Source organism: Papio anubis, chromosome 5, assembly GCF_008728515.1.
Source record: "Papio anubis isolate 15944 chromosome 5, Panubis1.0, whole genome shotgun sequence".
NCBI lineage: Eukaryota > Metazoa > Chordata > Mammalia > Primates > Cercopithecidae > Papio > Papio anubis.
The window spans coordinates 108340646-108412734 of NC_044980.1; the positions used below are offsets into that span (position 1 = coordinate 108340646).

Sequence of the window (72089 nt, forward strand, 5' to 3'; positions counted from 1 at the left end):
GTTTATACTAAGTATATGATCCCTTTTTAAAAGAAAGCAATTTATGGCCGGGCGCGGTGGCTCAAGCCTGTAATCCCAGCACTTTGGGAGGCTGAGACGGGCGGATCACGAGGTCAGGAGATCGAGACCATCCTGGCTAACACAGTGAAACCCCGTCTCTACTAAAAATACAAAAACTTAGCCGGGCGAGGTGGCGGGCGCCTGTAGTCCCAGCTACTCGGGAGGCTGAGGCAGGAGAATGGCGTAAACCCGGGAGGCGGAGCTTGCAGTGAGCTGAGATCCGGCCACTGCACTCCAGCCTGGGTGACAGAGCGAGACTCCGTCTCAAAAAAAAAAAAAAAAAAAGAAAGCAATTTATTTTCAAACAATATGTTAATGTACAGATATAATGCATTTATTATTTTTATCCCTTCACCAAATAATTGTAGTTCTTTAAGCACAGGATGTTATCTAAAACATATAAGCCTAAAAGTTATTTGTGATATTATCCCTTTCTCAAGCAGTTTACAATGAAATGAGCAAAATTTGGTAACAAATAATATCATCACAAATACTACAAAAGCGTAAGTATTCTTATAAATACTAGAAACTTCATTTTTGAGGGGAAAATGTGAATGCTAGTATGCACATGTAATTCTTGGAGGTACGAAGTTTATGATTCTGTGAGGGGATGAGGGGCTTGGGAAAGAGATGAAAGAACATTGCACTACAGAAGGGAAAAACAAAGACTTGTACACAGAGTGGTTCATGTCTGCTGAGAATCTCTGTTCAGTGGTGTCCTCAATTTCTTACTAGAGCCCAATGGCCAAAAATACCATTTGTGCATATTTGTGTAACCAGTCCTCCTCAGGATTAAAAATACAATTTTAAAAGTTATAGCTACTGAATTTTCTAATGAAACAGATCAGAACAAAAGATGTTATGTCCTAGTCTGTGCAAACAGCAGGTGTCTTAGTCCATTAGGGCTGCCATAACAAAAACATCATAGACCAGGGGGCAAAAGAAATGTATTTCTCAGAGTTCTGGAGGCTGGGAAGTCCAAGATCAAGGTGCCAGTATATCTGATATCTGGTGAGGGCCCACTTCCTTGTTTTTGGATGTGTCTTCTCACTGTGTCCTCACATGGCAGAAGGGGTGAGGGAGCTCTCTAGGGTCTCTTTTATAAGGGCACTAATCCCATTCATGAGGGCTCCACCTCATGACCCACTCATCTCTCAAAGGTCCCACCTTCAAATACCACCACATTGGGGATTTGATTTCAATATATGGATTTTGTGGGGACATATTTAATACACAATAGAAAGCTAAAAATATTCAAGATTGGCCCACCATGTTCTGAACATTAGAGCCAGTCCCCTCCAGAATGCTATTTATTAAGTGTTTCACTTCTTAAAGTAGAAAGCAAAACTTTAAAGAGGTTGGGCCAGGCCCTGTATTAATCTTCTTTTTTGTTTTAATTAACACATAATAATTGTATGTATTTATGAGGTACAAAGTGATGTCTCAAAATGTGTATACATTATGTAATGATCAAGTCATCATGTAACACATCCATCACCTCAAACATTTATCATTTTTATGTGATGGGAACATTCAAAATCTTTTCTTCTAAGTATTTAATATATACCTTAGTGTTTACTATAATCACCCTACCGTGCAACAGGATGCCTAACTTATTCTAATTTTAACTTTGTACCTACTGGGCAACCTCTGTCCAACCCTTCCCTTCTCAGCCTCTGGTAACCCCTATTCTATTCACTATTTATATGAGATCAACTTTTTAAGATCCAAAATATGAGTAAGAACGTGCAGCATTTATATTTCTGTGTCTGACTTATTTCATGTAACATTATGTCCTCCAGGTTTACCCATGTTGTCACAAATGACAGGATTTCATTTTTTTCAATGGCCAAATAGTATTCTGTTGTGTGCAAGTACTACATTTTCTTTATCTATTCATCTGTTTTTGGACATTTACGTTGATTCCATATCTTGGCTATTGTGAATTGTGCTGCAATATACATGAGAATGGGGAATTTCTTTGACATACTGATTTTATTTCCTTTGGATATATACCCAGCAGTGGGGTTGCTGGATCATACAGTAATTCTATTTTTAATTTTTTGAGGGACCTCCATACTGTTTCCCATAGTGGCTATACTAGTTTACATTCCCAACAACTGTGTGTGAGGGTTTACTTTTCTTCATATCCTTGCCAACACTTGTATCTTTTGTCTTTTTGATAATAGCCATTCTAACTATAGTGAAGTGGTATCTCATTGTGGTTTTGATTTGCATTTCCCTGATGATTAGTGATGCTGAGCATTTTTTTCATATGCATATTGGCCATTTGCATGCCTTCTTTTGAGAAATGTCTATTCGGGTCTTTTGCACATTTTTAATTGGATTATTTGAGACTTTGGCGGGTGGGTTTGTTGCTACTGAGTTCCTTATATATCCTGACTATTGACCCCTTGTCAGATGTATAGTTCGCAGATATCTTCTTCTATTCTGTATGTTCTTTTCACTCTGCTGATTGTTTCCTTTGCTGTGCAGAAACTTTTCAGTTTGATATATTGCCATTTGTCTAATTTTTTGCTGTTGCTTTTGCTTTTGAGGTCTTATCCAAAAAAAGTCATTGCCCAGTCTAGTGTCATGAAGCATTTCCCATGTGTTTTATTCAAGGAGTTTTATAGTGTTGGGTCTTACATTTGTCTTTAATCCATTTTGAGTTGAATTTTCTATATGGTGAAAGACAGGAGTCCAGATTCATTCTTCTGCATGTGGACATCCAATTTTCTGAGCATCATTTATTGAAGAGACTGTCCTTTCTCCATTGCGTGTTCTTGGCATCTTTGTTGAAAATCAGTAGATTTTCTTGGCTGTAGATGCATGGATTTATTTCTGGACTTTCTATTCTGTAATCCTCTTTCTTTGGACTAACTTGAATATTCTCTTGTGGCCAATTTCCAATCAGAGATTTTTAAAGAGCAGCATCTACACAGTGTTCTGAAACCTACTTCTCCACCAACATTGAAAACACTGGTCTGGTGGTAGACTCTCAGGTGGGTTTATACTCAGGGGATTCATTTACAAAGAAATAGTCTTGTTCATCAATGTCTAGGTTGCAATTTAATCACATTTTCATAAAAATAGAGTTAGTATTAGGAGAAAGTTGTATTCTGACTACAGGGTAAAAAGGAGATGTGTCACCAGGGGACAAAACTGGGACCAATGTGTGGTCACTCCAACTAAAGCATTTTAACCAGAATGGAGCTACTATTTACAAATGTATTTGGAGTTGGACCACACCCCTTTCTCCTCATATCTATTTATGTCTACTGATCTAAATGTAGGCTGGAAAAAACATGTGTCCACAGTTGGGTCCAGACATACACAGACAAGGCTGACAGCCTTTAGGACTTTGACAGAAGCCAGCTTATGGGATCAGAGAGGCCTCTAAGAGTGAATTCACCACTCTGAGGCAGCCTGGCAGAGTTGGCAGCAAGACTTGCATGTCAGAGACAAGTGGTTTCAGATAAACAATATTTGAATCCATCCTGACCCAACTACGTGGGGGCATGCTTGTGCCCTGTGGAAAAATATCTTTGTAGTCCAGGACTGAGAGAGCTGTCCCCAAACTCTGCAATGCTCCAGAACTGGCAGAGTCCTCTGCAGGAGTGGTGCTTCTGAGTTAACACATTCAGATGTTAATGTTAATGGACTATTCCCTTACTACGTGCTAGAGAAGCTGAGGGATAATCAGGCTTCATGAGCAAGATTTTTTCCTCAATATAATTAACTGTTTAATAGAGACTCACATTAACAGAACTTTTTGTCTTATAATATAGTTACCTCCCCAGCACTGGAAGTGTTTAAACAGAGACTGAAAAATCTTCATTGAATGGAAAGTTGGCCCAGCTAGCCTTAAGGTCCCTTACAGGGGGCTATGCTTCTAGTTAAAATGTGGGCTTAAATGTGGTTTGGTTTTTTTTTTGCACCTTTGTTCAGCTCACATGCATATGAGAAAGTGTTAAGATCATATCAAGAAGCCAACTTTCCTACTTCACTGTATTGCTATGATGGTTAATTTTATTTGTCAACTTGGCTGGGCCATGGAGTGCCCACATATTTGGTCAGACATTATTGTGGGTGTTTCTGTTCTAAGTTGGGGTGTTTGGGGAAGAGAGAAACATTTAAATTGGTAGATTTTAACATGAGAGTGACCAGCGAGACTCCGTCTCAAAAAAAAAAAAAAAAAAAAAGAAAAAAAAAAAAAAAAGAGAGTGACATTTGAATTGCTAGAGTAAAGAAAATTGCCTTACATAATATGGGTGGGCCTCATTCAGTCAGTTGAAGGCCTGAATAGAACAAAAAGACCAACTTGCCCCTGAGTAGGAGAGAATTTTCCAGTAGACCTGCCCTTGAACTTCATCTGTACCACTGACTCTCCTGGGTCTTAAGCCTGCTGACCTGCACTGCAGGTTTAGACTTCCCAGCCTCTGCAATCCTGTGAGCCAATTCCTTATCATAAATTATATATATAATTATGTAATTGTGTATATATCTCACATACGAGATCTATATCTATTTACCTATCTATCTATCTAATTTGATCTCTTTCTTTGGAGAACCAACACAATACAACTGCTTTCTCAGTCTCCTTTGTTAAATCTCTCAATTTTCCAATCTCTACTCATGCCTTTACCTCTCTCTCTGATCTTATATCGTGCCACTCTCCCACCCTGGCCTTTCTGCTATTCCTGGAAATCCAAGCCTAGAAAATTCAGGCTAGTTCTCACCTCAAGACCTTCACATTTGCTCTATCCTCTGCCTGAAGCAGTATGTCCTCAAATCTTCACAATGGCTTTCTCCTTTATAGCATTCATGTCTCAGCTTAAATGACACCTCCTCAGACGGGCTCCCCATGAATACACTGCCTATCCTCTTTTCTTCCCTACCTACACCCCCTTACACTGGTTTGATTTCTTCATAGCACTGACCAAGATCCATCTGCAGAAGAGGCTGAGCCTCCAGACCATGCAAAGCTCACCTATTCTGCTACAAAGTAAATTGCTGCCTTGTAACTGTTTAGCCCAGATAGCAAAGACAGAGACAGAGATATCCTGAAGTGCCTGCAGAAGGTAGGTTTTGGGCCTGACCCAGGTATGCTTACTGCATGGGAGGCAGGAGTGAATGGAGAATGCACCTGTCTTAGAGCAGGCTGGCCGGAGAGACACCTGACAGGTCTAAGTCAACAAGGTCCACAATCAGGTAATTATGTCTCCTTTGGAGTAAGGAATGGAGAGAAGGGCTGGTAATGGAAAAACTTTTGTGGAAAGATGAAGCCTGGGAAACAGGGATCTAACAATTTAGGGTAATAAAAAATATTGCTTGAAGTGATTGGCTGAAAAGCAAGTAAAGTGACTAGTGTATCTCTCAGAGACCTCCTCCAACCATAACTCAATGCTGGAAGAAAATGTAGCATCAGTGATGACATCCAACACCTTATTTCTTTAATATAGAACATTGCTCACACTCTACTGGTACCTTGCCTATGATAAATAAAAGTAAGCACTGCCCCACCCTTAGCCCAATACCCTTTCTGCATGAACTTGGTTGCATAAGTTAATTATCTTCCTACTTCTCCTGCCATTCATGTCATTTACAACTTAGGTTGCTTTTCTCTTCACTGGCTTTATTCTCCTTCTGCATCTCTGTGAATATCTTGTTTAGATTGTAGTTTCTTCATTTCAACCAAGGATGCAACATGAAAGCAACAGGCTTATTGTGCAGAATCACACATGTTAAAGGTGTTTATAAAATACTAGAGAAAAGAGAAGTTGAACACCCTTTTCTTCTTTCATCTTCCAAAATGAGTTCATCCATGTCTACATGGATCAGCCATCCAGAGATGTGAGCCTGGGCAGGGCTGGCCTAGCATTCCACACGTGAATTCACTAGGCCAGGCCCTGCCCAGGCTCACATCTCTGCTTGGCTGATCCCCCTGTGTATGCCTTCTACTGTTTTTCTTGACAGAAAATCACAAGTAAGAAAGTGGCATTTTGGCAAATTTAAATAAATTTTGAACACTTCCAAAGACAAAAAAGGCAACATAAACTGAATATGAACCTTCAAAAACCGTATAGGACACATAGTTGTTTTAAACCATATAAAAAGAAAACTTGTAGGAATAGCAGCATACATTTAAATGAACACTCATATCACACTGTGTCTCCCTGAGAAAGCCATGAGAACTGATGGGGCATCTAAAGTCATTTTTAAATGCACAGATTCTTAACACAATTGCCTTCTAAAGTCTTAGCTATAACTAGGTATTTAAAGAGCACAGAAGTCTTCTTCAAGCGTTCTTTTGCAAAACAGTGGAACAGTTTTTATTGAAGCAAGGATTTATTACTAAAAAGATAAAATGTAACTGTGTTTCAGTTAGGATTCTTCAGTTGCAAGCATTAGAAACTAACCCAGCTAACTTAGCAAATAATAGGATTTATTAAGAGCATATGGTAGCAGATACTTGCTGATGCAAAGCTGAAGAACCAGGCCTCAACAGGCACAGGAACAGGCTGCTCTGGGAATCTAGGTAGTTGAAACCAACAGGAGGGATTTCTTCAAGATGCCATTGTTGAATTGAATGAGTGCCAGCCATTTTTTAATGTTTGTATTACATCGAGATTCTAATCCGGAGACAGTGCATCTGATTGCCCCATCTTGATCAGTGTCAGCAGAACAATCTGTCTAAGGCTGTAACCACCAGGGGAGGAATCAGTCTCAAACAAAAGCATGAGGCTGTTTCAAGAAGACAAGAACAGATGATGCTAGGATGGTGGTGGGAAGGAGAATAAATGTCTACTCTAGACCACCAGGTGACTCACTGATAAAAGTGTTTTCATCTCTGTCATGTACTTTTAAGTATTAATTTGATGACAGCGTCTACCATAATATATTATGTTAATGTAATATAATGCAATATTGACTTAGCAATCCAGGATGACTTCTTTGCATGGTGATTGTCATAAATTTATACCAGAAGGAATATCCTATGTTCCAATGAAGATACTGTCTCCCTTTCATTTTAGAGAGCAATGAAAAAGAGTGCATGCCATATATTTATTTTGGCATATATTTCTCACAGTGTGTATGCCATATATGTGTGTTCTCTCTTTTTGTTTTAATATTTAGGTGTATCTAAATTTCTGCACTCCTTGAAGACCCATAAGCTAAATAGTCTTACTTTTTTTCACTTTTGAGCTATTAATAGTATTTTGAGGACATGTACTCCAAGCATAGATGGTGAAACTGTCTTAATATTTCCTATGAATCTCTAAATGGCCAATATTTTAAAAAAAAATTTTTCATTGTAGATTTTATTTTTATGTTCCATGTTGCATTAGGCCATCCTTGCATTGCTATAAAAAAAATACCTGAAGCTGGGTAATTTATAAAGAAAAAGAGGTTCAATTGGCTCACAGTTCTGCAGGTTATACCTCATGGCTCCAGTATCTGCTTCTGGCGAGGGCTTCAGGAACCTTACAATCATGGCAGAAGGTGAAGGGGAAGCAGACATATAACATGGCAGAAGCAGGAACAAGAGGGAGTGAGGAGAAGTGCAACACACTTTAAACAACCAGATCTCATGAGAACTCACTTTCGCAAGGACAGCACCAAAATATTTATGAGGGATCTGCCCCATGACCCAAACACCTCTCACCAGGCCCCACCTCCAATTTTGGGAATTACATTTCAACATGAGATTTGGAAGGAAGGGCTGGTAATGTAATATCGAAACTATATCACATGTGAACCAACGATTATATGCAGAGTTCCTTTATTTATGTCTTTGGGTTCTCTTTAACTTTTAAAATTCTGACAGCTAAAGGAATATTTGCTCCTTCCTTTCAGTAACAAAATTAAATTAATGTTTAAAAATTGTAAATATTTGACTACAAAAATTCCATTAGGACTCATGTATAAACATATACTGCCATTGACTGCTGACTACTGTGGTTCAAAGAAGAAGGAAAATGACTGGATTATCGTAAGCAGGACAGGTTTTGTTTTATAACTATTAAGAAAGTGACAAATTGCCAAGCATTTGGCTAGAGCCCCGATTCCTCTTCTTCCCCTCACACTCCTCATTTAACCCACCAGCAATCCTTTAGGAACTACCTCCAAGTGTTAGCCTATGATTTTCTACTTCTTCCCATTTCCACAGCTAACACCCTAGTCCCAGTCTCCTTCTTCTTGCCTACAGCAAGAGCCCTTTGAAGGTTTCTAAGCTTCTACTTGCAACAACTGATTCTCCAGGAGCCAGTTTCTTTTAATAACATGGAATATGTCAGTTCCAGGTCAGAACCATCTCTCAGCTTTCCATCACACCCAGAATAAAACTCTAGCTCCTCCACATGGCCAACAAGACCTGATATAATGCACCTGTCAACCTCTTCCACACTTGTGCTGTCCTTGCCATTCCTTGAATGAGCAAGTGAGAGCCCATCTCAGAGCCTTATGCTTGCTCTTCTCTCTGCCTTCCACACTCTTATCTCCAGAAGGCTGCACAGCTTGCTCCTTTCTACTTCTCAGATCTCAGTTCAAACAGCAGATCCTTGGAGAGGCCTCTGTAATCAGATACCTCTATATTGCCACCCCAGTCCCATTCCCACTCACTCTTCATCTCTCTACATTGGGATTTTCTGTAGCATAATCTGACATTCTTTTTGCATGTCTCTCTTTTATGGGAAGATAAGCTTCATGAGAACAAGAACTTTGTCTTAATTGCTGCTGATTCTCCAGCCCTGTAATGTCACCTATCACATAGTATACTCTCAATTAATACTTGTTGAATGAATTTTTCTACTTCTGAATACAATGTCTATTCCCATGAGCTATTTATGAACCCAGTTACCATAATGGAGAAGACTGATATGAGTGCTACAAAGGTGAGGGTGAAAGTCTAAAAACATGGTGTTACAGAAACAAAATGAGAAGAGACCCTGGAGATCCGTAGCATTTCAGATAACCCACACTGTACCAGACAATATTATTACTGAAAGACTGTCAGTAATTCCCTACTCTGTGTACCTTACAGATCTTTGGCAAGAATGCATATTCACCTGAGGTTGTAGGATCTTAGAGAACAAAAAATGATGAGGAAGTGCCTGTTCTGAGGCAGACAAATGAAACCAGAAATCTAGGCCTTCTTCAAAGCCTAACCTGTGTTTTGATATTAAAGAATTTGCCCAATCTCCTCTGCAATTGTGGTCTAACTCTGACCCTACTTCGTCTCTGAAAATGGAAACAGACACATGATAAGTGTAGTGGCAAGAACTCTGCACTTGGAGTCAGAGAGCACAGACTTGATGCTATGAGTTCTGACACTTAGTAACCTTGTGACTTTGGTCACGTTTCAGGGGAACATATTCCCTCATCTGTAAAATGGAGATAATGCAACTTATTCACAAGTTATCATGGAGAGTCCATGAGATGTGGCTGCGAGGGAGCTCAGCCTGATGCTTATATGGAAGTGCTCAAGGCATATTCATTTCCTTCCATCCTGCAAACTCTGTAGCTCTTTGCTTTTCATCCGTCAAACACAAAATAATGATTTGGCAGGCCATATAGGCTTCTAGAGCATCAATATACAGGCTTTAAAGGTTGTTTTCTGAGCTTCACATAACCAAATGTATTACATCTAATCAGCCAGAGATGCAGTCTTCTTTGGCTAGAAACAGCCTCAGATCTTGAAAATACATTGCCTTCACTGCATTTTATTCTCAGTGCATCACTAAAATGACAAGCTGCTTTCCTCAGAATGTATCAGGAATTCTGTTTCTTAGCAACACTCCTCCCACAGGCAATAAAAGACAGAACATAATTCCTTTGAGCATTAGGAGTCTGCTCGTAATACTGAAAATGTGGCCAATTTCCCCTTATATGCAGAATTAGAAATCAGTTCTCCATGTTTGAAAGACAATACAATTGAGACCCTTCAAAGTACAGCTTTTGAAAAGTTTAGCAAATTTCTTATTCTAGGGCCTGCTATTTCAGGGCTTATTTTTAATGATGTTACAGAATTTTAATGTATTAGGTCATGATTCAAAGTTAAGAATGAAGCATTTCTAATTCTAAGCTCTTTCCTCCTACTACCTCTCAAATTCATCTTTTGAGAACAACGTACTCATTTTGACTATCAGCTGCACTCTTCAGTTTTGTATTCCACATTTCAAAAAATAATTTTTGTGTGTGTGTGTGTGTATGTGTGTGTGTGAGATGGGGTCTCACTCTGTCATCCAAGCTGGAGTGCAGTGGCATGATCACAGCTCCCTATAGCCCCAACCTCCCAGGCTCAGGCAATCCTCCCACATCAGCCTCCTGTGTAGGTGGGACTACAGGCGTGCGACACCATACCCAGCTAATTTTTAAATTTTTTTGTAGAGATAGAGTCTTGCTATGTTACCCAGGCTGGTCTTGAACCTCTTGGCTCAAGGGATCCTCCTGCCTTGGTCTCCCAAATTGTTCGGATTACAGGCACGAGCCACTGCATCCAGCCTACGTTTTTAATCAAGTATAAAATAAGCTTATCATAGACATAAAGTTTGTTTAAAGGTTAAAACCCAAATAAGTCTAGTATTTATGATATATTAATGATTTACTTTTCCATCAAATAATAATACTATTACATTTATTTAGAAATTATGTGCCAGGTACTCTACTTAGCCTTTTAAATGCTTTATTTGCTCCTCATAAAAGCCTTGTGGGGAAAGTATTAATTCTCATTAATCATGCAACTGAGGCTTAGAATAGTCAATTAACTAGGTCAAGGTCACACAGCTAGTAAATAGAGACCCATGTAAGTAATATATTAATCTTTACTCTCCAATATTTGTTTCCTTTTTGCCTTTATTTTGTGCTCTGCTCATCATTATCTTTGATCTAGTTTGTTGAATCTAATTGAATGAATAAAATCACATGTAACTTTACACTTCTAGAAAAGGTAATATTCAGTAGTTTCCCAAGGAAATTTGAATATATCCAAAATTAATATTTAATCCTTTACACTGTAATTGTATGTTGCAAAGATCCAGAAATAACACTTAATCCTTTTACACTGTAATTGTTGGTTGCAAATAAGGTATGTTGAATGAATTCAATGTAGTAAAAAAGTTTCAATGAGCTATGAGTTATTTCAGATAAGATTCTCATCACCAGAGCCAAATTAGTTTTCATCTGTTTGATAATTAGGGTGATTTATCCCATCTTCTCTGTGTCTGCAATTTTGTCATGTCCTGTGGATAACTAGGTGACTAGCAAGCAAAACAAATTTGGTCACAATTATTTCAAGTGTGTTGTCGTCTGATAAATCTAATTTTTTCTTAGACACCTGACACTTGATGGCTTGCATGTTCTATGACTAAAAACATCTTGCCATTATAATTTAATAAGCCACTCCTTAACTTCAACATAAGCACTCCAGCAAATGCACTATCTGTTATGCTGTTGGCACAATCCAACAAAGTGCATTATCATTTAGCTTTATATTAAGTAGTGTCTTGGGAGAGATCTCTCTTTCCATATATATAAAAATATACGAGTAAGTAGATATACAGGTATTTCTCTATATATTTACATATATGTATGTATTAAATGAAGTGTCTTAAGGATAAAAACACAAAAGATATTTAAAAGAGTGCTTGTGATGAAAGAATGTATTAAATACACATTTCTTCCTTTAGCTACCTTGAGGTAGTAGTCCATTGCTGGAGGCATATGACATTATTTTAAAGGGCCATTAAACATTAAATGATTCATATACAAGTAAATAAGAATATAAATAAAAGTTGTACTTTATGCACTAAAATAACACATGGGTGAATTTTTCTAGTAAATTAAAGGAAATGCACTATACAAACTCTTAACCTCCTTGTATCCTGGACCTTGCAGGAAGGTTTATTTGAGTTAGGACTACAGTCTGTGACTACAAAATGAAGACAGGCTCAATGGCTCAAAAGGTTCTCAGTTCCAAGTCTTGGCCTCATTACAGGTTGCTCTAAGCAACTTTGTTTTCTGTTGTGGCAGAGGAATGACACTGTTCACATTCAGAACTGAATTCCATGGGCATACCCAAGGTCACATATGATTCTCAGCACAATTACAATTCTATACTTTTCTGATCTATTAACAAAGTGTAATTAAACTTTAGGGAGAATGTCAATATAAGAATGATCTTAAATCAACTCTGATTTATAAAACAGCAACTCCCTTAATACTTGGTACTTATGATCCTGCATAGTGTGAAATGACAGTGGCGGACTAGCTTAGTACAGACTATTATCCCATTCCAAACACGTGGAAAAGCTAGATACATGCACAAAAAAATTGTTTAAGTAAATGGCTAAGCTTGAAAGGAAAATCCATAAATTTCAAAAATGAAGAGGGTTATTCAAAGTCAGAATAGTAAGTGTATGAGAAAATACCAACTTTAATGGGGGTGAGATCATCTAATGGCTAGGAACTGAGGGTTTAGCACCTACAGAAGGCATTCCTTGAGTCTCAGTTAAACAGAAGCTGAAACTCATGTGAAACCGAATTTCACATAATTTAAGGAACTCTGAAAAGACTATTCCTTGAGTAAAGAGGGCCAAAAAAACTATAGTTTTCAAGTGCAATGGAAGTAAGAAACTTCCATTGTCTGCCCATTACTCTGGGTTGGATTCAAAACCAAATGCTCCCATGAAAAACCGAAACTTTAACCCTGCACTTGGTACACTGAATCCAAATTAACTCCATCATCTTCATATAAAATGCCCAAGATGGAAATTTAATATAAGAAGCTGATTCTGGAATTGCTGGGGCCCTGATTACTGTGATGGAATTCTCCCAAAGTCCTGGGATTGCATATTTTCCCTTGGAGAAATGCTAACAGCTGAGCATACCTACAAAAATACAGTGACAATCTACATGAGACAAGTATCCATCAAGCAGTGAGCAGTACTACAACAGGAGGATCAACACTCTAAGAACTTGAGATAGCATAAGGAGACCAGAAAGTAGGGAAGTTTTAAATGATATGTAGAAACTGAAAACAAACAAAAAAATGGGTAAACTTGTAAAGAAGAAATAGAACTTCTAAAAATAAAAATACAAGCATAGAAATAAAACAAGTAATAAATGTTAGCAGATAAGATAGGAAGTCATATTGTTCGTGAATAGAAGATTTAAGAAAATTAGAACCAAGTACAGAAAGATAGAAGATATGTGAAAAGTTAAGACACAAAGAATGGATTGGAAAAGTCTAACAATACGCCTAATAGAAGTTTCAGAAAGAAAGAATAAAGAGAGTGAGAGTCCATAGAAAGATATAATGAGTAATAATTTTCCAGAACTAAAAAGAAAGACATGAGTCCACAGATTAAAGAATCATACTGCGGTCACAAGCAGAATAAATAAATAAATCCACAACCAGTTTCGTCATAAACTGAAAAATGCCAAAGACAGAGAATATCTAAAAGAAAATAAGGGAAAAAAAAAAGATTACTCACAATGGAGCAAAGAATGACTGAACTCAATAGCATTAGAGGGCAAAAGACAATAGATTAGTATCTTCAAAATTCTGAGGGAAAAGTAGCTCCTGGGGCTACACCATGGCATCGATGGGGACCCTCACCTTTGATGAATATGGGCACCCTTTCCTAATCATCAAGGATCAGGACTACAAGTCCTGTCTTATGGGACTGAGGCCCTTAAGTCTCATATAATGGCAACAAAGGCTGTAGCAAATACGATGAGGACAGCACCTGGACCAAATGGGCTTGATAAGATGATGGTGGATAAGGATGGTGATGTGACTGTAACTAATGATGGGGCCCCATCTTAAGCATGATGGATGTCAATCATCAGAATGCTAAGCTGATGGCGGAACTGTCCAAGTCTCAGGATGATGAAATTGGACTTGGAACCACAGGAGTGGTAGTCCTGGCTGGTGTCCTGTTAGAAGAAGTCAAGCAGTTGCTAGACTGAGATATTCACCCAATCAGAATAGCTGATGGTTATGAGGCTACCAGTGTTGCTATTGAACCTGGACAAGATCAATCATAGTGTCCTTGTTGACATAAAGGACACTGAACCCCTGATTCAGACTACAAAAACCATGCTGGGCTTCAAAGTGGTCAAAGTTGGTACCAACAAATGGCTGAGATTGCTATGAATACCGTCCTCACTGTAGCAGATATGGAGCAGAGAGATGTTGACTTTGAGCTCGTCAACGTAGAAGGCAAAGTGGGCAGGAGGCTGGAGGACACAAAACTGATTTAGGCCGTGATCATGGATAAGGATTTCCAGTCACCCACAGATGCCGAGAAAAGTGGAAGATGCTGAGATTGCAATTCTCACATGTCCATTTGAACCACCCAAGCCAAAAACAAAGCATAAGCTGGATGTGACCTCCATGGATTATAAAGGTCTTCAGAAATATGAAAAGGAGACATTTGAAGAGATGATTCAACAAATTAAAGAGACTGGTGCTAACTTAGCAATTTGTCAGTTGGGCTTTGATGATGAAGCAAATCACTTATTTCTTCAGAACAACTTCCCTGTGGTTCGCTGGGTAGCGGGACCTGAAATTGAACTGATTGCCATCTCAACAAGAGGGCAGATTGTCCCAGGTTCTCAGAGCTCATGCCCGAGATCCTGGGTTTACCGGTCCTGTACAGGAGATCTCATTTGGGACAACTAAGGATAAAATGCTGGTTATCGAGCATTGTAAGAACTCCAGAGCTGTAACCATTTTAATTAGAGGAGGAAATAAGATGATCATTGAGGAGGTGAAACGATCCCTTCACGATGCTTTGTGTGTCATCACAAACCTCATCCACAATAATCGTGTGGCATATGGAGGAAGGTTTGCTGAGATATCCTCTGCTCTGGCAGTTAGCCAAGAGGCGGATAAATGCCCCACCTTAGAATAGTATACCATGAGAGCATTTGCCGACGTTCTGCGGTCACCCCACGGCCCTTTCTGAAAACAGTGGCATGAATCCCATCCAGACTATGACAAAAGTCCGAGCCAGACAAGTGAAGGAGATGAACCCTGCTCTTGGCACTGTTTGCACAAGGGGACAAATGATATGAAGCAACAGCATGTCACAGAGATCTTGACTGGCAAAAAGCAACAAACATCTTTTGCAACACAAATGGTTAGAATGATTTTGAAGATTGACGATATTCATAGGCCTGGAGAATCTGAAGAATAAAGACATTGAGAATTCTATGTAGAAGATCCACTACCATGATTAAATGGATGTCTTGTGAGGTATCTACAGTTATAATATACGTTTTCAGACACTGTAGATACTATAATAAAAATAGCCATTCGGTAACCATTGTTTAACTTTTGCAAAGCTGTGTAATTGTAGGCGTACTATCTCAACAAGCTTTTGTATTCATCATATTAAAGGAATCTCCTTAATAACAAAAATTCTGAGGGAAAAGCTGTCTGAGTGAGATAAACATAGCTTAACATACACAGTATCCACTTTCTCCTGCCCTCAAAAGAAGAATATTAAAGGAAGTAGTTTAGGAAGAAGAAAACGTTTCCCAAAAGGAATGGGTTGCAAGTAATGAATACTGCTATCAATAAAACTCGTAAATAAGTATGATTGAGCACAAACTAAAATAGTAACAACAAAATCAGAATGGGAGGAGGATGAAAACCAAGGTGAAGCAAACATCTGTGATCTATAACAACGTGAAAAATTAGGGCAAGATGATAGATTTAAACCATCCCAAGGTCTGTGTTCTGTTAAGCTGGTATGCATATTGTATTAGTTTCCTAGGGCTGTCACAACCAATTATCACAAACTTGGTGGTTTAAGTAAAACAATAAATGTATTCTCTCACAGTTGTGGAGGCCAGAAGTCCAAAACCAACATGTTAACAGGATACATTCCTTCTGGAGGCTCTGAGGAAGAATCCGTTGCATGTCTCCCGTGGCTTCTGGTGACTGCCGGCAATCCTCGGCGTTCCTTCACTTGTAGCTAGGACTCCAATCTTTGCCTCTGTCTTCACGTGGCGTGCCCCTTTGTGAGATTGCCTTCATGTGCCTTCTCTTTTTCTGCCTCTTACAAGGAACCTCATCATTGGATTTAGAGCCCACTCTAATCCAGGATGACCTAATCTTGAGATCCTTACCTTAATTATATCTGCAAAGACCCTTACCCCAAATAAGGTTGTATTCTAAGGTTCTGGGTGGACGTATTTTTTGAGGAACACAAGTCAACCCAGTGTTCATGTTAAAAATGTAAAAGTAGCTACTAAAAAGGTTTTTCTAAAAAGTAGAATGTATACATTCTAAACCAACAGAGAGAAATAGAAATCTCCTTGAGATTTCTCAAGGAGAAAGCAAGGTAGGAAGGTAGGAAAGAAGAAATAAAAGCATGGTGAATCATAAACCAAAGTCCAAATAAATTAGAAATGATTTTACATGCAAACAAGTTAAAATGCAATTGTTAAGAGACAAATTCAGATTAAAACAAGACCCACACATACCATTGCTTCTCTAAATATTCACAGACGTGTGTTTCATTCTCTTTATTACCTTCTTCAGTGCCTTAGCTTAGCAAGACAGAAGTACATTTTCATTTGATTTGCGTCCTCAAATCATTTTCACCTGTGACATTAAGCTCAGCCTACAGAGGTTACAGAATAGAAAAAGGAGAAAAGTCTCTTTCAAGCCAAATTTCTCCTTTTCGGGTGGTAGTCAATGGTTACTTTTTCTGGATCAGCTTTAAAATTTTTTATTTTTGAAGTACTTTTAGATGGCTTAAAATATTAGTAAAAGGTTAAAGCTGGAAGATTTATTTTTCATCCCCCATTCATCTTTATTCTTCTGCCAATTTTGTTTTAATTACCAAAAAAATTCTTTGAAATTCCTGACTACAAAGAACAACTCTTGTTACCAAACCTGTAGACTACGACTGATTTTCAATCATGCTGTGCACGAATTCTGAATATACAACATGGGTCGGTTTTAATGAGTTCAGAATTTCTTTTAAAAAGTCATTTGCAAACATACACACACGCTCATCCAAATGGTAGCTCTTACAATTTTACCTAAGAAAAATTATGAGTTTCAAAATAAGATGCAAAGTACAAATTTTGAGCACAATAATGATGTCAAAAAGATGAAGAAAAATTTAGTCAATGGACTAAATGGACTTTTCCCCTAACCCCCATCTTGATTAAAAGATGCAATAGCCAGCTAGCCCTAAACAGTGTGAACTATGTTGTTTTTTTAAAGTGGATAATCAATATAGAAGCAATTTTAATTCAAGACGCACTCCAATTCTTATTAAACATAAGTCAGACTATGGGAGAAAGAGTCTTTATGACCTAAGGGAAATAAGTTTTTGGGGAATTTATTGTGTAAATTTATACATTCAACAAATTTATTGACCATCAAGCACTATCCAGTGAGTTGTATATAAAGATGAATTATAGAATCCTGCCATTGAAGAGAGCCTGGTAGTACCAAAAAGTAAAAACTAAAAAGAAAAAAAATGGGACCATGTCAAAAAGATATGGCTCCCAAAGGCCAAAGCTGGAACAATCTGAGCAACAAAACAAATAATTACAGTACTGGATAGTATGGCCAAAATTATAAAATACATATCCACAAGTCTACACTGAAAAATGAGTGACTAAATTGATCTCCCTTACATTAGAATTCCAAATTATGTATGTAGATATCCCTCCCAAGAAAATGGAGCTTAACTCCTCTCCCTGTGAGCACCGTTGGACTTAGTGACTTGCTTCCACAGAATAGAATATGAAATGAGAAAACAGTAACTTTATAATGGAGAAACCTAGCACATACCATTTTAACCAAGTGATCGAGGTTAAACTTAGCAGTGATGTCATGTTTATATCATCTACATCTTCTGTGGAAAACTATAATCCCAGTATAGTCATGAAAAAATATCAGACAAACCCAAATTAAGGGATGTTCTACCAAGTATCTAACCCGTACTCTTTAAAAATGTCAAGATCTGTAAAAACAAGGAAAGACTGATAAAACTGTTGGAGTAAGAAGGCATAATGATTAAATACAATGTAGTGTCTTAGATTGGGTCCAAAACCAGAAAAAGGGCATTAGTAGAAAAACTGGTGAAATCCAAATAAAGTCTGTAATTTAGTTAATAGTGTTGTACCAATGTTGACATCTTAGTTCTGACAAATGTTCCATTCTTAAAGTATTAACATTAGGGGAAACTGAATGGTGCATGTAGGAACTCTCTGTATTAACTTTGCAACTTTTCTGTGTCTAAAATTACTACAAGGTTTTTCAAAGTTTTGGAGTATTTAAAGAAATCCAAACATTCTACAACTCTAATTTGTATATTTTATCTGTAAAATAAAAAAATAATTTTCATAATTCAAATATATCAACATGTTCAAAGTCAGTGATATAGGAAGAGAACTAAATACAGCCATGTGTTTCAGTCAACAATAGACTGCTCATACAGTAGTGGTCCTCTAAGATTATAACGGAGCTGAAAAATTCCTATCACCTAGTATTTATTACACTATACTTTTTATGATTATTTTAGAGTATGTTACAATTTATTTTTTTTAAAAAGTTAACTGCAAAAACTTCCTCAGGCAGGTCCTTCAGGAAGTATTCCAGAAGAAAGCATTGTTAAACTAGGAAATGACAGCTCCTTATGTTATTGTCCCTAAGACCTTCCAGTGGGACAAGACGTGGAAATGGAAGACAGTTGATATTGATGATCCTGACCTTGTGTGGGCCGAGGCTAGTGTGTGTGTTTGTATCTGTCTTTGACAAAGTTCAACAAGGAAAAAAAATTAAAAATAGAAAAAGTATATTTTCGTACAGCTGTACAATGTGTTTTAACTGATATTACAAAAAAAGTTAAAAAGGTAAAGTTCATAAAGTAAAAAAGTTATAATCAGCTAATTTATTATCAAAGAATTTATTATAAATCTAATATAGCTGTGTAGTCCAATGTTTATAAAGTCTACAATAATGCATAACATTCTAGGCCTTCACATTAACTCATCGCTTCCTCACCAGCTGACCCAGAGCAACTTCTAGTCCTGCAAGCTCTAGTCATGATAAGTCCCCCATGGTTTTTTTTTTTTTTTATCTTTTAAACAATATTTTTACTGTACTTTTTCTATGTTTACATATACAAATACTTACCATTGTGTTCCAATTGCCCAAAATATTCAGTAACTTACTATACAGGTTGGTAGAGTAAGAGCAATGGGCTATACAATACAGCCTAGGAGTGTAGTGTAGTTGTCTAGACCATCTAGGTTTAAGCACATTCTATGATGCTCTCACAATGACAAAATCACTTAAAGGACACATCTCAGTACATTATCCTAGGCATGAAGTGATGCAAAATACTACAAAACACTAGTTTATTCTTAAGATGATCATCGGAAAGGTTTAAATACATTTTACAAATTCTGTATAACTAAAGCTTCTACCATTTCTGTAAAAATTTATATTTAGATGATTAGAAGCTATTCTACCATCAGCTACTGAAGAGATAAGCAAAAAGATATTGTTGCTTAATGGCATACAATGCAGGCTTATTTTTTGTGTGTGTGAAAGATTACTCTGAAAGAGCATGAGGAATATGCCTAATTTTCACTCAACTTTCCAATATATAATACCGATCACACTTATTTAAATTCATTCGTGACCTAATTCCATTTTCATAATTTACCAAATTTTAGCTACTACTACTTTAAGAATTTTTGTCTTGAAAAAACTTAAGACTCAACATGGGAAAAAGAAAAAAGGAAAACTTACCTAAGATATTAGTTTTTAGAACAACTATGTACTACTACAAGTATCTTTTATAGTTGTATAATCTACAATTATAAGGATGAAGATATATTAGAAATAGATACCAATCCTAGGATTTTCAATTTTTTAAAGGTAGGGAACTGAGTTATTTCACTTTTGAAATCAGACGTAGACATATTAGAAAAAGCAGTTAAATTGACATAATTATATAAAGCTGTAATTTTATGAGATAAAATCTTATTTAAAAGAGCTTTACAAAAAAACATGCAATAAAGTAACATGGAACCCAGGAATCAATAACTTCACTTAACTCCCACAGCCCCAAACTTCTCAACAAAGAAGGTTCTATCCACTAGTACAGAGATAAAAAGACTAAGTATCTTAAAGAAATAGAGTATCTTGAGGACATACTAAGACTTTTTCTTATTTAGAGGCTTAAAAATACAATATTCTTTTACTTATAAATTTGGTAAGAGTCCTCTTAAATATTGGTGGTGATAGTGCAGACAACCATAGAACCACAAGACCAAGGGTAAAGAAGACTTACGTTTAAAAGGGTCCTGTCAAAGGAAGACAAAGTCTATACTTGTCATGAATAAGGGATATTAACAATTCAAAAGTGAAAAACCTATAAAACTGGAGATTTCAATTTATGCTTAGAGTTTAGAAATTACAGCCAATTCATTTTCTGACTCAACTAGAGCTCTTTGTATTAGGTAAGTTAAACATAAAAAAAGACAAGGACTGCTTATTTTACAACCGAAAAGTGATGGAAAACAAATGTATAAAACTTGCCTTCATAAGAATATGTTTATGATATACTTCTGATCATAGCAAACCAATTAAAAAACAAGAATTAAAGGCATCCCCTCTCTTACGCAGTTGACAACAGAAGTCTCCCCGTATCTTTAGTTTCTGTGATCTCTACTAGAAAAAAAATTTAGAATAAACTGTACATAAATCATACTTACATAGAAATATTAACAATAAATGCTATCTTTTAAGTTTTAACTGGCCACAAATTATCAATTAGGTTTTTCTGAAACAGGGGTCTACTATCATTTGCATTAAAATAATACCAATCAAGTATTAAGAGTTAATAAGAATACACTTAAATTTGGTGCAAATTTAATTTTATTAAACCTTACAATGAATGTTGTGGCATATGATTTTCCATTGTGTGACAATTTATTAGCTGGCATCCGAATACAGTACTTCTTTTGAAAAAACACACAGTGGGAACTGACAAAAGGGAGGGAAACTAGTTGTTTAGTGATACAGAAGGGCAAAAAAAAAAACACACACACAAGAAAAGAAAAAGAGAAAAAGAAAATGATGATGACCAATTAGTTTGTTTCCTTAGTATCTAACCCTAAAATGGTTAAAGTTCTAGGCAATAATGCTGCTGTTACAGTGTAAAAGAGTATGTTATTATCTCATCCAGCCTGCACAATTCTAAGAAAATTAATTACAAAAATTATCATACCTGTAAATTCAGCCTAAGGTTTCTGTTGGGCAATATGATTTTTAAAGAGCTACTTTTCCCATATAACCTAAACAATTTTCCCAAATCATAGTAGACCGGGGTCTCTATACACATTCAGGTAGTCACTTTACAAGTGAGCTATCACTGAACTTCAAATTCATAACGGGCACCAAATTATCTTTGATTTGAGTTTATGCCTGTCAGATTTATGAATAAGAAAAATGACTTTTTTAAGTCTATAATCCACTTGTCTTTATAAAGTAGACTGGCATCTGAGTAAAATGACCATTTCTTTTACAGGAATGATCAAAACAGTGGAACATCTAAAATTCAGGAGGCCCCAAAAGGGTATTTTCATAGAAATGTTAATAACTTTACACATTAACTCCAGTCAATAACACCATGCTACAGTGTACAGTTTAGTTAGACTCACATGAGTGTAATTGGTTCATTATTAAATGTACTCATCTGTGGTTCAAAAAATAACACAAATTTAAGTATTTTATTATAATCCATCTCATAATTTTGAGAATACTTTCTGACAAAGGCTTTATCAGTGTCACATTTATGAAACAATTTTCCCTAAAAGAAAATAAAATCAGGGACAATTTTGAGCTATTAAACGAACTGGTTTTTCAAAACCTCCCAATGGCATTTGTGGAGATGGCAGAGAAGGGAGAAATGTATTCTAAGTGAAATAAGTCATTTCAGTTATCAAGACTGAGTTCTAAGTTATCTATTTTTAGTGGTGCAAAAATGCTATTTGAAGAAATCCTTACTTTACACAGAAGTTGCAAAATTCAAATTCAGCTGCAAAACAGTGAGATGTGCCTCACTCTAAGAGCATATAAGCCCTCCCACCCAGCCCCCAAAGAGTAGGAGGAAATACTAAATCAATTAAAAATCCAATTGTCATCTTTTATCCTCAAATTATCGAGCTCAACTAATGTAATTTACTATAATGGCAAAGTTTTCCTTTATAAAAATAATAGCTTATTGATATATAATTCTTATACCACAAAGTTAGAGGCAGATGATTTCAAAATACTGACATTTGATATTTCTAGAATATTGGTCTAAATCACAAAGTATTCTTAATACATGTGACAGTTCAAATATTTCATCAAATTTTCCCACAATAAGAGATAGTAAAACCTCTTCATCAAAAGGTTTGAGAGCATTCATTTATATCCAATTTACCTTTTCTTAATGGTGAAATCAAATTTACAACCAAGCAAATGAGTAAGAATATCTTTTAAAAATTAAACCTCAATTATTTAACCAAAAAGTCTAACGTTCTCTTATTTACTACTCTTCATTACAAGGTTTTTACTAACTAAAGATGACGACAAACCTAATGTGACTGTTTGCATTGATGACGCCTTAAATAGTGTAACATCAACCCTCAGAATAAAATGTCAACACAAAAATCCAAGTGAGTGATCCAGCTCATTAAACTCACAGGTAAACTGAGTTTTTCTCAAATCAATAAGAAGCTTTTTATTCAGAACAACTTCATTAAGACATATGCAGGGCAAATATGCCATCATAAATTTTATTCTGAATTACAATAAAGTGCTGAATGATAATTACCTGAATCTTTTTTCGTACTTTTCACTTATCTTAAGTTAAAAGAGCCCTTTCTGTGGCATTAGCAAATCTGTAAGAGAAAGAGAGAGAGAAAGAAAGAGAGAGAGAGAGAGAGAAAGAGAAAGGAGTGAGAGAGGGAGAGAGAGAGAGAGAGAGAGAGAGAGAGAGAGAGAGAGAGAGAAAGGAAGGAAGAAAGGAAGAGAAAAGAAAAAGCTAACTTCCAGTAAGGGAACAGGAAGCACTGCAACCTTTCATGTTTAACTAGGGTGACAAATAATTGAGACCAAAGTAATCAAAGTAATTCATGCAAGTTATCTTTAAAGGTATACGTAAGCTTGAAGAAAGAAAGAACACTGTTACTGACCTTTGATATTATGGCAGTAAATTGCGTACTAAAATACCTTAATTATCCTAGATGCCTAGATCTGGCTTGGCAAGCATCATGCCACTGACATGCTTTAGCTCTTTTTGTAACTAAAAGTGATTTGCAGTTCAATTACTGAATATTTCAATGTGACTCATTAAGCTGTGTGATAAACTTTGAAGTTAAATTTAAGCAAATTCTCTACACCTAATCACACCATCAGCACAAGCAGGACAATGCTGGAGCAGCATGAAAGGTGGGTCACTTTAAAAAGATTCTTCCTTTTACTGCATGATATATTAAGATGACAGACCTAAATTTCAACTGGGTTAATGAGTTAGAATAGATCTGTTTCCCAAATTTAGCACACAATAATTTCAGTGGATTAGAGAAAGAAACCTCAGATGTGAAGAAAATGAAGAAAAAAACAAACAAAAAAGCTTGAGCTAAAATAGCTAACCTGCAGGTCTAAAAATTGTCATGCTACAGAGTACTTTCAAAAAATTAACTTTGTAACAAACATAAGAAAACAGTGTTTTGAGTTGAAGTTGACCAACTGCTGCATAGAAAATATGCTAACATACAACAGTCAAGTTGAAGCCTGTGCATAGAGAAGATAAAGCACTTATGGTAACTGCAAATGGTAACAAGTCCTTAAAGTTTGTACAACCTAGCATGGGTCCATAAGGAGAAAACTGTAGTAGAAATGGTTAGAACAAAAAATAAAGTAGAAATGGGGGAAACTTGAGAAGAGAAGAAAGCAGCAAGGAAAAAAGACTTTCAATTGTATAAAATTCACAAACCAGTAAAGTATAAAGACACCATGGAAAAATGGTTAACTCTGCCGCAAACACCCAACAGCAAACAAAACCAGAATGAATAAGCCTTTGGCAGACAATTTTAGAAATTTGAATGTTACATTTCTCAATAATTCACAAACAATATATTATATGGTATATTTATATTAAATACTGGGAAACCAATGTTGTAAATTTGATGCTTATAATGCTTTAGCCAATGAGAGCACGATGATATCAATCAAGCTAAATGAATGCTGGTGTTATCACAACAGTGCTCATTTATGAAACAACTGTTACCAATTCGTGCTTTAACAGTGCTAAAATACAGTCAAGTTATCATCTATGAAGGGAAACAAAGGTCTCTAGCTTTTCTGGGATATGCCCTTTATAATATATTCTATGATTCACTATGACACGAGCAGCAAGACACTGCAATGTGGTATGATTTATAGGCTGGATCAAATTTTTAGCTATTTCTTTCTCATCCAGCAAGTCACTAGCAGTTTGTTTGTGCAAGTTTGTGGCATCAAAATGTGCACCTGATTTAATAAGGAGATTCATGATGTCTGGATGATTGTTAAGAGCAGCGATATGTAGGGGACTGTTGTCATCCGAGTCTCTGACGTTCACATCAGCACCACATTCTATCAGTATCGCAGTAACTTGTAGAGATGGAAATTTACAAACAGGGTACCGCCCTACACATGTAGTATTCTTGTCCACAGCCAGATGAAGAGGGCTGAAGTTATTCTTTCCCCTTGGATGCAGCTTAAGAAACCTGTATATAGTCTGCTTTTTGAAATGGTCCTGTTCTAGAGTACAAGGAACTTTCTCTAACAAGCAAATTAAGTGCAAAATAATAGAAAGGGCCTTATTTAACTGTAATGGGTCAGCTGGACACTGAGTTTGTTTGATAGCTCGCTCTATTTCAAGGACGCTTTTGCAAAGTATGCCCATAAGATCATCAAATGTAACAGTAGTACCCAGCAGGCCTTTAGCCCTATCCTGTAGCATAAAGGAGAATAGTTCTGCAAAAGATAATAAGCTGCTGGCGGTCATTGGGCTTAAAGGATCCAAATTGCTCTGCTGCATATCCAAAGCATACTTCCATAGGTTGATGCATCGTTTGAAATTTCCAGAGTCTGCATAGACAGCGCCTCTATATCTAATATAGTAAGAGGTATCAGGATGAGAAGGACCAAGAATACGTTCTCTGATTAATAGTGCCTGCATTCTCATCTCATCAGGATCAGCAATAAGACCTTCTAGCTCTTCCGCACTGTTCACCTCCTTGGCATAATCATAAGCCATTATTAGTGTCTGTGGCACTGGTTTACTAATAATATTAGTTCTATCACTGTACCTCATGTTCATTGCCTTTTTCCAGTATTTCAAAGCCCCAAGCAGATCTCTTTTTTTGTCTACAAATGTAGCTCCCAGAAGCTCTAGTGCATTAATACGTTCTGTCTTGCTGGTCTGTGCATGGTGTGTCAGAAAATCCACAATATTTGTGTGACCAGTCACACTTGCCGAGAGAAGGGGTGTCATTCCATAACCATCCTTTTCCATCTTGGCACAATACATAAGAAGCATCTTCATGATGTCCAAACTTCCAGATTCTGCACAATCATGCAATGCAGTATTACCTTAGAGAGAAAAAAAGAAATAACATACATTGAGGCACCAAAATAAAATGTAATATGTATATGCACTTTAGAACCTAAAAAGCAGGCAGCTTTAAGCTCCTAAGTAGGACATATTTGGTTTACAGACAAGAAAAAAAATTTCCCCCAATACCTAAAACTAGTGTCTGATACTAAACTTGTTGAATAAATGACATGACCAAATTAGTCATAAAAAGACATCCAAGGTCACCAGAAGAAATTCAGACTAATCCATGGTCTCTTGGTATTTTTCATTAATGGTTTAAAGTGCATATTTTATGACCTAAAAATGGATAGAATACAAATAACCAGCTATTCACCATTTTACTGACAAGTCACTTAACTTCCAAGTCAGTTTCCACATTTATAAACAAGGAATTGGTCTTTTTTTATCTTTAGAGACCAGGTCTTGCTATGTTGCCCAGGCTGGTTTTAAACTCCTGGACTCAAGCAATGCTCCTGCCTCAGTCTCCCAAAGTGCTGGGATTGCAGGTATGAGCCACCATGCCCGGCCAGACTGGTCTTTAATATATCTAAGATTCTTCATTTTGACTCAGAAATTATTTTTTCAATATTTATTTCTGATTGCCAAGTTAATTTCAACTATCTTAGACAAAATTCTTGGTAACAAAGGACTTTCCCCAAAAAGCTCTCATAAGAAAAACAAATCCACGGAATCTGAAAAATATGTGGGTGGTTCAATATGAACATTAAAAGGAGATATCTGAAGTGTCCTTTCATAATGGATTATTTCCTATTATAATTTAACTTTTTAAACATTCTTTATAGCTGTACTAAATGTTCTAACACTGTCCTTTTCTTCCCACACACAGATTAAAACTGACAACCGGCACTGGCACATTAGTAAAAGCCTGTATGAAACATATTAAGAGATCAGAAACACCAGGTATTTCAGCTAAGTTTAATGATAAACATTTTACTAATCGTCATAATAGGAATTATCATGCCGATCTCTGCTATTTACATACAATGTTTACATAAAATTTAAACAGTCAGTCATTTTAGGCATGTCTGTAGAAAAGAGGTAGCATGGCAGGCTGAGACTGCTATCCTTAGAAAGACCTTCTTGCAAAGTTGGACTTTTGGCTGGTAGCTGGGAACCTGGCTGGTAAACAGTTCTCTCTACTGATCTAAAACTTTCCCTAAATGATAAGGGTGTCTCACCGTACCTAAACTGTTTGTATGAACAATGCAGTTTATGCTGAATGTCTGGTTTCTTTCTGGGAGTCTAAAATTTGGGGTATGAGCTAGGCAAAGGGTACCTACATGACCAGCCCCCAATAAAAACCTTTAGCACTGGGTTTCCCTTGGTAGAAACAGACACATATGTATTTACATTACTGGGGAAGAATATGCTCTGTGTGACCCTTCACGAGAGGAACAAAGCATAAAAACACCTAAAGATTTCTCTACACCTCACCTGCACCTTTACCCCTCATAATTCAGTTGCATGTCCTTATGACGTTACAGTAATAAATCTTACCTATAAGTACAGTTGTATGGTGAGTTACCTCCAAATACGGGGGTAGCTTTGGGAATGCCCAACACAGCATGTGTACCAGAAAGTATTTTAAACCTGAATACTTCAAATAAATCTGCTTTGTAACTAAAGTTAGAAAAAAACAAGTTATTATATGAAAAATTGAGTCCTTCCACAAGTTTATCCTGTTTAGTCTTCTATGATATCTACAAGGACTATATAATTATTCTGACCCAAGGTTTCAATGGTCTACAATGTTTTTGATAAAATGTTTTAACAATGAGTAAGCTAACCAAGCACTGAAAGAGCCCAGACCTTCTAACTATCGATGTTCATTTGTTTAAAATAATTTCAATTAAACATGACTACTATACCAAGTATATTTTAAACACTCTTTTGTATTGAGGACCACTATTCCCCATGTTTTTCTAAGAAATAGGCAATATAAGAGAAATCTGAATATAAAGAAATGGCTTAGATGGCACTTTTCTCTATTCAGAGTAGCACAAAATCAAGAATAAAATGTAGCAAACGCTGGCCAACCGCAGTAGCTCATGCCTGTAATCCCAGCACTTTGGGAGGCCGAGGTAGGCAGATTACGAGGTCAAGAGATCAAGACCATCCTGGCCAACATGGTGAAACCCTGTCTCTACTAAAAACATGAAAATTAGCTGGGCGTGGTGGCACGTGCCTGTAGTCCCAGCTACTTGGGAGGCTGAGGCAGGAGAATCGCTTGAACCTGGGAGGTGGAGGTTGCAGTAAGCGGAAATCGCGCCACTGCACTCCAGCCTGGTGACAAAGCGAGACTTCGCCTCTGGAAAAAAAAAAAAAAAAAGAGGTAACAAAAGCCAATTTAATGAACTATATTTCTATATTTATTGAAAAAATACAATATATTTATTCTGAATACACCCACATACCAGGAGAAAAAAAGTAGCTTTAAAAAAACAATAAGGAAGACTTTCACATCTAGTAATGGCAGAGACACCTGTAACGTGATCATCCTCCCACTAACAACTAAAAAAGCTGAAAAATGTATTTTTAAAAATCTGCTTGACAGGATAAGACATAACAAGGGTACAATATGCAGAAGAAGAAAAAACTAGAGAGGTCAAGTCCAGAACTTGAGGCAGCTTTCCCACAATGGCCTCCACCAACTCTGGAAGAGCTAGCTGAGTAACTAACTGAGCAGGACTTCTGACAGCCTTGCAGGGATAGAGGGGAAAAATGGAGCCTACAGCCTGCTAAGAAAGGAACTTAGAAAATTCCCCACACTTTGCGTTAAAGCTCCAACTTTAACCCTAGGGAGTTAAAGTTAACTGCAAATAGACTAGCTATCACAAAAACTTAAATCTAATTTAAGATCATCTCATTATTGAATTAAAATAATCCAGGATTGCTAGTATACATAATTAAAAGCCAGAAGCAAATATAAATACTATTTAGAGGAAGATATTATCATAGTAGGGTTCAAATTATTTATATTTTTCATATGTAATGCTTGGTATCCAATCAAAAGTAATGAAAAGAAAATAAGGAACCATAACATAAAAAACAACAGAAATAAAGAGCTGACAGAAAAGCCCACCAGGAGACCCAGATAGTGCAGTTTATCAATACAGATTTTTAAATAATAGCTATGCTTAGCATATTCAAGGAGATTTTTTAAAATTGGGAATTCAACAGAAAACTGGAAACTGAAAATTCAAGTAGACATTCTAGAACTGAAAAACTCAGTGGGTGGCTTTAAAAGTGGATTTACACACAGCTGAATAGAAAATTAGTAACTGGAAGATAAGTCAGATGAAAATATACAGAAAGAAGCAGGGAGTGGTAAAAGAACAGAAAAGATGGAGACTGTAAGAGAAAGAGGGAACAATGTCAGAAGATTGTTAACATACTCAAAACCAGAATTCAAGAGGAAGAAAATGGGTCCCAAAGCAATATTTAAGAAAAGATAAAGCCCAAGAATTTTCAGAAGCTGATGAAAGCTTAAACTGCAAATTCAGTAGGTTTTGCAAACTCCAAGAAGGATAAATAAAAAGAAAAACACATTGGCATACAACGCAGCAAAACTGCTGAAAACTAAGGACAAAGAGAAAAATCTTAAAACAAGAGAATGAATGGAAATTACCTATAAAAGAGCAACAATCTTATAGCAAAGTTTTCATCAGGAACAACAGAAGCTAGGAGACATGAAATGGTATTTAAAAGCACGAAAGAAAAGTAACTGCCAACTTAGAATTCTATACCCGTATCAAGAATAAATGTCAAATAAAGAACCCTTTCAGGAGAGAAAGAAATGAAACGGAAAAAATTAAGATACTTATTACCAGCAGATCTAAATACTATATGGTGTTCTTTAGGCAGAAGGAAGATGAGCCACATGGAAGCCTGGAGATATAGGCAAAAACATCAACAAAAAGGGTAAATTTGTGAGTATATCTAAATAAATATTGATTTTAAAAATAATAATATATTGTAGGGCTTGAAATACATACATAGAAATGAAACATTTAACAGCAATACCATGACAGTAAGGAGAGTGGTGTTACCGTGTTCTAAGATCTTTTTATTGTAAAGATATAAAATGAGAAATTTATGTTAGCCTTTGGTAAGTCAAAGTAATGCTACCTAGAATAACTACTAAAATAATACAGGGCATGCACATAACTACATTTTCTCTAACAAAGAGAAAAAATTGAAATAATAATCCAAAAGGTGGCAAAAAAGACCAAGGAATACAAAACAGGCAGGGCAAATAAAAATCAGAAAAGTACCCAGGAGATGAAAATCCAAAAATATCAGGAATTACATTAAATGTAAGTAAACTAAATGTTTAATTTAAACATTTAAAAGAAAGTGTCAGACTGAGGATACAAAGAAAAGACAAAAACTTAAAAGACAAAAACTGTCAGACTGAAGATACTAAGAAAACTCAAGACACACTGCCCACAAGACACACCTTAAATATATGGGTAGAAAATGATCTTCAGAAATGAAAGGTTGGGAAAAAAATACCCTTTGCAAAAACTAAATATTAAGAAGCTGTCTGATATTAAAATATGAAAGTAGACTTTAATGCAAAATACATAATTAGCAACAAAAGGAAATATTTTATGTTAAAAAATTCAAAATATACAGATACAATTCTAAACTTTCCACCTAATAACACAGAATTAAGTTACATAAAGTAAAAATCGACAGAACTAGTAGGAAAGCAAACAAATCTGCAAACATTAGTACATCTAATCATATCTTTCTCAGCTTAGAAGACCAAAACCAGCAAGCATAAAGATTTGAACATTACAAACTTCATTTAACTGGCATAAATAAAAGAACATGGCAATCAATAACCATAGAAAACAATTTTGCCCCGAGGGATACAGGGAGCATATCCAAATACTGACCATATTCTCAGCCATAAGGCAAGTCTCGACAACTGTCAAGGGACTGAAGTCATTGAGTATGTTCTAAGTCCACTTACGAATGAAGTTAGATATCCAAAACAAAAAGATAACTAGAAAAACCTATTTGAATTATTAATACTCTTCTAAATAATTCGTTGGTCAAAGAAGCAAGCCCAATGAAAATCAGAAAATATTTTTAACTGGATGGAAATAAAAACACTAAATAACAAATTAGATAAAAAGGCTTAAAAAATAGCTGTTTCTATATAAAGAAGTTACAAGAAAAAACAGTAAATTAGAGAAAGTAAAAGCAAACAGTAAAAAAAAAATTAATGAAAAAAGGGACAAGTATGCAAATATAGCATTTTTTTATATTCCTACATTTTATTTAACTGTTGCCCCCTTTTAATCTTATATTAATAACTTTGCAAGGTAGAGATGATAAACTCATTCTACATGCAAATAGAAAAGAGAATTTAGTGGGAAAATATAAACTCCTGTCTCCCAACTGCCAGTTCAGTGTACTACTCATTTCTAAGGTCATATTTTAAATGCCAGTCATATTAAACCTCAGTGAATAAATTATATCTAATATAAAACCAAACCTCATAATAGAACTTCAACCAGTCACATCACTTTCCAACTCAGAAAGCTTTCACACTTCCTCTAAGGAAAAGCAGACAATCTTTGAGATGGCCTTCAAAATTCTACATCATTGATTCTCAAAAGCACTATCTATGTGGAGAGAGCAATGAGGAAGAAATCTATAGTTTCAGAAAACATTATGTAAAGTAAAGTTTAATATTGGATATTCAGGGATATGTATTTTAAAAGACTAACAAATATTTCCCTACCTTATCTATTTAACTTCATTTCTCATTATCTCCGGAATGAATGATTCACTGTGCATCTAACTAAGAGACTGGCAAACTTTTCCAGTAAAAGGCCAGATAGCATTTTAGGTTTCCAGGCCATAAGGTCCCTGTTGTAACCATTAAACTCTGCCAAGTACCGTGAAATATGCTATGGTAGTATGTTAAATTAATGGACATGTCTCTTTTCCAACAAAACTTTTACTTATGTACTCCAAAATTTGATTTTCATGTAATTTTCATGTGTCATAAAATATTTTTCATTTGATGTCTTTCTCAACCATTACAAAAAAGTAAAGACCTTTCTTAGCTCTCAGGCAGTACTGAAATGGGGTGGGCTGGATTTCAACCCTGGGTCATAGTTTGCCAAACCTGCTCTAACCCCAGAAGACACTGTCTGCATCTCCCACACACAAGGCAGAAATTCTGCTTATGCTTCACATTATTCGATCCTAAGTACTTCTCCCAGCACCGGGAACAAACAGCCCTGTTCACTTCTACCTCTATGCCTCTGTTCTTGATTTTTCTATAATGCACTTCCTTCTTTACCATTTTAACTTCTTGTACTTCAAATTTCACTAGAAATTTCAACTGCTTAAAGAAGTTTTCTTGGTTGTATCATATCGATTTTATCATTGTGAAAATACCTGGTGAATAAATATACGAGTCATCCTAATAATTATTCACATAGCTACTATTATAATACCTTATAATAGTATAATGCTACTGCTTCACAAATAAGTCCTTACCTAAACAGTCTATTCTTAAAGTACACGGATCCTGTATTATATTTCTTTTATATCCCAGAAGCAATTAGCACACTGTTAAAGATAAGGTAGATTCTAAATTTTTAATATTTGATATCATAAAAAGTAATTCAATCTTAGCTTTTGCAGACAAAATAAGTTCAAAAAGTTATATCCTAGAAGGAGATCTTTTTAATTACTCTAACAGGTTAAGTGTATAATCACTACACTGTTCTGCCCTGGAAGGCCCTAAAGGTAAGTTTTTAAATTATAGCCTAGAGCATTACTTACAGCTTAGAAAACAGAGGCAAAAGAAAAAAAAAAAAGCATGATCTTAAATCAATTATAACTTTTGTGTCATTTCTCCAAATCTTTTTATATAGTATGTTTTGACAAAGTTATAATCAGTATATATATAACTGTTTCCTGCTTTTCACCTACATCTTGGGCATTCCATCATGTGTTATTACATCATCTGCATAGTTTCTGTAACTACACAGATTCTACATAATCCTTCTTAATGGTTTTATGGTGAAAGTTCAAGCAAGGGAACATGTCATACTTTACATCAACATTTCCCTGTTGATGGACATCTGCACTGCTTCAGAATTTTTACTATTAAAATTAATGCCTAAAAAACTATAAGGACAGATAACAAAGCAGTGATTGGCAAGGGCTAGGGGCTGGGAGAGGGGTTTAATGCAAAGTAGCATGAAGGACATTTTTGTTCTTACCTTTAATAAATGAGTAGTATATGTTTGTCAAAAATTACAGTATTGTACACAAAAAAGTATGAATTTTATTGCATGTAAATAAGTCAATAAACAAATGACAAAAAAAATTAATGCTTAGCTAAAATAGAATCAAAAATGTGTGATGGCTTAATACACATTTTCAATTCACTACCAACGGGATTATAACAACTGTTTAAAGTTCCACTTTATAGTATTCTTTCTACAACTGAAATTAACTTTTTAATTTATATTACCTCTATTCCTTGGTAAACAGAATATTTTCTCATATCTGTTTATAAACTTTATTTTCTTTCATGACATATCTATGTTTCAGTTTCTGAGATTAATCTGGCTTTCTATGTATAAGCACTATACAAAATAACCAGTTGTTTGTAAAATTGACTGTAAATATTTTGCTATGTCAGTTGTTTCAAGTATTAGATATGCTATAATTATTAAATGTAATTTTTTGTGAAAAAGTATAACAAGCCAAATTTAAAAAGTGAGTTACCAGGGTCTTGTAACTAGTACGTGCTAACATGCCAAAGATCATTAAAATCATATTTTCTTTTTTGCTAGGTAACATAATTGATTTAAAGTGTTGGTGCATAACAATACATGCCAAGTACTATAGATTCAGCTCAAGAATTTTCCCTGGATTACATAGGCCCTTGAAAAACATTCCCCTAATACAGTGATCGTACTTCCCAAAGATTTTCCATCTCCACATCTTGTCTTCTTTTTGAATTCTCAGAATGAGAAAGACAATGAAAACTAAAACAACACAAAGTTCAAAAGTAAATATTACCAGGCATCTGAGATGAAATTAAGGATATGCACCAATGAAATTTAATGAATTTACCTTTGGCTAAAGAAAAAAAAAAAAGAACAGAAAAAGAAAAACACATTATATTAAACAATTCTCAATGCCTAAGAAAAAGTTCATTTGGAGAAAAAAAATATTCTGGCACTGAATTCATAAAAAAAAAAAAAATTTCATGATTTCTCAAAAGACACGTTTGTTAAACAGGCATTTCTTAGAAATCAGGTTAATGGCACAACATTAAGTATTAATTCTGTTAAAGCATTTCTCTAGAAAGCTAAAATAGTATGATACAAATATATTAATTTTCAAATTCATAATTTAACACAAAAACAATGCTAAGAAAATCTGGAAGAATGAAAAGTGCCATTTTCACTGGGATGCTTCTGGGATGAATATTAAGGTCAGGAAACTATGGTAAGTGCTCATGCATTAAAGGATGGTAGTATTCCTCAAGAAGCATCTGAAGTGCCAATCTTCACTGCTGTTAATTTTAAAGACACCTGTAATCTTTTAATAGGAGGTGAGTAAGACATTAAAAATTCATGTTCAACTGTGAAGCTTAGGTGCCTAGGAATAGAATCAATATTTTTTTCAAATTAGGTAACCCAAAAACATAGCTGTATTTTGAGAAAGAACTAGTTAGAGGTCTAAGAATTATCTGGGTCCAAACCAAATGTTTTGAGTTTGACAAGGGCCAGTGATTGTTACCAACCAACCACCTAAATCATAAAAGAGCTTCAACATAACATATAAATATCTCAATTTGGATAAAATTACCAAGATTCACCAGGATGAAGTCAGTTGCTAAACCACCCTCATGGAGTAGACAGAATTTACTGCTCTTTTTTAAAAAACAAAAATGTCCTCCTAAGGACTGCAACATATTTAACAAACACAAAATGTCTTTAACTTAAATTGCTTTTTCTAGCAATAACAACTTGGTAGATTCTGCTGTTTGTAAGTTCCTCATGTATTTCAAGCTTTGTGTGTGTGTTTAGAATAAGTCAAATAAAGCTGTGCTTCTCAAGCTTTCATGTATAAAATCACCAGAGAATCATAATAAAATGCAGATTTTGATTCAGATCATCTGGGCTGGATCCAAGTGATACCTATGCTGCTGGTCCTAGAGTAGCAAGAAAATAGAGAAAGAATCTTATTTTCTTGTTTGCTAAATGGATACCTGCCACATAGCTAATATATCTAATAGCAATATCAAGTCATATGAACATAAATTTAAATGGAGGGCTAAGTCACAGCCCTGTTTTACACCATACAGAAATAAAATTGTATCATTCCTCTTTATTCTAAATTTAACCATATGACAAAGCAGGAATGGGTGTGTTTTACAATTAGAATACAAAGTTTCATCCATGGAAAAGTTCCCTCATAGTAAAAGGCACAGCACCAGTAAATCCTGCAGTCTATTCCTAACAATTTTCTTGTTTAAGCAAGACATCATATAAGTGACACAAAAATTTATTTAAAAATCAGTTTGTAAAATAAAAATCCAAATTGGTCTAAACACCACCATCAAAAACATTAAAAAAAAAAAAAACACACAGAATGGGAGAAAATATTTGCAAATGATATATCTGATAAAAGACATACATAAGAATATATAAACAACTCTTACAGTTCAGTAATACAAAGATAACCCAATTATAAAACATGCAAAGGTTAATGAAGAAACTCCTCCAAACAAAATAGAGACAGAGAGAGCCAATAACCACATGAATTAAGTACATGAAAAAATGCTCAACGTCATTAGCCATTGGAGAAATATAAATCAAAATCACAATGAGATATCACTTCACACTTCCTAAAATGGCTATATTAAAAAAGAAGAGTAAGAACAAGTGTTGCAGAGGGTTTGGAGAAACTGGAACTCTTCTTACATTGCTGACAGGAATGTAAACTGGTACCACTGCTTTGGAAAACAATTTAACGGTTCCTGTTAAAAAAAAAGAGTTACCATACAACCCAACAATGCCACTCCTAGGTATATGCCTGAGAGAAATGAAAACATATATCCACAGAAGAACTTCTCCATGAATGGCTAAAAAGTATAAACAACCCAAATGCCCATCAACTGCTGAATAAAAGTGATATATTTATTTCAATGGAATGTTATTCTGCAATAAAAAGAAAAGCACTGATACATGCTACAAAATGGATGAATCTTGAAAACATTATACTAAGCAAACAAGACAACTCACAGAAGACTACATATTATGTGATTCCATTTAAATTAAATGTCCAGAATAGGCAAACTTACAGAGACAGAAAGGAGATTACCAGTTGCCTAAGACTTGTGCAGTTTCAGGGGAATGAGGTGGGATAGGAGGGAGTGACTGTTAATAGATATGAGATTTTTTCAGGGGTGATGAAAAGCTGATAGTTGTCATGGTTGTATAACCCCTTGAACATACTAAAAAGTCACTGAATTGTATACACTTTAAGTGATTTTGTGAATTTTATCTCAATAAAGCTGTTTTAAAAATCCAATTAAAATAAAAATATTGTATTTTTGGTGAAAGTATAAGTTTTGACTGATAGAAGCCACAATTAGAGGGTCTTATAATAGATTTATTTGGAAAGACATAAATAATCCTCATCTTTCTTCAGCCTACTATGCTTGGCACCAACCCATTCCTTCCTCAACTTTGTAGTTGGGGTTGGGCTGAGTACAGAGGTGGTCCACTTGTAAGATGAGGACAGGGTGTGTGGTTCAATTGCACAATAATGCTGATTCCAAGTATTTTATTCCCCAAATAACTAATAGGTGTGGGTTGATGGAGGAGATAAGGGATAGAAGGAAAAAAACAACTTAGGGTATCAAAGGAGCACTAGAAGGATTCTCTGCTTAGAAGTTTCTCTTCCCCATGTGTAGTCTATCATGAGAGATACTCAAGAACAGAAGTTCAAAAAAAAAAAAAAGGAAATTAAAAAAAAGAAGATAAATTGTGCCAAGGCTACTATGTGCCCTTCTTTCACTAATTCTTTGTATAAGGCACTGAGCAAAGAACAAACAGAAATTTCACAATAAAGGTCCTTGAGCTTATGACAAAGTCAAATGCTAAAAAATATCTGCATCTAAAGAGGTAAGATGCATTCTTATAACCTGAGGGAGATGAGGAATTGCATTTGAAATGAGTCTTGATGTTAAGTAGAATTTTCAAGGCTAAGAGCACTGGAGCTAAGGGATGAGGACTAAAAACAACTAATTATGTGTACAAAACTCATCTAATGACAGAAAACTTCAACACTATAATTCCCTGTCCTCTAGTTCACAGACTCCCTATTCAATCACAGCTCTTCCCAAATGGAGGAAAAAAAGAAGGAAGACATGTTTTGATCAGATTTGCATCCATGTGACTTTTTCATCTGGGTCTCTCCCTATCTCTTCCATTTCTATCGTCCATCACATATATTCCTGATGCCTCAACAGCATAAATCTATGTGATGCCCAGGGTTTCCTGAATTTTATTTAAAACAAACATATTTTATCAATCAATTAATGAAAATCTGATAAAAAATGAACCAGTGAAGGAACCACATTGTATCCGAAGGCCAGTAAGTGAAACATAACTTCTATCTTAAGTTCATGTTACTACCACCAACAATATCAACAGCAGTAGTGCTCAGGATCTACTCATTCTCACCAAACTGTTCAATTCTGTGAGGATTCACAGTTCAAAATCCAATCTCCAGGGACAAAGGACTACATGGATATTTCCCTATTGAACACAATTTGCACACCATCTACAGCTTAGTTTATCCAACTAGGATACCAATTCTTCCCAAGGACACAGAAAAGTGTGCCAGGGGATACAAGAGGTAAAAGAATGAACATGGAACAACTTGCAGGAGTAACTTCATAATTTGGGATTAAAATGTTCATGAATTCAACTAATAAGTTATTTAAACATTATTGCTTAATCAAAATAAATATAGATATATTATGGAGTATAATTTTAAGTCCCTCCCTTCCCCCTTTTATTTTTCTCTGTAAGTAGGTGTGCTGAGGTAACCAACAGCTGAGAAGAGTTTTCAAAGTCAAGAAGGAAAAGAGAACTTAAGCTTCCAACACTCACATAGTACTAAAGTATACTAAAATAACCTAAAATGACAGCAATCATTATCTTAGTCATCTGAATACCAACAGCTTTTAGTTTACAAGGGAGATTTTCTCATTTGAGATTCTTGTGCATTTACAGTGGGGAATTAAATAAGATTTTTCTTTAGCATTTCCTTGACTAAAATACATCTATACTCTAAATGCCTATTCTATGAGAGAGAAATAACATAAAGCCTTGGATTTGCTTTAAATTACTATAGAAAACAAAAGGAAAGTAGAAACTTTTTTTTTTAACTTTAGCAAATGGATAATCGTTGAAGTAAGATGATGAATACATAGTGGTTCAATGTCTTCTGTGTAAGTTAGAAAATTTCCATAATGAAAAGGCAAATAATCTGTCTGAACTAGCTCTCTCAAACCCTTTTAATGCTAGCTATCCTTGCCACATGCCTACATGGATTTCTCCCTTTTCTGAACCCCTATATTCTACCTGTGCTACTCATTTTTGTCCAACTACTGTCTTCCTTTGTTACTTAAAGTCTTCATGCATGTATTTATTTCCCTACAGAAAGGCCTATAAAACATAGTGCTTGCCATCAAGGAGCTTATAATCTTTCCTCTCTTAAATCCAACATTTCCACTCAACAAGCTCATTTAGGGCCAGATACTCTTCCTATTGCATGGGATAAAAACACCAGGTCTTTAGCCTCAAAGACTAGGTAGTAGAATGCAGTTAGACGTCACAATGTTGTAGTAGAATGTAGTCAGATAAGTTTTCTCTAAAAACAAGCAAGCAAACAAACCACTCCAGTTAGTCCTCTCCTGAAAAACTTTCACTGGCATGAAAAATAAAATCCAACGCCTGTACCTCGATTAAATGTCCTTTAAAATCCAGCCCTGAGTGCCTTTTAGTTCAAATATGCCTACTTTCCAATTCCTAGACCCTCCAAGCATATTATTCAATGTGCCTTTCCTTATGCCATTTTCTAAACCTGCAAAACTGCCAAAACCCTTCTACCGATCTACATCCCAACAAACTTTCTGCAGATCTAAACTGCAAACTGTCTGTAGATCTAAACCCCAAAATTCAAGGCCCTGTTTAACTACTACTTTCTCCATGAAGCATTCCTAGTCAGTACACTTGCTCTAAAATCCTACAGCATGGATTGCTTATACTATTCCTTCAGAAGTTAAAAATGTGACACTTCGTGTCTTGTCATCACCTCCAAAATGTCCCACAGAATGCCTTGCCTACAGAAAGTTCATGTTAATTACCTTATTACCAATTTACTTAATTATTTTGGGTATCTAAACTGACTGATGAATGAGGACTGAGTGTCTTCCGGAGCCAGTCTCCAAATCTGAGCCTACAGTTTTCTATTGGTCTGTAGTACTGAATCAAGAACTTTTAGCTGCTCAATTTCTGTTAGAATTAGGGTTTAAAGTGGCACTGAAGAGGACTTCACTTTGGATCTGCAAAGTTCTAAGTCCAAACAAAAACAAAAACAAAAACAACCCCAAAACACAAACAAACAAAAGAACCAAAAGAAGCCAAAGATGACTATAACCATGAAGCGCTGAGATCACTGTGATAGCTCCGAGGACTCACCTAATCACTTCAGATTTAGTCTAGATTCTTAAATAGGAACAACTCCTGTCTCAAAACTCAATTGCTATGACTGTTAAACTGAAGAGGTATTCCTAAATATATCAAAGATTTTCTCCCCTTTTGGAATGCCATGGGAAAAGAAACCCATTGTCCCCTCAGGTTATAAGTTGCTGGGGATAAGGTATTTCCAAATATCTAATAGAAGAAAGCACTACTGTTGCACTTACCATACTGTGGTTTAAGTATCTGCTTATGAACCTGTCTCTCCAATCAAACCATGAGCTCCTCAAGAGCAGGGAATCAAGGACTGGATATCTTGTCTTATTCCTCTTTGTATATCCTAAGTCTAACAGCCTGGCACACTGAGGGACTCAACTACTGCTCTCTCAATTAGTGAATTCCACCTTAGGTTAAAACATGTTCAAAATGCCAACAGCCTGTTAAAAAGTAATGAAAAGAGGTTAAATAATATATTCAAATATCAACGCCTGTTTAAAAGTAATGGAATGTAGAAGTCACATGCGTTTTATCTTTAAGCAGACCAAGCACAATGTATTGACATTTTCTTTCCTCAGAACCATTTCCAGTGAATGACACACAAAGTGTCCTAAGGAATTATTCTATTTTAACTCTAGTTTTATTAATCTTTTCTACTTTTTGAATGGGGCTAAAAAAGTGGGGGAAAATCCTCTCTTGCCACTATATCACATCCTTCTCCAGTGTCCCTGCCTTAGTTCCAATTGGTTCCTGTTTTTGTTACCATTAACCCATAGGAAAAAATCCAGAACCAATGAGAGAATGAGTAGTGAAGCTTCAGGATCAGAGTGGAGGAGGATGCACATGTACTTTAATCTGCCCCCAACATTCATGAAGAATCACTATGTAAATTAAAAGATACCATGAAAAGGTAAAAATTCTGCACATAAAGTGACAATATCTATATGCATGTGTATGTGTAAAAAGTTGAGGTTACTAGAAAACAATTTTTGGGATGAAATTGTTTTCTCATGTTATATGTAGTTTTTTAAAAGACATACATATTAGATATTAACACTGGGGGAAAAAATGACTTAGAATTAGTTTGGTCAAAAGAGAGAACATACATATCCTCACATATAAGGCTAAAAGATGACAGTGGTGATAAAAGGAACATTCTTTTGAAAGAGCTCAAAGGTAATCAAGTTAAATACTGTTCGCAGCTTCTCAGGAGAAAATGCTGAAAAAATATGAGCTATGTATATTAGTTATCTCATATACTATATCTCCATAAGTATATAAAGCTTTGAAAAATATAAGGGAAGTAATACCAGTTCTCATCTCTTCAACAGCATAGGAGTTTAAAACATATCCCAATTTGATTTAAATATGAGTTTATCAATAATCTCTACATCAAGTTGATGAATAAAAAGCCCAAAACAAAGAAACAAAAAATTCAACAAACCTAAACAAGCAGCCATGATTTCAAACGTGGTTAGTTCAGCAGTAATTTGTTGTCTTAAAACAAGCATTCTTCAAAAGAATAATTGTTTGGAGAAAAAAAAAAAAAAACCCATGCTGTCATTTGATCTACCAAGCCATCTCTAAAGATAATCAGGAACAAATGAAAACACTTATTAGAAAGAATGTTTACAGAAACATTTTTTATCATACTGAAAAGCTGGAAGCAACATAAAACTCCATTAGTAGAAGAGTGTGCAGCTGTTGAAATTAAAGAGCTATAATTGGTAATGTTAAACATTTATTAAGCTAAAAACAGGTTATAGAACAGCATATAAAACTGCATACATACATCGGTACACAAAATTCAGAAGTATCTTTGGAAGTATTATCCCTGAGTACTGGGATTTTGTGGGATTTTTACACTTCCTCTGGGAAAAAAATTCAGAAAAATCACAATGATCTTGTATCATTTTTATAAAAGATCACACTATCTACAGTAAATATGCTCAGTAACTATACAGTGCCCCGTAATTGTGTGGTTTAACCTTTCTGAAAGGCAGACACTATCACAATTGCAAATGTACATACATTTACATTTGATTTAGCAATTCTAAACACAGGTATTTATACTACAGTTTATTCTCACACAAGTGTGAAAAGAACCTAAGACACATTTTTGTTCAAGAATGTTCACAGCAGCATTGTTTATATTAGTAAAGTACTGGATGTTACCTAAATATCAACCAATAGACTAGATAAATTATGTACATTCATACAATGAAATACTGTATAGCCATGAAACAGAATGAGGTAGGTATGTGTGTTCAAGTTGAATGACATCCAAGGTTAGAAAAATAAATAAAGATAGAAAAGTATGTAATCAACCACTAGACGGAAGGCTACACAAACAAGTATGCTTGTACGTAGACAAGTATGCTTGTATTTGCATAGACCAGCTCTAAAAGGACACATAAAAAACTGTAAATAGTGGTTGCCAGCGCCTTAGACATCTAGAAATCAGGAATAAGACTTTTTATTCAAATGTAAACCAACAATGTAAACCAATTTACACTGTCTGATTTTTTTAACATGTCTATATGCTACTTTTAAATTTTAATAGCTTTTAAAAATTAGGTAGTGAATTATTTTGCTGTCGTATAAATAGATTGGTGTAAGGAAAGTTAAGGTTTTCATGTATCAAAATTATGCTATCAAGACAGTTGCTTTTAAGGGTTAAGAAAAATTCTGAACTACTTTTCCCTGCTTTTAGTTTATTACAATCAATAAAAATTATACAGTCATAAACCGGAGCCCTTCTTCTGGACAAAGGTGTTTACACTGTTGCTAGCCAACAAATCCACATCTGTTTAATCTAGTCCTTGTTTTTCACACTCAGTATTGAAGCAGTTTTAAAAATGTGTTTTCTGTCTTGCTATATTTAATGCATGTTCTTATAAAAGGATTATCTATTGACTACAAACAAATATAGAATAAGGGAACAGATTTTCTCCTTTCCACTGATATTAATCCTTCCAGGTCAGTTTGGCCTAGCCTTCTCTGTCAGAAGTGAAATGACTACCTAGAACAAACAAGACCATGACTCAATAACTACAGTAGTTTCTACTCCAAGGTTGTTCTAAAAAACAAAAAAACAAGACAACAAAAAGCTAGGAAAAACGTATTACACTTAACCATATTCCCAAGTAGATTAAGTATAAGCCTAAAGGCTCAGAACGGCTACTACTAACATGATCTATAACTTCGGGGAAACCCATTTCCCAAGAATTTTAAATTACTCCAAATAAGAGAGAAAATACTGCTTAACAGAGTAACAGAAGTCTTTGATCACATTTTTTCAACGTATTACCAAACATCAGAGAAACACTCAACAAAGTCATACTGGAAGACTTACCTAATCAAAACAGGTCTGTCAATGTGGGTTTACTCAACACCAGTGCTTATAATTATGTATCAAACTTCCTGAAAATAAGTGGTAGACGCTGAGAAAAACAAAGAAGCTGAACTCACCTTTAACACTTTTTCTATTAACATCTGCCCCCTTTTCAAGTAAATACTGAGCAATCTCTTTATGTCCTTTGTAACATGAAATCATCAAGCACGTATGCCCATGTCGGTTTGACACTTCCAAATCAGCTTTGTGTTCTACGAGGTACTTCACTATTTCCAAATGGCCATCAAAACACGCAGCTCGAAGAGGAGTTGAATTGGTTAAAGTCGTGTTGTTGACAGATGCTCCATGATTTAACAAGGACTGGACCACCTTCAGATGTCCTGCTGCAGAAGCGGCCCATAAAGGGGGAGCCCCCTCAATGGTTTCGCCATCAAAATTGACGGAGCCTCCAACTTCTATGGAGGCACTGCACTGCTCTAGGAGGAATTCTACCATGTCAAGGTGCCCATACCTGGCGGCCATCAAGAGTGGTGTGGCCCCATTTGTTTTTTCAGAGATCAAGGAGGAAACCTCCTCTTTGGATTTGCTTGCCAACAATTTGGTGAGAAGCCGGAGTTTGCCATCCCGAGCTGCGTTAAATACTGCTGTCTTTAGATCCATTTATGTCCAGTTGAGAGGCTGTGCTTTATTTATCTTTCGAAGTAGAGCTCCAGTTTAACTCTATCGACACAGGCAAGAGGCACAGGAACCAAAGTTCAATGTTAATTGCTGCACCCCAGAACGGATACACAACCACACACAGTATGTTCCGTCCTACTGCTTTCCAACATCTGACAACCAGGGCACCAAACTAGAGAAAGAAAAAAAAAAAGTAGCAGCATTTAATTTTCTATAGAAGAAGGCAAAACACTTCTTAATTTCCATTTCTGTAGGAAGAAAGGAATAAAACCTATACTTCAGGCACTACTCCGTACCACACCCCACCTCCCACCCCCAAAGAAAAGGTGGTAAAGAAAAATACAGAAGGGCACACCGAGACCCAAATGTTCTGGTCGCAGGCAGCCTCCTCTATGTGCGGAAAATTTAAACACTACAGGCAGCCCGTTTTTTCGCCTCCAGCTCTAACCAGCCAAGCTTTGTTCTAGTTTTGCTTTGCACACGCCCAGGGAGCGTACAACCGAAAGAGGCAGGAGACTCGGGTTCAGAAATGTTTCTCTTTCTTGCAACTGCAGGCGAGCTGGCCAAGGGCGCCAGGCTGGAAGGCCTCACTGAGGCCGGGTTTCGAGAAGGAACAAAAAGGTCGGATACACCAAACCTCGGCTAAGGCCAAAACTCTGCCCCGAAAGATTCTCTTTCCTTTAAAACTACTCACGGCTCTCAGGAAATCCGCCTGCCTTTTAGTCATTAACTTCGCCCGCCCCGTTTTGATCACCCCCCACCCCCCGCCAAGGGATGATCCGCAGGTTCCTCAAACCACAGTCGCCCCAACACAACCTTCTCCTCTCCCTATTCTAGACAACGGCAACCCCCTCCCCAATCTCCTCCGTTGACCACAACCCCCTCCCGATGGGCCAAGCCTGTGGCCTCCAGCCCGCTGCCCGCCTTCGGCTCCCCCGGCGCCCTCCTTCCCGCCCAGGCCTTCCGCGGGCATCTCAGGCCCCGGCCCGAGCCCTGGCAGGCCGCCGCCGCTGCCACTACCTGCCCGGAGACTAGTCCTCCCCGCCGCCGCTGGTCACTCGGGCTCTGGCCGTCCCCTTCAAAGTGAAACCGTTGTCCCCGCCGCCGCCCGGGCCGCCCTGCTCCGCCTGCGGCCGCACAGCTCCTCCATGCCCCGCGCCCCACAGGAATGAATCCGGCCGCGCTGTTCGCCCCGCCCCGCCACCCGAGCTGCCTCCCGCCCTCTCAGTCAGCTCGGGCTGCAGCGGCTGCAGCTACTGCTGCGACGGATGGTGTAATGGGCTGCGAGCCGGGGGCCGGACAAGCCTGAGCAGAGCTTCACATCACTGACTGTGCAGCCACGCCATTGGGCCGGGGGAGGGCGGCGGCCGCTGCCAGCAACCGCCTAGGGGCGGGTCGGGTCGTCGCGGCCGGGGCGGGGCGACGGGGCGGGGGCGGGGCCGTGAGCTGCTGGAAGGACGTGCCTGCGTGCAACGTGCCGGGGGGCGGGGCGCTGCGAGGGGGCGGATCTGCGCCCATCAAAGCGGCCTGAGGCAGCTGGAGTTCTGAGATCTCGCTGGCTCCTCTCCACTCGGATTTTGGGGGTGCTCCCTTAGGGAATCTTTCGATCCCATCTCAGAGCCCCCAGAAGGGAAGTGTATTAGTCCGTTTTCACGCTGCTGGTAAAGACATACCCGAGATTGGGTAATTTATAAAGAAAAAAAGCTTTAATGGACTCAGAGTTCTGTGCGGCTGGGGAGGCCTCACAATCAAGCCAGAAGGGGAAAAGCACGTCTTACATGGCAGCAGGCAAGAGAGAAAATCAGAGCCAAGCAAAAAGGGAAACCTCTTACAAGACAATCAGCTCTCATGAGACTCACTACCACCAGAGCGGCATGGGGGAAACAGCCTTCTTGATTCAATTATCTCCCACCAGGTCCTTCTCACAACACATGGGAATCATGGGAGCTAAAATTCAAATTTGGGCGGGGACCAGTATTACCCTCACACACATGAAGGCTCTTCGACTAGTCTTCTGTCCTTATTTTGGTGGGCTGTAGAGGACTACCTGCTCCCAAACAGGGTGTTCCTGACCGATAAGTCCTGCTCTTGCAAAGGAAGCAGGGCGTTCCCCATAAGTCCTGCTCTTGCAAAGGAAGCAGGGCGTTCCCCATAAGTCCTGCTCTTGCAAACTAAGTCAGGGAAAGGTCAGAAAAACAACAATGTGTCTTGTGACTTGGTAACATTCCACAAACAACTGTATAAAATAAAGCCGAGCGTGCCATTCGAGGCGGCCGCCATGTTTGTCTTGTCTTGTGTTGTCTTGTGTGTTCATTCCTTTGTTTAGGAAACACGCGGACCCCTACAGTGGGCCCTGGAAATTACCAAGCTCATAATTACACCTCGGAACACACACAGAGGAAACCAAAGTTTCAGAAATGAGATTAGTTTTGGAGGCTGCCAAACGTGACTCTCTTTTTAAAGTAGCCTCTAAAAAATATAAAGGCCATGAGAAATGGTAAACCTTAAGAACAATGTAAAGTCAATGAGATCAAGTTCTTGAGCTCTGAATAATAAAACCGGGAAATAAAGCTAAAAAGGTTATATATATGAATGAAAAGAATTACTTCTTCATACAGTAGTTGATAAATCTCTGGAATTTGTGATGCTAAGTCCTAGGTTGCATTAAACTAGGATTAAAAAGTTTAAATGTGTTTGGGGAATAACGCCCATAATGAATCCTGATGAGAAAACAGAATTTTTGAAAATGGACCTTCAAGAGTGAAGTGGACCTTCAATCACTTTGTTTGAGGGAACTTAATTAAGCTCGCATAATTCTTTAGTACCACTAGGAGAAATAGAATATTACAGTAGGCAGTCTGAGCCTCAGCATATGTAATCAATAACATTATGTTAGAAGTCATAATGAAAAACATTTATTAAAAAATCACAACTTTATTTTTGTATATTGTAGTGTTCAGAAGTTTATGTAGTTTTGCATAATTGAAATAATTTTCATACAACTATATATTTTGCTTTTCCTTTCTATACTCTAAACATTTCTTATGTTTTTACAGTCTTAATTTTTAAGTCTAGCATAGTGTTTCCCTTAGGTAGTCAATATCAGACTACACTCAACATCAGATTCCCAAAACCAAAGTTAAGGTAATTGCCACTGAGAAGAAAATATAAAAGAACAGAGTATAAAGGATAAGATCGACCATCCATAAAAATTAACCAACCAAGAGGACTGGCTGTTTTATCCCCAGCATATGTCACAGTTCTTTCTTTTTTTTTTTTTTTTTTTTTTTTGAGATGGAGTCTCGCTCTGTAGCCCAGGCTGGAGTGCAGTGGCCGGATCTCAGCTCACTGCAAGCTCCGCCTCCCGGGTTCACGCCATTCTCTGGCCTCAGCCTCCCGAGTAGCTGGGACTACAGGCACCCGCCACCTCGCCCGGCTATTTTTTGTATTTCTTAGTAGAGACGGGGTTTCACCGTGTTAGCCAGGATGGTCTCGATCTCCTGACCTCGTGATCCGCCCATCTCAGCCTCCCAAAGTGCTGGGATTACAGGCTTGAGCCACCGCGCCCGGCCCATATGTCACAGTTCTATACTCTCCCCCAGGGTACAGATACCAGTGTACAGTGTCCCAACCAAGTCCTAATCTGAGCTGACCTGTCTCTCTCATCTAATTCAATAAGATGTAAACATTCACATCAACCATCTTCAAACTGAGCTCTGTATCCCCCATGGGATTGTTAAGGGATTGATGGACACTTAGTTTAAAGGCTACCAGTTTCTGCTGTGGCTCACTCCTGTAATCCCAGAACTTTGGGAGGCTGAGACAGGCAGATTGCTTGAACCCAAGAGTTAGAGACCAGCCTGGACAACATGGTGAAATCCCAACTCCACACACACATGCACGGGCACGCACACACACACACATGAAATTAGTGGGGCATGGCATGCAAGAGGCTGAGGTGGCAGGATCACCTGAGATGAGCTGGAGAGATCAAGGCTGTAGTGAGCCATGATCACACCACTGCACTGCAGCCTGGGCCACAGAAAGAAACTCTGACAATTAAAAAAAAAAAAAAAAAAAAAAAAGGCTAGCAGTTTCTGAATCTTCGATTTACACCTAAGTTCTTTGCTGAAGTTGATCTGCTGGTAAAGGAATGTGGTCAAGGTGTCTCATTTCCCAACTCTTTCACAATAGCTGTATATTTCCCAATTTGTAAAAGGAAAGACATTTGAGAATTGTACAGGCATTGCTCTGGGTTGTAAAAGCTTCAGCAATCTTTGCCAATTCTTTATATATTTAAAACACTGGGCTATATTTGAAAGTGTATACTTTTAATGACTGGGTAACAAATTCTTTTGCAAGTCAGATGATTTCCAAATAATTGCTTTGAACTAAGTATTACCTAAAGATCACTGATATCAATTAGAAGGAGTTCAAAGAATTAAGTGACATTGATATAATGACAAAACTCCTTATAGACCCAACTATGTTTTTTTTTTTTTTTTTTTTTTTAGACAGGGTCTCTATCTGTTGCCTAGGCTGGAGTACAGTGGCACAATCTCAACTCGCTGTAGCCTCAACCTCCTGGGCTCAAGTGATCCTCCCATCTCAGCCTCAGCCTCCCAAGTAGCTGGGACAATAGGCATGTGCTACCACACCTGGCAATCTTTATCTTTTTTTTGTAAAGACAGCATTTCACCATGTTGCCCAGGCAGGTGTCGAACTCCTGAACTCAAGCAATCCACCTGCCTCCCACTCCCAAAGTGCTGGGACTACACGTGTGTGCCACTACACCCAGTCTCCATCTACTTATTAATGTGAAAACATTTTCTCAGAATTTATAAAAATGAAAAATTGAGAAACATTGAATCTGAACTCTGTCTCATTCTAGTAAGAAGTAGTATTTAACGGCGAAGTGGCGGGCGCCTGTGGTCCCAGCTACTCGGGAGGCTGAGGCAGGAGAATGGCGTGAACCCGAGAGGCGGAGCTTGCAGTGAGCTGAGATCCGGCCACCGCACTCCAGCCTGGGCGACAGAGCCAGACTCAGTCTCAAAAAAAAACAAAAAAAAAACAAACAAACAAAAAAAGAAGTAGTATTTAACAATAAATGCGTGCACTTAATTGTAAAACATCACATTTAACAATCAAAAAATTTGTATTGTTTTGAACACTTGAGAATTACTAATAAATACAATGATGCCTCAATCTAGAAGAAAATGAGCACTTACAGTCTTTAGTCATAAGAAACTTAAAATTTCAACTTATATGTATTTTCTTTATATATGTATATATATGTGTATATATGTATATATTTGTGTGTGTGTGTGTGTATGTATATATATAGTTTTTTTTTTTGTTTTGAGGTGGAGTTTTCCCTGTTGTCACCCAGGCTGGAGTGCAATGGCATGATCACAGCTCACTACAACCTCTGCCTCCCGGGTTCAAGCAATTCTCCCTGCCTCAGCCTCCTGAGTAGCTGGGATTACAGGTGCCTGCCACCATGCCCAGTTAATTTTTGTATCTTTTAGTAGAGATGGGGTTTCGCCATGTTGGCAAGGCTGGTCTTGAACGCCTGACGTCAAGTGATCCACCCACCTTGGTCTCCCAAAATGCTGGGTTAACAGGCGTGAGCCACTGTGCCTGGCCTTTATATGTATTTTAATTGCAGAGAATATAATAGAGGGATTCATAAAACACATTCAGCTAGGCATAGTGGCTCACGCCTGTAATCCCAGCATTTTGGGAGGCCCAGGCAGGAGGATTTCTTGAGCCCAGAAGTTCAAGACCAGGCTGGGCAACAGAGTGAGACCCTGTCTCTACAAAAAACTTAAAAATTAGCCAAGCATGGAAGTACATGCTTGCAGTCCCAGCTACTCCAGAGGCTGAGGTGGGAGGATCACTTGAGCCTGGGAGGTTGAGGCTTCAGTGAGCTGTGATCACACCATTGCACTCCTGCCTGGGTAACAGAGAGAGATACTGTCTCAAAAACAAAAACAAAAAACATTTCAAACATAAAAGTACATTAATTAGGATATATTCCTGAGGGATGGGATGTGGAATGGAATTATAAATGCGAACAGAAAATAAATTATGTAAAAGTAAAATATCCTATAGGTAAAGAATAATTTGTTCATATATTTTTTAAATGGTTGATGGTAAGCATAACTGCCATGATATTTAGATTTCATTGGATTCATTTAAAAGCATGACTGTTTTATTTGAAAATGTAAATTTTTACATTATGTGGAAAATTGCATCCTTTGCAAATACTTAAACTTATGATGAAAATTTTTAAGTGACAATTGAAAAATACGTAGGAGGGTAGATAGCATCTCATGTGCATGAGTAAAAATGTTTGAAGATTTAATTGAAATGTTTGGAGACTTATTCACAACCCTCTATTGGAGATCATTTCCATTTCTAAAGAACATTTGTTCTTCCAATCTTTAAAAATTTTTTTCTTAAATAGAAAAATCAACTAAATTTCCTTTTATATAGACTTTATATTATGTTTCTAAATGCCCACATCTTTTCTACCTTCCATCAATGAGAAGGACAACTTTTTTGTTTGGTTTGGTTGGCTTGCTTTGGATTAGTTTGGTTATTAAGACTTTGATCTCTGGTTAAATCAGCAATTATTGTCTTCCTGAAAGCCACAGAATGCTATTGGGGCATAACAAGAAGATTAATTATTAAGGGGTCTGTAGGAGGGAGCCAAAGACTGGAAAAGGGGAAAGGGACCAGAGATAGCCTCTGAATTACCCATTCAGGTAAGTATCCAGAGATGACAGACAAAAAGGGGAACCGCTTCCAGGAACCAAGGTGAATACTCAGGCTACCCCGACAGGGAGCAAGATGTTACTTGCATCCAGAGCATTTGCATAGGCCCAAGACTTTATAATGTAAGCCCAGAGGAAACATTACTCCTTACCTGAAAGGGTGATGGGGAGGAGGAATTGGATCAGCAAAAAGGGGACACCCTAATTATAGAACAATGAATATTTTCAGGCCTTTAAGTTGTTTTCTTCTTCTCACATACTGCCTTGGGATAAATTTCCAGGAGGTGAATTACAGAATGTCTTTTTGGCTTTTCATACACATTGTTATACTACTTCCTAGAAGACAGACCAGTCTGTCACCACCAGTGTGGCACTATTGACTTCACCAAACATTGAACCCAAACTTGATATTATATTTTTTGAAAATTCTTGCTAGCTTTGTATGTGTAAAACGGTACTGCCAAGTTTCCCAAATTTACCTGGCTACCCTCGTGATTTTTTAGTCTGTGCAATATCCTTGAATTAGTAGAATATTTCTTCTATAGTATTGCTTCTGGGGATTGTCAAACACTTAATTCCTGCCAGTCTATATTTAAACCAGAAACCTCAGTGAAACAGTCTACTTGCATGATTTTGGTATACTTTGTTAACTTGTTCTAATTTGGGAAACGGCCAGGATGAATTTTTTTTAAATCTCTAGTTTTTGGTAACTTACTGGGCAATAGTTCTATTTAGAAAAGTATGGAAAGAATCTATTTTAATGAATTTAAAAGTTACACAAAAATAGCATAGCAAGGTATATGCTCCTTATGCTATTTAGAAATGTCTTTCTCATATAAGTCCACTTTATTAACACTGATAATTTGCTTAGCCAAGGTGAGATATTTTAATTGTCATAAATTCATTCACCACCTCAAAAATTATTGAATCCTGGAATCCCAGCACTTTGGGAGGTCTAGGCTGGCAGATTGCTTGAGCTTAGGAGTTCAAGACCAGTCTGGGCAACATAGCAAAACTCCATTTCTACGAGAAATACAAAAATTAGCCAGGCATGGTGGTGCACACCTGTAGTCCCAGCTACTCAGGAGGGTGAGGTGAGAGGGATGGCTTGAGTCTGGGAAGCGGAGGTTGCAGTGAGCCGAAATTGTGCCACTGCACTCCAACCTGAGTGACAGAGCCAGACCCCATCTAAAATAAATAAATAAATAAACAAACAAACAAAACAAAGTTATGGAATCCTATTATGTACTATGTTAGATGCTGGATGAATATGATATAATCTCTACTTTTGAGGAATTGATGGTCTGTAGGAGAGATGTAGCTATAAACAGATGAAAACAAAATGTATGTGTAAACAACAGTGAGAGCCCAAAGAACAGAGCTGCTAACTCTGCTTGAGCAAATCTGGGAAGGAGGTGAAGGTTAAATGGAATTTTAAAGGATTAGTAGGAGGAGGCCTAGCCAAAAGTCAGCAGGAGGGGGTTGAGGGAGGCCCTATCCAGAATGCTGGAGCTGAGAGAACACGTGAGATGTTCCCTTCTTTCTTCCCACTTCCCCCATGCCAGGCAGAGAGTGGTGCCCTAAGCTACCCTCTGAATGCACAAAAATCCCTACTCCCCTCGCTCAAAGTGTATCCTAATATTAACACACCATTTCCTATTTCTGCAGCTCAACCAACTTTCTTATTTTCTTCATGCAGCTTCTCTCTTGAAGGTTTTAGGAGGAGTGAGACCCCACTTAAGGTTATTTACTTAAAGCAAGAATACTTCTTGGGGTACTAGCATTTTAAAAAGGAAACTTGTGAACCCAAATTAATTTTAAAATTGTAGAAATATGCAGGCAAGAATTCTTTTAGCAGGAAGATTTCCAGGTTCCCTTTGTGTAATTTGGTCTCATCTTTACTTCTCTGAATGAAGCAAGATAAGGAGGCAGCAACTCAGTCACCAAATTCTGTTAATTTTCTCTTGGCCCAGTCTCCCTCTATAGTATGGGGTTATCATTTCACTTATCACATTATCACAAGCTAGAAATCTTATGTCATTATAAAAGTATCCATTTATTTCCTTTGTTATCTTATTTCCTAAAGTTGTCAGGTGCCCTAACTCTAGCTCTCTAGCCACACCCTAAGTGAGGAACTCTGGTCCTGAGTTCTCCATCACCACCCAAACTGATGTCAGATGGGGCCAGGTTCTTCTCAGTTTTCAACACATGTGACCCCACCCAAAGTCACTGGATCCATGCTTTATTAGAGAGGGAGGAGTCAGAGCTCTTCTAACCCAGTGGTCTATCTAGGTCTCCACACAGAACAAGGACTCCCTATAGTCTCCCATACCTAGGTCAAGGGCACTCCCACCTCCTATCCCAGGCCTGAAGAATGCCTCAGACTCCATTGCAATGCCCCTGTTGGCCAGGACTAGACACTCGAATGATCTTCTGTTGCTTTCATCTTTCAGAACTCATAAAACAAACTTTGATTTTACAGCCTCACTCTCTAGGTGTCTTCACATCCTGGCACCAGTTCCCAACTATATCAAAGCTGCCTTCTCACACACACACCAACACCATCCCCACACAGGAGCTCCCAGCCACCTCTTCAGATGCTTAGCTTGAAGGCCCTCTTCCCCCTATTTGAATAGGAACAAATCACCATGGATGATTCTCTCTCTGCCAAGGTGATTACCCCAAACTCCAGAGCTGCTTCAACACTCCCCAAGTGCTCTCTGGTCTAGGAACCTCATGCCATTCATCGTCCCAGTGGAATTTACTATGTTCTAGTGTGGAATTCTGTGAGGATCAGTTCCACCTCATTTCCCATCCCCCTGACTTTCTGGGCATCTAGTGACTGTGTCCACTGACTCTGTGCCTCCCACTCCATCTTTAGGTCCTTCCTACACAGGCACAGGGTGTTCCACTGCTGCCATTCTCTGAAGAGGCCAGTGCCTCAGCAAGGTCACTTTCCCCAGCCCCATTCCCACCTATTTTTGGCTTCTTTCTCCTGCTACCAATTGGCAGTTCCAGTATGTCTGGTCCATACCCCAGCCCTGAACTCAGTCCTGATGGTAGGGACCTTCACCTTGACTCTTTCTTGTTGGAGCCAGCCATGAACCCATCTTCAAACTTCCAATACTTATGATTGGAAACCCCCTGGCCAGTTGTTGCCTGAATTATAACTGGGGCTACTGTATTTCTTAATAATAACTCCCGTTTGGCTCTTCCACTGGCATTATTCTCTGCACCTAGATTAGTTCTTCAAAGCCTGTCCCATTGTAGTGGGTAGGTCTCATGCCAAGTCTTGGCCTCTCTTCCTGCCACATGTGGCTATACGTACAATCAGATCTTGAGTTACAAGTGCTAGTCAGAGGGTGTAAGCCCCTTAGTGTATGTTCTGTGAGTTCAGTGCTATTGTGGAGCATGCCTGAGGACCCATCTGAAGACTTTCATTAATGGTAGGTCTGTGCTACCTAAGGTTCTCCCCGTGAGAAGCATAGATCAGATCCTCAGAAGCAGGCTGGCAGATGTGTCCTTGACACTCAGTGCTGCTTTACATTTATCCTCTTTAAGCTTAGTACAGTCAATCAGTTTTCCATGATTTATTTTATTTTGGCTAAGTTAGTTTACTGTTATTTATTTTAACTAATAAGTAAGTGTTTTCCCATGTGCTTCAGACAAGCTTCAATTCCTTAATCAGAGGCACCCAGTCCAAGGATACATAAAACAGCCCTTACCTTCCTTATTGAAAGTAACCCTCTGATTAGCCATTTGTGGAGGGCAGGCATATTTCTTTCATCTAAGTCAGTCACTTATTATTTCAACACGTATTTATTCCTGACTGTGTAGCAATGCCCAGTGCTGAGTGAGCCTGAAAATATAGCATGCTGGAGCAAGATTGTGTCACCTATGCCCTCCTAGAAAATCCAAAGAACATCCTCTGGGCTAGAGCGTGGTGGAGAGGAAGGCTTTCTAGAGGCAGTAATGACTGAGCAAATGCCTGAAGAATAGGTAGGTGTTTTCACAGGTGAAAGTTGCAGGCAGAGAGAAATGCTCAGAAGCATTCATTCTGGATAAGAAGAGAAGGCTTGGCTGCTGAAGAACTGAAAGAAATCTCACATGGCTTTAAAATAACCCACAACAGGGGATCAGTGAAAAATGAAGAGTTTTGAAGGAGGCAGATCAGGGAGAATCTTAGGAAGTCATGTGAAATAATTTGAACTTGATGCTATGGCCATAAAACTTTCCTCAGGTGGAACCCAAACCTGGGCACATGGGGCAAGGCCGGGCCCAGCTTCTGCTAACCTGGAGGGGACCACGTCAAAGTCAGCATCTGGTTGTCCTGAGAACAAGCTGGACATGACGTGGAAAACTGTCCAGCTAAGTCCCTCGCTCCTCAGGCAAAGGGACCCCAGAATCTCACGGGGGCCCTTACCTGGATCTCTTACCTGGATCTCATGGTCTGCCTTCTGGATCACTGAGTAAAAGAAGTAATTTGCTCATGTTCCACCTCCACCTTAAAAACAAAAACAAAAAAAAAACAAAAAAAAACAAAGCAAAAAAACAAAAAACCAGAACGCTCCTTAATTCTAATTCAGTGCATCTATTCAGTAGGTTCTGGGGCTAGAATCCCTTATTTTCCCTGCCCAGAAGAGTCCTGCCTATTAGGGCTCTGCTTTATCCAACCTCAGAATAAACAATAATGCCTACAGTTGTTTGTTTTGATCAAATCACCGGCTTGGGCCCCTCAGTTACAATCACATACAGGCCCTACTCATGGTTCCTGGGGAAACATAAAGTTGCTATGCCCTGAATGAGAGCCCAAGGTGGGCAGATTGCTTGAGCTCAGGAGTTCAAGACCAGCTTGGACAACATGACAAGACCCTATCTCTACAAAAATTACAAAATAAGCTGGGCGTGGTGGTGTGCACCTGTAGTCCCAGCAACTTGAGGGGCTGAGGTGGGAGTCTAGGCCTAGGAGGTGCAGGCTGCAGTGGCCCGTGATCACACCACTGCACTCCAGCCTGTGTGAAACAGCCAGACCCTGTCTCAAAAGAAAAAAAAAAAAAAAGAGGAAGAAAAGAAAAGAAAAGAAAATATCCGTTGTGTTGGTAAAGAAAATGTTTTGAGCAGTACCCTTGTTCTGTGGCTAGGGAGAGGAGAAAGAGGAATGTAATTTCCAGAAACCTTTTCTGGAGAACTAGATTAATGGAAGTGATTCACCTAAACTATTGTTGGCTCTTAAGTTAGTTTTGGTTTTGTTATCATTGTTATTGTTGTTCTTGGAGTAGTTTATAAGGTTTGAAGGATTTAGGGGAGAAGTCAAAGGCCTTGCTTCGGTGAAAAATTATGTGAGAATCACGTGAGAATATTAGGCTGAGAGCTACAGTCTTCCCAGTTGATCCTTTGCTCTGTCGACAACCTGTTCATCTCTATTTATGTCTTGGGAGGCAAAATGGTGAAAACTGTGCTTTTTACATCTTCCACAGGCTGATAGCAATCTCACACTCAACCTTGTACCTATCATCAGCAGGACACTGACAGTGATGATAATGATGCTAAACAACCACCAATATTGACATTATTTTTAAGAACTCATTTTTTCCAGGTCCTATACCTTATTTTCCATTTCTAGCTACTCTAAGAAATATGTATTTTTAAACTTTGTTTGTAGAGGAAAACTGTTAGGATATACATGCAAGGTTTCTGTTGTCCCGTTTCAAAGAAAATAGTCTACATGTGGACTCAAGGTGGGGGTGGGCCCTGCCAATTTCCCAGCCTCTGTATCTCCCTTGTTATAACTGGATGCCACATATTGCCCTGCCTACTTCCTCCACTCCCCATAGCTGCCATTGTGCCCTTTACTTCCTCTTTCAGGATCCGTGTGATGCAGTTATCTATTTCCTTTATACAACTGGAAGGCCCAGGAGGGCAGGGACCATATTTGGATGCTCAATTCTGAGTCACCATAATTCAGCAGAGTGTGTGGCACACAGGTTGTCCCCAGTGAAATAGTGCATAGTGAAAATGAATGGGTGGATGTGGAGACTCAGTCCATCTCTGTGTCAGGTACAAGCTGGACTTTGAATAGGAAGATTCAGCCTTTCCCCTAGTTTCAAGGCCAAACTAGATACAGGGAAACAGATTCAAATGTCTTTAGTGCACTCATCAGGCCAGCACCTCTAGAACAGCAGGACTTCCAACCTTGAGGAAGGAATGTATGAGCTGAGATCTGAATGTGGAATATCTTGTGCAAAGACCTAAAGAAGAAAGGGACATGGAAATTCAGAGCTAGCAATGGCAACGTTCGTGCTGACTATGGATTTCCAAATTGTTTCTCAGTTTCCTTTGTTGCTAGTTAGTATTATAGTTTGCTGCTAATAATAGCAGTGAGCATTTATGTAGTGTTTCTGTGTGAAAGAGGCTGTGCAAAAAAGCTTTAGTATTGCCACATTATTTTTTATAACAGATATTGTAAGTACTTCTATACAGATAGAGAAACCGAGGGTTAGAGAAGTTGAGTAACTGAAACAAATTCACATGGCTAGTAAGTGGCAGGGTGGAATCTGTCTGACTTTAGACAGTCTGGGCCAGAACGTAGGTGCTACATTGCCTCCCCAATATATTTTCTCAGTAATGGGTCTTCTGTCTCCAATTTGCCATCCTCCGTGCCCTCTTAGTCCCTAGGTCCTGGGGCTGAGTTGCTATGTATAGTTGTCTCCTCGAAGGACTCCCACCTATTTGGGACCTGGCCTGCAGCTTATAGCTTGCAGGATGACATCCCCATCACTGGGGAAACACCACCAAGAATGGGCCCCTCGTGCTCGCTTTGGCAGCACATATACTAAAATTGGAACGATACAGAGAAGATTAGCATGGCCCCTGCGCAAGGATGACACGCAAATTCGTGAAGCGTTCCATATTTAAAAAAAAAAAAAAAAAAAAAAAGAATGGGCCCCTCCACCTTGGTCTTGTTTTCTATCCTGAGAAGTTTCCTCTAACTTGCTTCCAACCTACTTTCTTCTCCCATTCCTGACTCCTGGAATCCTAATTCCTAGATTCATTGCCCATTTGTAGACTTATTTGCCCTTCAGATCTGACATGTGACCAGATTCCACTGGATCATTTGTGGATGGCTCATGTTGATTATGGTTTGCACTTACCCCTTTTGTTTTGCTGTTTCAAGCTTCTTTGAGTAAACACTTTATCTGGGAAATCCCATCCTCTGAACCCTGCCCGCTATGATAGGCTCCACGAGGATGTCCATGCCAAAATCAATATAATCGAAGGAGAGATGGAACCATGGCATGGTCTGAGCCCCTAGATCCCCGCCATGTCAGAGGTCAAATATTCCCTGGCTAGTGCTGCTGTGGTGCTTGCCTCCAGAATCACTGAATGGTGCTCCCTGGAGTTAGGCAACATGCTAATCCTGTCCTAGCCTTTCGGGGATGAGCAAACACGTCCCTCTTCCAACACTTTTTGTTTTTTGTTTAGGCCAATTTGAGCTGGATTTCATTCATTGCTATCAAAAGATTTCTGACAAACAGTAAACAAACATAATATATACAAAGTGAGATCAGCACTACGAAGAAGAAACACAGATGCTTTTGAGGGTGTGCAATAGAAGCCCTGACCTATTCTAAGGGGTCAACATGGGCTGCTTTGAGAAAGTCACTTGATGTGAAAGCTAGAGGAGGAGCAGTTGACTAGGAAGTGAGTAGAGCAGGGAGGAGGAGTCCAGGTAGAAGTAAACACTGTTTAATAAGGACGTGTCTTGAAGTGAGAAAAAAACTCAGTGCACTCAGTGAAAGCAAAAAGAAAGCCAACATGTGTGGAGTATTGCAAATAAGAGGGAGATGTGGTGCCCCCAAGCTAGAGGCAGGTAGGAACCAGACCATGCAGTCCACAGAACTCTGTAATGAAATGATGGAGTATCCAGACTAGTGATGAATGCAAAGTGTTTTTCGCTTGGCAGAGAAATAACTTGGTGAATGTAGGAGTGGTGGTGCCAAACTGTGGGGTTTTTCAGACTGTCCCATCAACCCTTCCAGGCTAGGCATTAGCCTCCTAACAGGCCTTCCTACAACTGCTCTTGCCCCCAGCTACCCAGAGAGAAAGGCCCATATATCACGAGGCTCCTTTAGATTCAGCAACTTCTCCCTGCTCTTAGGGAAAAATTTACAAATATTCATGTGGTTTCCAAAGCCCTCCAGGCTCTGGTCTGCAACTGCCCCACATCGTTGATTTATACCTCTCTCCTCCCCAATAGCTCCTTGCTGCCTTATTGGTATTGCTTTCTGCCTGCATGTCAGACTCTTGCTGGTTCCTTGGCTTCAGGCCCCACACACACTCTTTTCCTGGCCGAGGCCTACCTTGCCACGCTGCCACTAGGCCTCCACTTAAATGCCCCTCACACTTACCCTAACCCTGAGGACTAAGTTGGGTACTAGTTTGTTCTCATTCACTATCTGTGAATCTGTGAGTTCTGTGGGTCCTTTCCTCTCTCAGGGCCAGGGAGTAGTAATGCCAGGAATGTAGGAACCTAGCAATAACTGTCACATTTCTTTTGTTATTCTGTGTGCTCTGGGAGATGGGGGTTGGGGAAGCGGTGAGAGGAAGTTAAAGGAAGAAAGATTTACAACAGTTTCTATGTACTGTTCATGGAGACTGTTTTTTTGTTTTGTTTTGTTTTTTTAATCATCAGGAAGTATTTGCATGAACAAAGAATTTTGAGAATGAATTCTTCTGAAGAGAAGGACATAGGTCATTTCGGGACCTTTCAATGTTAACGCTGTATTTTTCTTGCCTCCACACTCTAACTGTGCCCTTACCATGTTTCTATCATGTTCTTAAGGTCACTGAGTTTATGTAGTTAACACATCATGCCACGTGATAAGAGCACAGGCTTTAGAAGCAGATAATTCAGTTCAACACACAAGTATGGCCTGCAGCAGGTTCAGAATAAGACAGAGTCCCATCCCTCATGACCTCACAGTCTGGTGTGGACAACAGACACATAAATAGGCAATTTCAATTTACTGGGTAAACAATGAAAAAAGTATGCAGAGTGCTACAGGGGCAACCACCACTTCCTAATTGTGTGTCCTTGGGCAAATAATTACCTCTCTCAGAGCCCCAGTTTCCTCAACTTTCAAATAGGGCCAAAAGTTCCACTGCCAAAGGATTTTTTTGTGTGTGAACTGAGATAACATTTGTAAAACAAATAACACAGTGTTTTACACACAGGAGGCACTTGATAAATGGTATCCATTAGATTATCTAATAAGGTCAGAATCTGGAGTACTTATTCTATTTGTGCTGCCTCAATTTGTGTGATTCTCCACCGCAAACTGAATTTTCACATAACCCTATGCACTGTAGTAATTGTAACAACAACCCACTATGATCCTTGCCCTTGTTCACAGGAGAGACTGGACAAGAAATGATGACTATGTTAGCACAAATCCATGAGTACTACTCGTATAATGCTTCAGAGAACATTCTGTGCTGACAGCATGCCAGGGCCATTGTTATAATATACAAAGAACAAAATGTCCACATTATCACTGTAACTTCTTCTATCATCTTCTTCTCACTTCTGTTCACTAGTCCATTTTTTATCCTATTGCTAACCTTATGGTTGGCTGACTGTTCCCACAATATTAACCCCTCTATTCAGAAATCAAAGATTCCCTCTGAATCAAAATCAGACACATAATTATGTCCTAGGCTTTAAGTACTAAGTGGTTTTTACCTTTGCCCCCCGTCTGCCATAATTCATTAAAGATTTTCTCTCTCTCTCTTTTAATTGATATATAAATAGTTGTACATAATTTGGGGTACACATGATATTTTGATATATCTATAAAATGTGTTATGGTTAAATCAGGGTAATTGGGATATTCATCGCCACAAACACTTACCATTTATTTGTATTGAGAACATTATAGTTCTTTTCTTCTAGCTATTTTGATATATGCAATAAATTGTTGTTAACTGCAGTCTTTTCTCTCTCTCTTTGGTCATGTCAGCCTTCTTATGACTTTGTCCAAGATAGCTTTACATAGCAGTTGTATCCAAGGGTGCATGATTTAAATGCCACTCCCAAAATTCCCCCAAAGAGTCTTCCATGTGCTGGACATTTTACCTAGATTAAGTCTTAGGGATCTCTTTCATATTAAGATCCATTTTATATTAAGAAATTGACTACCAAAGTGATATCTGGTGGCTTTTTCTTATTGATGACACTTATGACACTTAACTATTCTTAGAGAAAACTTAGCTTGAAAAAAATGCCAATAGACTTTGTTTTAAAAAGTTTATTGTGAACTTTTTTCTCAATTATTTGATTTCCTCATGCTTAATTATTGAGATAATCATCTATGAGATCACCATTACCAATGGAGATGCCATAGTTTTAGAAGTCATCACTTATGAGATCACTGCTAGAGAATAACCAAGGGACTTATTCATAATCTGGCATATGGTGGTTAATACTGTCATGCTTAAAAGTTGCAAGTCATTTCATTAGCTTTATAAACATTTGAGTTATATCATACTTGTCACTATATCATGTGTTCCTATGTATCTGCCATAAATATATGAAACGTGGGCTACACAAAAAATAGAATCATTGCTATGGTAGGCAAAATTATAAGAATGACCCCAGTGGCCCTCATCCAGAAGGCAGAACCAAGGGCCTGGGTGGGGAAAGCCAAAAGCCTAGAGAATGAAGCAAACAGTCAGGGATAATTATTCCAAAGCTTCAAAATCCAATGGAGTTGGTACAGCTAGATGCCAAAACTTCTTTGGACTGATAAGTTATTTGTACCTTCTTTTTTTAACTCAAATGTCTATAACTGTCATCTTATGCCTGTCCAACTATTGTGTGTTGACAGTGTAGGACACGTAACTTGTCTCTTTAGTTTCACAGGTCCATGAATAATGAAGAATTGTGCCCAGAATTAATTATACCCAGGAGCTTCATCAACACCTGGTTTAGACAATGATATTTTGGACTTTTGAGCTGATCATGTTTAGATGAGATTTTTGGACTTTGAACTGATGGTATATAGAGAAAAGACCCTTGAGAACCTTTGAGGGGCATGTGTTTTGCATGTGTGACAGATGTGGATCATTGGGGGCAAGGGGTAGACAGTAGCAGCTAGAATTCTGCCCCAGTGACTCTCAGTCTTGTACAATTGTCTTGTTTTTGAGTGTGACAGGATCCTGTAAGTATGAAATATCAGCCCAATGAGTATGTTATGTTATATATCAAAAGGGGAATAATCCAACTAGGATTGTTAAAGGCTCACAAACTTTAATTGGATGAGCCTTTAAAAAACAAAGAGTTTTCCCTGGCCCATGGCAGCAGAGGGATAAATAAAGTTAGAGGGATTTAAACTCAAGGGAAATTCTCCTACTGGACTCAGAGTCTTTTGTTACTGTCATGTTGCAAGAGGGCCTATGAGAAGCAATGGCCTCCAGGTGGATGGCAAGGAAACAGGGACCTCAGTCCTACAATCACAAGAAAGTGAATTCTGCTAACAACTTGAATGAGCTTTGAAGCAGACTGATTGCTCCTTAGTTGAGCCAACAGTGGAGAATGTAACCCACTAACACTTTGACTTCGAGACTCTGAGCAGGGAGCCCAGCTCTGCTATGCCAGATGTTGACAGAACTGTGAGCTAATAAATGGCTATCATTTTAAGCCACTAAGTTTGTAATAATTTATTATAAAGCAAGAGAAAACAAATACAATTCATAAATATTTGTGGACTATTTCAATGTGAGTATGTCCCATATAAGTGGAACTCAGTTACTATTCATCAGTTGCTCATTATCTTATTAGTTATGATGAATCAACCACTAACAATTCACATATCTCAGCTTTAAAACTCAATCAGATCAAACACTGATATTTTCCTTGAACCCTCAACAGAGATTCTACTTCATTATATTAATCACAGCAATGCAACTGAAACAAATTAGAGTTTTATAGGCAATAAATTTCATGAGGAACTTAGATGATAACAGAACAAGACAGGACAAGAACGGTTGGTGCAGATAGAAGATGGGTTGGCAGGCACTTCGAGTCATGTGGGTAGGGCAGGCAGGCTGTAGATAAGCCCAAGAAAAGATGCAGCCTAAGAAGACTAGCATCCAGGACTCAGGCTCTAGATAAGAGGTCCAGGAAACAGACTTAGGGCACCAGCAACAAGAAGGGACTTGAAGCCAGGTGTATTAGTCTGTTTTCATGCTGCTGATAAAGATATAGCCAAGACTGGGTAATTTATAAAGAAAATGAAGTTTAATGGACTCACAGTTCCATGTGGCTGGGGAGGTCTCACAATCATGGCAGAAGACAAAAGGCACATCTTACATGGAGGCAGACAAGAGAGAAAGAGAACCAAGTGAGAGGTGTTTCCTGTTATAAAATCATCAGATCTCTTGAGATTTATTCACTAGCATGAGAATAATATGGGGGAAACCACCCCCATGATTCAATTATCTCTAACTGGGTCCCTCCCACAACACATGGGATGTTATGGTAGCTACAGTTCAAGATGAGATTTGGGTGGAGACACAGTCAAATCCTATTAGCAGGCCATCTCAAACTGATCTCAGCATATTGAAAGATTAGTGCTGAAAGGAGGAACATATAACCCACCTTGCAGGGAGTTCGACAGGTAGTATTTTAAATAATTCCTTTTCCAAGGAGTTCAACAGGTGGTGCTTTAAATAATTCCTTTTCCAATAGAGTAATGTTTTCTAAAGTGTGGTCCCTGTATCAGCCATATCAGCATTACCTATGAACTAGGAAATGTAAATTCTCTAGCCTAACTGAGACTTAAGGAATCAGAAACCCTTAGGGGTGGGGCTCAGCAAGTTGTGTCTTAGCACATTCTCTGGGTCATTTTGATATGCAATAAAGTTTGAGAACCACAGCAAGCATTTTCACCTTTATCTTCTACTGATAAGCATCTTGAGATCCACAGAAACAAGTAAATTAGTCTAGATACAGCTCCTTCTGTTTTCACACGAGAGCCTGTTTATCAGGACATGTGGAGGGGAGCAACAGCCTCCAAATGTTGCTCATCTTGCTTTTCATCCTGGGTATATCATAAAGCAGAGAGAGTTTTGTGCCTGTCTTGGGTCAGTGGTTTCCTTTATAATCTAAGTATTATCTTAATTTCTTTTTCAGAAATGTCATTTACTAAAATATTTTTATTGTGTCTCCTTGACTTTTTCCTATGTAGTTTTATTTTTCAGCTAGTAATCCAGAAACTTATTGCAGCTCTTTTTATCCCTACACTTATGTCTACATGGTTTATTATCAGTTTTCAACTGGCCACATGGCATTCAAATATTTCTAGAACTGAAACACAACTGAAGTTCATTTATGACTTATTATCTGTACATTAAGATGCTATTACCAGGATCTTTTAAAATCTTTTAAAAATATATAAATATGAATAGATACTAAGAGAAACCCAGGACAGTCAAAATATTGTTTTCATTTAATTTACATTTTTTTCTTCATGAACAGTCATATTGCAAAAAAATGACTTTTTAAAAAAGTAAATATAACTGGGATTTGATTGCCAAAAGTTAATTGTAGAATGACTAAAACATAGGTAGAAATTATCTTTTATTTGTACCACGATGAAGAATATAACCAGTCTAAGACTATACCTTTTGAGGAAACATGTTTCTGCTCTTTTGTGGTATTCTCAGTCTAACTTCCTTGAATCATCCAAAGAGAACTATAGAACTTCCCCATTGAGGACCATTAATAGGAACAAAAAAATTTTATTTCCTTTATATTAAAGTACCATCACCTTATTGACTTTAAATCTGAATTTCGAACTAAGGTAATACATATAGAAAAGAAGATGTGCATTTTATATTGTTGTACTTTTCAATGAAAGGAAAACAAAAATTACAGTCTTTGACATTCAGAATCTCACCTTACACTAGGCCATATTATTCTCCTATTAGGCATAAACCATCACATAGAATACTAACTGCAGACAAGATTACTCTAAGACCCTGATAAAACAAGACAAAATAAGGACTCTTCACAATTTTGTCTATGCACAGAAAAAAATACAAAGTCAGCATGCAACCCACAAAATATAAAATGTCTCCTCTCTTGGCCAGAATAATTGACTACTACTTATTAGCCAATTGCAACTTTATGATCATTCTAACCTCCTCTCCCTATAAATAAGATTTATTGATATACCCAACATACTATTGACCCTGCTTTCTTACACTCTAATCTAGAACAAACCCTCACCACTTCAGACCATTCCCCAAATTACCCTGCCAAAGTCCAACCCTATAATGGGTTCCTTCTCATACTCTTTTACTGAGGTGCTCCATGGTCTCCCATGGTGTATGTTCTCCCTCTCTGCAACAGGTAATAAACCCACCTTGTTCAGTTACAGATGTGCTTTCAGTGGTGAATTGTAAGCTATTTTAATTTTTTTTTAATGAAAGTTTATTTCATGTAGATGCCTATAATCCTTTAATATACGTTATAAAACTTGAATAACTTGAGTGGATCTGCAAAGCTAATTAATGATTGATCCAGCAGCTCATCTAGTAGTTCAATGTTCTGTGCTAACTCACCTAGCTATTACTTGGCATTATGTTTAATCTCTTGAGAAGTCAAACAGCATCAACTATTTGATTTATATATTACTTATATGCTTAGATTTGGTAAATTTAGAAATGGTGATTGGTATAGTTTGAGTATTTGTCCCTGTGAAATCTCATGTTGAACTGTAATCCCCAGTGTTGGAGGTGGGACCTAATGGGAGGTGTGTGAGTCACGGGGGCAAATCCCTCATGGCTTGGTGCTATCCTTGCAATAGTGAGTGAGTACTTGTAAGGTCTGCTTTTTTAAGTGTGTGGCACCTTCCCCCAGCCCCTAGCTATTGCTTTCATCATGTGATGTGTCTACTCCTGCTTCATCTTCTGCCATGAGTAAAAGCTCCCTGGCCAGGCACAGTAGCTCATGCCTGTAATCACAGCACTTTGCGAGGCCAAGGCAGGCGGATCATGAGGTCAGGAGTTTGAGACCAGCCTGACCAACATGGTGGAACCCTGTATCTGCTAAAAATACAAAAATTAGCCAGGCATGGTGGTGTGTGCCTGTAGTCCCAGCTACTTAGGAAGCTAAGGCAGGAGAATCACTTGAACCCAGGAGGCAGAGGTTGCAGTGAGCTGAGATCACACCACTGCACTCCAGCCTGGCGACAAAGTGAGACTCCATCTCAAAAACAAAAACAAAAACAAACAAACAAACAAAAAGCTCCCTGATGCCCTGATGCCTCCTTAGAAGCCAAGCAGATGCTGGCACCATGCTTGTACAGCCTGCAGAACCATGAGCCAGTTAAATCTCTTTTCTTTATAAATTACTCAGTCTCAGGTATTTCTTTATAGCAATGCAAGAACGGCATAACATAGGAAGTTGGTACCAGAAGAGGGGCATTACTATAAAAATACCTGAAAATGTGGAAGCGACTTTTCTGGGTAACAGGCAGAGGTTGGAAGAGTTTGGAGGGCTTAGAAGAAGACAGGAAGATAAGGAAGTTTGGAACTTCTTAGAGACTGGTTAAATGGTTGTGACCAAAATGGTGATAGTGATATGGACAGTGAAATCCAGGCTAATGAGGTCTCAGATAGAAATGAGGAACTTATTGGGAACTGGAGCAAAGGTTACTCTTACATCTTAGCAAAGAACTTGGCTATATTGTGTCCATGTCCTAGGGATCTGTGGAAGTTTGAACTTGAGAGCAATAACCTAGCGTATCTGGCAGAAGAAATTTCTAAGAAGCAAAGTATTTAAGATGTTCATGGCTGCTTCTAACAACATATGCTCACATGCAGAAGGAAAGAAAGAACTTTAAGTTGAAAGTTATATTTAAAGGAAAAGCAGAGTATAAAAGTCTGGAAAATTTGCAGCCTAGTCATGTGGCAGAGAAAGAAAAAGCTTTTTCAGGAGAGGAATTCAAACACACTACGGAGCAACCACTTGTTAGAGAGATTTGCATGATTAAAAAGGAGCCAAATGCTAATAACTGAGATAATGGGGAAAAGGCCTTGAAGGCATTTCAGAGATTGCAGAGGCAGCTCCTCCCATCTCAGGCCCTGAGGTCTAGAAGGACTGAATAGTTTCCTGGACAAGGGCCAGGGCCAGGGCCAGGGCCCTGGTATACTGTACAGCCTTGGAACACTGCTTCCCACATCCTTGCCACTCTGGGTCCAGCCTTGGTTCAAAGGACTCCAGATATAGTTCATGCTGCTGCTTCAGAGGGTGCCCGATATAAGCCTTGGCAGCTTCCATGTGTTAAGCCTGTGTGTACACAGAATGCAAGAGTGAAGGCTTGGCAGCCTCTGCCTAGATTTCAGAGGATGTATGGAAAAGCCTGGGTGTCTAGGCAGAAGCCTGCTGTGGGGCAAAGCCCTCATGAAGAACCTCTAATAGGACAGTGCAGAGGTGAAAGGTGGGGTTGGAGCCCCCATACAAAGTCCTCACTGGGGCACTGCCTAGTGGAGCCATGGGAAGCGAGCCACTATTCCCTAGATCCCAGAATGATAGAGACACTGGCAGCTTGCACCCTGCACCTAGAAAAGTAGGCACTCAACAACCTGTGAGACCGGCTGTGGGGTCTGAATCCTGAAAAGCCATGGGGGCAGGGCTGCCTAAGGCATTGGGAGCCCATTTCTTCCACCAGTGTGCCTTGTATGTGGGACATGATATCAAAGGAGATTATTTTGGAGCTTTAAGATTTAATGACTGCCTTGCTGGGTTTCAGACTTCATGGAAACTGAAGCCCCTTTCTTTTGGCCTATTTCTCCCTTTTGGAATGGGGATGTTTACTCAATGCCTGTACTCTCATTCTATCTTGGAAATAAATAACTTGGTTTTGATTTTACAGGCTCATAGGTAGAAGGAACTTGCCTTGTCTCAGATGAGATTTTGGCTTTGGACTTTTGAGTTAATGCTGGAATGAGTTAAGTCTTTGGGGGACGACTGGGAAGGCATGATTATATTTTGCAATGTGAGAAGGACGTGTGATTTTGGGGGCCAGGGGTGGAATGATATAGTTTGAATATATGTTCCTGCCAAATCTCATGCTGAATTGTAATCCCTAATGTCGAAGGTGGAGCCAAATGGGAGGTATTTGGGTCATGGGGGCAGATCCCTTTTAGCTTGGTGCTATCCTTGCAATTATTAGTAAATATTCACGAGATCTAGGTAAGTAAGTGACACCTTCCTGACTGCTCCTGCTCCTGCTTTACCTTCTGCCATGAGTAAAAGTTCCCTGAGGCTTCCCCAGAAGCTGAGCAGATGCTGGAGCCATGCTTGTACAACCTACAAAACTATTAGCAAATTAAACCTCTTTTCTTTACAAATTACCCAGTCTCAGGTATTCTTTATTGCAATACAAGAATGCCTTACTAGTAATGATCAAAAGCTACAAAATAAACACCATGCTTAGAAGACTTTGACCAAGAATATTACAATAGCCTCTATTATTAAGCAGTTACTATATGCCAGTATTATACTTAGTGCTTTACGTAATTTAGCTCATCTAAAACTCAGTACATTTTATTTACCTATGAGTAACAGAATGTTCAATTAAAAGTGGTTTAAATACTGAAGAAAATTTGCTGTATCACATAATTCCATGATATTACTGGCTCAGTGATGTCAAAAAGGTTTCCTTTACTTACATTTTTCTGCAGCTTATCCTCAGTGTGTTTGTGACATCTCATTTTAGATTGCAAGTTGGCTAGAGTAGTATCAGGTTTCACATGACCATATGTAATGAAAGTAGATTTCTAGCACCTTTTTTTATTAGAGAGCAAATGTTTCTCCTGATGATTTCTCCCTTCAGACCCCATTGACCAGGACTATGAAATGTTGTATTCAGGCCCTAACTGCAAGAGCAACTGGGATCATGAGAATCTGGAATTTTCAGCCACAGTAATTGGAGGTGAGCTCCATTGGCAAGGAGTAAGGAGGGCAGGAGGGGTAACTCTTAAGTAGGAAGCCAACAGCATCATGCATAGGTGCTACCATTGTCCTCATTTTACAAAAGAGAAAACTGAAGCTTAGAGAGGTTATGTAATTTACCAACAATTACTCAGCTAGAACTTGTGGTATTAGAATCCAAATTTAGCTCTGTAGAATTCCAATGCCCAAACTCTTTAAGGACTTAGACTCCAAGTCAGATGGACCCAGGTTTATATCTCGACTATGCCTCTTTTCATTGATGACCCTGATTTTTTATTTGTAAAAATAAATTATTGTATTATCTGTTTCATTGGAATATGGTGATGATTAAATTCATAATGTATATGTAGATATAAAGTCCTGGCCCTGATATTACTGCTGTCATCATCATCAATCAGCAGGAGCAACATTATTACCCCACTCCACTGGATGAAATTTCTAGGTCATCGTTCAGAGTCCAGTTGTTTTTTCCCATCTTTCATAACACGCCGTATATGGAATTTACTTTGTTACTATGGCCATACTCTTACTTGGATTTTTTCACTCATATAGCTCCTTGAAGGCAGGAACGATGTCTTATTTATTTTTATATCTTCAGCCTCTTATACAATGAATGATGCATAGTATGTGCTCAATAAAATATTTTGCATGAAGCTGTAGGTGAGGGTAGGAATACCAATATAGTGCAACAACTGGGAGCTATACATTCTATTCTCAATATTAGAGAAATCATCACATTCCAGAAAAACATTTGATTACAAATATATTACACAGGAAGGTCTATAATGACAGACTTAGTATTTAAACAGCTATGTATTTTCTTTTTTTTTTTTTTTTTAGACAGAGTTTCCCTCTTGTCACCCAGGCTGGAGGGCAATGGCACGATCTTGGCTAACCGCAATCTCCGCCTCCTGGGTTCAAGCAATTCTCCTGCCTCAGCCTCCTGAGTAGCTGGGATTATAGGCATACACCAGCACGCCCAGCTAATTTTTATTTTCAGTAGAGACAAGGTTACTCCATGTTGCTCAGGCTGGTCTCGAACTCCCGACCTCATATGATCCTCCTGCCTCGGCCTCCCAAAGTGCTGGGATTACAGGCATGAGCCACCGCACCTGGCCAACAGCTATATATTTAAAAAAAAAATTTTTTTTTAAAGTAAGGTGTCAACTTGAATTTTCAGTTCAAAGTAGTTCATTGTCCAAGTCTCCAGAAAAATCCATGTGTATTAAAAACCGAAATAGTTTAAAAATTCGGGAATAACATTTTAAAATTCAGCAATAAAATACTTCTTGGAATAAGAGGAAAATGTCTTCTAGAAAACTTTCAAATAAAACCAAACTTAAAGGAAATGTGCATTTCTTAAATTTGATTTCAATTTCTCAAGTTTCCTTGTGTCTGAGGGTAGGAAACATAACTCCTCAGCACAGGATTAATAGCAGCTGGCTTATAATACGCACCCTGAGAGCAAATACGTGCACTGGGGGAAGCAGATGCTGCTCTCGCTGAAAGAGATATTTCAGTGGCAGTTAAAACAGGGCAGACATATTGATGTCCTCATCTGCTCATCATCCATATCACAATCATAGAATTAACTTTTCTTTTTGCTAATTTATAGGTGGTTAAATATTTCTTTGACGGTAAAAGTACAATGGATGATTTCTCTTTTCTGTTACTTTGTTTTACAACAAGTGTATAGTCATGCTACTGGCAAATAATAAAACTGTCCAATAATTTCTTTCCAACTATGCACACTTAATTTTACTATTGTGCTTCTTTAAAAAAATTCTACAAGTCACTATTTTTAAAGTTATATATTTACATATCAGTCATTCATTAATGAATCTATAATTTCTTTTTTTTTTTTTTTTTTTGAGACTGAGTCTGGCTCTGTCGCCCAGGCTGGAGTGCAGTGGCCGGATCTCAGCTCACTGCAAGCTCCGCCTCCCGGGTTTACGCCATTCTCCTGCCTCAGCCTCCGGAGTAGCTGGGACCACAGGCGCCCGCCACCTCGCCCGGCTAGTTTTTTGTATTTTTTAGTAGAGACGGGGTTTCACCGTGTTAGCCAGGATGGTCTCGATCTCCTGACCTTGTGATCCGCCCGTCTCAGCCTCCCAAAGTGCTGGGATTACAGGCTTGAGCCACCGCGCCCGGCTGAATCTATAATTTCAATAAGAGTTTCTTTAGGAAGAGTAGCTGTATCATAAATAAAGTGAAGAAAACATCCAGCATTTGTAGGCTGCTCTGATTTGGGAAAACACTGTATTTTTAAACTACCAATATACCTCTTATGCCTGTCATTCAAACACAACCTTGTTATGCAGCTAACTTTTTAGAATTTCATTATTTAGATATAAAATAATACTGTTTCTTGTAGAAAGGTTGGAAAGTACAACAAAACAGAAGGAAAAAAAATAATTGCCCACAATCTAACCCTTGCAAATGGCTAATATTAACATTTTAGTTTACTACCTTCTTGTCTTTTTTCAAAGCATATGTAATATACACATTCAACTTTTTAAAATGAAGTCAAGTCATATTAAATATATTTTTGGTTTCTTGTACTTTTACTTAACATTATAGTTGGAATTTTTTTGTCAATAAATATTTATAAAAAAACTTTTGAATCACTGAAAGGCATTTCAAGATAAAGATTACTGTAATTTAACCAAATCTTCACCTGTGGGCATTTACATCATTTCTAATTTTTGTTATTATGTTAAAAATAATATAAGCACGTGTATACAATGCTTTCTTCATATCTCTAATTTTCTGGCTTTGGAAGGGAATTATTCAAATATATATTTTTAAGGTTCTTAATATTTTTAAATTAAAAATGTTTACTATTAACTTTAGAGACATAGCCACAATACAGTGTCAAAATGTTTTGCTGAAGTCATAAAGTAAAAACTATTGGTGCACTAGTGCAAGGCCTGCTTTAAACACTTGGCACACATAACATATACAAAAGCTTGGCATTTTTGTTAAAAGCACCCAGAGATGGCACATCTGTGTTGCCCTTTGGCATAAGAGGTCCCTAGATAGAAAGACACAGCAACATAAAGATATAAAATCTCTTTAAGCTAAGCTATAAATGGAATGCAGCCCTAATAAAAGGATTTTTATCATGATATAAGCATATTTATATTAATATATTAAAATTAATATTTCACATTCATATGCAATAGTAAGCAAGCATAGAAGTAGAAAATTTTGAAACTGAAGAACAATAAGGGTAAATAAGCTTTCTCAGATACTAAAGCATTTTATAAAGCTTAGGAAAAAACTCAGATACAAGAAAAACTGATAAATTCTGCTACTTACAAATAAAAAATATCTCCATGGGGAAAAAAACTAACATAAGCAACATTTAAACCTGCACTATAAAAAATATCTGCAAATCATAGACAAGGGCTAATTTATCCAACATATAAAGAGATCCTATTCTTAGGAGCACCTATTCATATAATAGTTATATAAAGACCAATAAAAAGAAACTTAGGCAAAGGGTATATACAGATATTTCACAGAAAAGGGAATACCAGTGGCTCTTGAACATATGAAAAGATGTTCAACTTTGCATCTTAAAAAATGCTGTTTAAAACCCTGGTGAGACACTGTTTTTTACCTTTAGATTGGCAAAGTTTGGTGACACACTCTTCTAAGGCTCTGGGAAAACAGGCACTTTCATATAATGCTGCTGGGAATGTAAACTGATGCAACTTTTGT

General features: G+C 37.9%; 1 protein-coding gene, 1 non-coding gene and 1 pseudogene across 2 annotated transcripts; 2 read left to right on the plus strand and 1 right to left on the minus strand.

Moving 5' to 3' along the window:
* Positions 1-13658: 13658 nt before the first annotated feature.
* LOC116274945 lies at positions 13659-15428 on the plus strand (annotated as a pseudogene).
* A 5540-nt stretch (positions 15429-20968) lies between these two features.
* On the minus strand, positions 20969-44986 carry FEM1C (fem-1 homolog C). Its single transcript, XM_003900010.3, has 3 exons — positions 44583-44986; positions 43001-43734; positions 20969-25738 (listed from the first exon to the last, which is right to left on the minus strand). The coding sequence occupies exons 2-3, from the start codon at positions 43542-43544 to the stop codon at positions 24429-24431; spliced, it is 1854 nt and encodes a 617-aa protein (XP_003900059.1). The 5' UTR covers positions 43545-43734; positions 44583-44986; the 3' UTR covers positions 20969-24428.
* Positions 44987-57149: 12163 nt separating this feature from the next.
* Positions 57150-57256, plus strand: LOC116275208. Its single transcript, XR_004184149.1, has one exon. It is a non-coding gene; the product is annotated as a U6 spliceosomal RNA (small nuclear RNA).
* The last annotated feature ends 14833 nt before the right edge of the window (positions 57257-72089 follow it).

Excerpts from the sequence above, each read along its gene's own strand:
- FEM1C (XM_003900010.3), bottom strand. The coding sequence starts at position 43,544 with ATGGATCTAAAGACAGCAGTATTTAACGCAGCTCGGGATGGCAAACTC. Across the intron at positions 25,739-43,000 it reads TAATAGAAAAAGTGTTAAAG|GTAATACTGCATTGCATGAT; the intron begins GTGAGTTCAGCT and ends TTTCTCTCTAAG.